Below are 54,465 nucleotides of genomic sequence, written 5' to 3'. Positions count from 1 at the left end.
GACACCCTTCTACATTGCCTCCAGAGTCCTTTTCCTGGGCTAAAAGAGTTAAAAAAGAGCATGCCTTTGATGTGTACAGGTATTCAATGTTCCCAGTGGGATTTTGTGTGAAACTGGGATGTCATAAAGTGGGAGTTTAGATCGGCACAAAAAAATGCCAAAAAATAGGACAGGATTTGCAGGCTTGCTTGGTTCCAGGCCAAAACAACTAAAATGGCACAAATGCACAGCTGAAGAAAAAGCAATTCAAACAACTGAAATGAATGGAGAGGCAAAGTGTCAACCTCTCCCCAGTCAGCTCTTCAGGCACCAATCACCCAATTACACGGCTAGGCCTCAACAGGCCACTTCCCCAGAACAGCATCTACCTGTGCAGATACACACCAAGATATTAAAGGGATTCCAGTCACAACAGAATGTGCACCTGTTCTGTGGAAGTGGGGATCCACAAGTAACAAGCATAACTTACATGTCCATATGAAAGTACTGCTGCTGAACATGGAGAACATTAGTCTGTAAGAGGCTGCTCTGTGACACTGCAATTCAATGTCAAAGTCAGCTATATGTCACTGCAAACCCCTGTGAATATCCAACACAAGGTATTGACTGCTGCTTACCTTTATTCTTTATTAGGATCCCCATTAGCTTCCACAAAGTGATCGCTAGTTTTCCTGGGGTCTACACAAAATTAATACAATCAAAACAGACAATTAAATATAGTGAAATTGTTAAAATTCTGCTACAACTAAAAAGGCACAACTGACAACATATAGTAATCAGTAACATAAGTGAAGTCACCCTGCATATAAAACATTGACAACCATAACCAATGAAATTGCAAATACAGATTCACAAAATACACAAAAATATGTAATGTGTGACAGAGATAAAAAAATAAAAAAAACACAATTACATGTAGATGGGACTCATGAATTCATTTACCTGACCTGTGGTGGATTAGGCTCAATACCAGCAAGTAGAACTTTAATTGTCATTTGATCTTTGTTTCCTACTGTTGTGTTTTTTACAGGTGGTAGATTTCCAAACTAAAGATTTTTTCATATCGTTGCTCTTGGGCAGAAACCTCATATCTCCATATTTCTTAGATATCTCATAGCTCTCTCAGAGCTCACAGAGCTTGTAGATTGGCTATTTTCACCATTTCTGAAAGATCTTCTTGAAAAGTAACTTTTTTGGAGATACAAGGTTCCCGCCAGCCAACGATACGTGCTTATGAACACTGACAGACACCCAAACAACAACATATGCTTGGAGGTTTTATCCAGTTGCTTGTTGATATTTTTGTCAGTGTTCTTATTTGGCAAACTATAACTGTGAATTTTGTTGCTAATGCAATCTGTTCCGTGTGTGATATTTAATATGTGAATATGTAAACTAAAACTGATCAATGTCTCTTTTTATTCTAGTTACGCAATGGTGGTGTTTACCATTTTAAGTGAGTAATTCTCTCTCTTCTTCTTTATTTGTTCCTGCACATTATTTGACAAGTACCTGTTCTCCTGTGTTATACTAAGGTTTCTCTTTTCTCCTTCCCATCCCCCCCACCATCATCTATCTTCCCCTCCACTGTCTCAGATGGTGGTCACGAAGTTGAAAACTTTAACAAGGTACTGGGAGAAAGGCCGTCCCTAGAAGCTAGCCGAATGCGGGTCCCAGGGCTGGAGGAGCTGGTACAACTCATGAAGCGGTGCTGGAACCAAGATCCTGACAGTCGACCCAGATTTTCAGGTGAGAAGACTGCCCTGCAAAAACCATCACTTGGATGGGAAGTTGATAAGATTTATACCTCTGACCTAGACTTGCTGACACTGGCGAACTGATCAGTGATCACCAAGAGAAACCAAACAGAACAGAATGTAAGAGAAAATAATAGAAAAGTTGGGAGAGTGGACTAAAACTAGAAAAAAGCAGTTCCTGGAGAAACTCTGTGGGCTGCTGAAAGCAAATATAAAGACAATACGCTCAGTTTAAATAGTATTTGTGTTCAAATGTACCAAAAGTAGACATGGAATTAGCAATATGTCAAATAGAATTTACATTTAAAAGCATATAGGGCATGTTTAAAATTAAACAGCACTTCACCCTAAAGTACCTGTCAATGTATGAATTGATTCAACAGAATTTTTGTTTGAATGGACCCATACTTCATTATGTAAAAACATTGATGAGATAAAGCATTTAAAATGAATTAAACTTGACAAGTATGAGAAGTTACTTGAAAGATAGAAAGAACAAAACAATGAAAGAGTGAAACGTGTGCAAAACAGAGAGCTGTGTTCAATTATTGTTAAAACTAAAGGTAGTTTAGCAACAAAACAGGTTGAGTGTTGTTACAGTAGGTGGTTGCTATCATCTAACAGTAGGTTGCTAGGATGTTGTTAGGTTAAAACAGGTAGGTAGGTACTAGGTTGTAGGACGTGGTTGCTAAGGCAACATCAGTGAGGAACAATGACTGTATACTGAGTCTAAAGTGGTAATCCACAAACCAGTATTCTAGCCATAGGTCTAGGAATTGACCGCAATCTGTCTGACCAGCTGAATCAACTTTCTGTCTGTTGTTCCCAGAATGCATTCCTTTGACAGAAGAACTGTATGGGAAACACAAGAATGAGATTGATGACGCCGTCTATGAAGTGCTAAAGAAGCTGGTAATTGATACATGCTTACTATTGTCTGTCTGTCTGTCTGTCTGTCTGTCTGTCTGTCTGTCTGTCTGTCTGTCTGTCTGTCTGTCTGTCTGTCTGTCTGTCTGTCTGTCTGTCTGTCTATAGATACACTGATACATTTGTATCTGTCTAGATGGATATATATACACAGTATGAAAACTCAAAATAATTAAGGGATGAAAGTGTTCCCTACATTTCTTTGAGCAGTATATATAGATCATCTATCTATCCATCCATCCATCCATCCATCCATCCATCCATCCATCCATCCACCTTTCTTTCTCTGATCTCCTCCCTCTCCTCCCTCCATTTCCAAGACATAATGCTGTTTAATAAATCTGAAAATCTCAAGCATTGATATGAAATAACATGACATGTGTTCAACAGGATGCCTGAATGACTAGAGACTGCGACGCTCTCACACCGATAGACAGCAAATGCTTTGAGAAGCTGTTGAGAGACATCTGCTGCACGCTACCTGAGTCACTGGATCTGTGGCAGTTTGCAACGATTGCTGTGATTATCTGCTGCAAATGGGACGCACCCATATGGTCCTTTTTGTTTTTAATTTATGTGTTTAGGCTATTTGAAATTGATAATGTGCCCAAAATGGGAACTTAATTGTGTTCATGTGTATAAAAATCAGACAGTTTAAATGCTCTTGTAAACATTGTACAGCACTGTCAATACATGTACAGTATATGTACATGTACTCTGATGAAGACAGCTTGTCCAAACGTTGATCATTAAAATCATAAAATGAACATTGAGTGTGTGCTATTTTTCCTCTGTTTTCACACACCTGCATTCATATATGCACACACATGTGCACAACTAACTAAATGACTGAGTGGTCGCTAAGCCCATAATCAATCACCCCCCTAGATGAATCAGTTACCCGGGTGGGTACATTTATTAACTGTGTGAAGTTGAAATTGGTGCAGGAATTTTGGAGCTCTTTGAACAAGGAGTGGGTGATGATTTTATACACCCCTGTATTCAGATCAGCCATCTTCGCTATCGTTGTACAACACTACTCAGTAGGAGGCCCAATTAAGTCTCCTACCGGACACTACGCCGGTCTTCAAATTGTTGGCTTAGGAATGCGACAAAAACTTAAAAATCTCCATGAATTCAAGGCTTCATGGAGTGTGTAATTGATAGAAAATAAGTAATTTGACTCCTTTAAGTTAACCATTAATCAACCCTGCCCTTTGTGTAGAACAGATCACTGCCCCTAGTGCATTAGTTCTGAAAGTGGGCCCTTGATGGGGTTCCAGTTGGTCCCAGCAAAATGATTCCATATATCAAAATCAGTTTAACCACTTTAACCCTACAGTATATACATAGGCTATAGCCTATCTACAAGCTTGTAGATACTGCTATTTTCCAAAAATCTTGGGGAAAAAATGTTTTAAACGTTTTAAGAACACAAATCCTGTATTGGGGCCCCACAAAATAGTGCTAGGGAGGTGGTCTTCGGGTAAATACATAGGCCTATTCATTAATTACCACTAGAGGGGGCTACCTCCCCATGTTATCTCAAAAGAAAATGTTTTGGATTCATCAACTCAACATACTATGCAACCACCAGGGACTAAACATCGATTTATCTAACAGAACCTTCCTATAAATGGAAGAAATGTTCTAGTTTATTAGGGTATATCTATTTTTCACACCTTAATGAAAATGTATTAACAGACATTGAAACCTGTACAAAAAAATAGTTATTAAAAAGCAAAGTTATTGGAGTTCCTGATGGGGTCACTATCTATGCTGCTATGGTGTATATTATACCTTTGTAATTTTGCTACTATGATGTACTCTGTGATGTGTCTTGGAAGATATTGTATCAATTGTATACATATGGGGTCTTCAAAAGGGGTCCGGGATCCCTACGGGGTCCTCAGAGTTACTATAGGGGGGGCCTACAAATCTTTCAGTGTGATAGGATTATTTTTTTAAACATTAACCACTTGAACACTAGCATCTCCATTCATCCCTTTTCCCAAATGACATCTAGCTTGAAGATCTTGTAGTGCGGCTTGTAGATCGGCTAATTTCGGTGAGGGGATTTGCTGTTGAGGGAAAAAAGAGAAGACTAGGTACAGAGCCAAAGGTCAAAGTTTACAAAGTATACAGAGTTTACGTGGTTAAATGTCTGAAAATACACATTAACGAGAATCCAACATATTCATAGAATAGGTGCAAAAAACATTAATTTACACAACACTGATGATAGTGCAGTCAAACAAGTCTATGAAACCTTGTATGAAATTGATGAAAAAGTGTAATCTGCAACACAATTTTATACAATAGTAAAATGCTGCTTCATCTCTCTCTCAGCTAAGGGGTCCTTGGCCTGAACAAGGTTCCATGATATGGGGTATCATGACATGGTATTGATGCCACTATGGTAAAGTGCATAGGGTGCACACAAAAGCCAGTTTGAATATAGACGTAAACGAAAACAAGAATGCACAGACTGGATAAAGACATGGGGGTTTGACGCATGAGTCTTCTGTAGAGTAAAGACTTCATCATTAGTATTCACTGTCTTAGCTGTATACATTAGAAGATTGAAGGCTGTAAGTGGCACTTAGAGCAATGAATGAACACAAGTTTTCCAAAATATCAGATAAACGCTTGCACTGTGTTGTTGAGAGCCTGTAGAACTGCTACTTTTGAATAGCCAAGGTATGCAATAGGGCTTAATGATTACTGAACAATAATTATAATCCAACATGATAAAGTATACTGATTTTGAAATGGGCATTCTGCATAACAAATCTCCTTACTTTTGCTACTTCAAGTACATTTTGATGCTAATACTTTTGTAGTTTGACGTTGAATGCGGGCCTTTTACTTGTAAACAAACTATTTTGGTGTTTTGGTATTGCTACTTTTAAAGTCAACATCTGAGTAAACTACCCACACACCATCAACTCTCTGACTCCACCTTTCTGGACCGCACGATCACAGATTAGAGGAACTCTCTCCTACAAAACAATTACACACTTATAGCTTGTCAGTTGGATCCCACACAAATCCAACATGGCCAAACAAAAAATGTGGAATGACTGATGTTGGACTTTTGGATGGTCAGTTGGTCACTGTCAGGTTTTGTAGCTATAGCCTAAACTGGTTTGAAACCCAATAATGAATTCGTAACATAAACATAAGCAAGCACTGCCAAGCCATGAGCAAAACAATATGGTTGTTGCAACTGGTTGGTATTATTTTCTGGTATGTATGTTGAATAAAAGTGGTATTATTATACATGTAGAAGAAGGAGACACTGGTGCAGCTCGGACATTTAAGCCTTTTTAATTAGTAAGGTGCTATAAGACAGGAGTGACTGACGTTTCCATGTGGACTACATCTTCCTCAGAGTCATGATTCGTGACATAATCGTGTGATATACCTTGTTTTGTTTTATTTTTAAGTGTTTGATTGATTGAATACTTTATTAGACACAAATGTGAACGGCACGGTGGTACAGTTAGACATTTAGAATAACACAAAAAAAGTCATGGGGACTTGTTTCCATTGTGGTCGTATTCAATTCATTAACAGAGCATCTAATATTACACATTAATACATGGCATCAACAAATATAAACAGATATACGTTTTTGCGCTGTACATAGGTTCACGGCAATCGGACTCTCCGTTTATGATCTGAGGCATTTTGTACAAAACTGGCCACTCCTGCAAACTTAGCCAATCTTAGCCAATCAGGATGGAATATGAAAAATCTGAAAGATTCATCTTAATCACATAAATATAGAGATACTGCGTACCGATTTGCATGATGTTAGGACAAAATATGTAGGAGTAATGTCAAAAACAGACCGATGTGAAACATTCAGGGCAGAGGTTCCCTGACCTCCGTGCTTTCGGCCTTGCGGAGACAAAATAGCCGTCTTATTGTGTAAAAAAACAGTTTTACCAATTATCCGAATGCTCCCGCCCCCCAGGTTATAACGATAGAAAGCAATAAATGATATTTTTTTAAACGATCATCTTTTAATTATTATAATTACAAACTAATAAAAGAACCCTTGTTGTAAAAACAAAAACAAAGTTGTCCTTTAAGTAGTCATGGGGCAGCACCAGCACTGTTACTATTACTTACTTACGTATACTGTACATGTGGCTGCAGTTTAAGCTACACACACGCACGCACGCACGCACGCACGCACGCACGCACACACACACACACACACACACACAGAGTAACAATGAGGTATGTGACACAAGCCTGTGATACGACTTAATTATTGCTGCATCATGTGACCGTTATGCAACTCAGGCTGTGTTCACACTGGCAGCCCAAATCATTCCAGATTGGAATCACATTGGTTTCATCAACTTCATCAAAACTAAAACTAAACAAACAAAGAAAACACATGATTTTTTGGCAAATCATATGAACCACATTCCTGAGCAGTGGTGTAAAGTAACCAAGTATGTTTATTCAAGTATTGTACTTAAGTACAATTTTGAGGATTTTTTTTCCACTTTACTGGAGTATTTCCAGTTTTCAGTACTTTTACTTCTACTCCACTACATCTCAGAATCAAATATACAATGCTCTGTCAGGCTACATAAGAGCCAAAGTGCCCAGACTGCTAGGCCAGCGATAGGCCATACTGTATCTCATTTAACTCTTCTCTGCTTTATTCAGACCTCCTTCATTGGGGCAACTGCATCCAGCACAGGTTAAAAACTAATAATACTGTACATCCCCTCTTTAAGAGTTCATGACAGTCACTTTGCTTATATCTTATGGCCAGTGACTGGCACCAACTACAAAGGGTTCTGTCAAGTAGAAGCTCCACCCACTCACATTCAGGATGCAGGAGCTTCCCTCTGGAGTTGTGGGTGTGGGCTGAACGGTAGACAAACATACAGTACCCACCTCCATGTCTGGGAGCACACAGAGTCACATAGTCTGACAGACAGATAGACAGACAGACAGACAGACAGACAGACAGACAGGCAGGCAGACCAGACAAAGCTACACAACTGCTCTTCCAACTAACACTCTAACACAGATGCACACGATCACACTTGTGAGCCCTGCAGACAGTACAACCATAGTCTGCTACTGTTATCTACTGGGAGCTGCCCAGAGAGAGAGAGAGAGAGAGAGAGAGAGAGAGAGAGAGAGAGAGAGAGAGAGAGAGAGAGAGAGAGAAGAAGAGAAGAGGGTGAATTTAAATGTCAACCTGTTGGACTGTTGCACTGGTCTGTAGTGTTGTTGGGTCTCTGTGTGACGTGGACTCAACAGAACAAGTGGTTTGCATCGTCGCTCCAAGTTTTGCAAGTTCAGTGAAGTGTGTGGACATTTGGACTGAGTGGATAAGTTCAGGTAAACCACATTTCTTCCTACTCCTATTAGAGGTAGGGTAAATGATTTTTGTTGTTGAAAGGTTAAAGCAATATATTGTGATCGTAATCATTGCTATAGAGTGTTTGTCCTGTTACAGGGTCTCCTTGTCTCTCCAGCTCTTTAATAAACAGAAAATACATTTGAAGGTGAGTTAAAAAATGTCAGCCAATCAGGAAAGAGTACCCATTTATCAGCTTCACTTTTATTGTGTTCCAGTTCCAATATTTTCTGTTCATTTCTTTGTGTCATCACTTCCAATTTCACTTTTAATCTGCATCCTGTGTGAGTTCTCTCTGCTGATTGGAATTAATTGGTATCCTGACCTGAACAATCTAGGCTATTTTCTGTTTACTAAAGAGCTGGATGGACGGGAGAACCCTGTTACTGAACTACAACTCTTTATTAATTATTACTATCAGAATATAAAGCTATTTAACATTTATCACTTATAAAAATATCACTTACCCTACCTTAACACTCACAGGACGGGAACCCCTTTTGGGGTTGTTGTTGCTATGTACAGTATACTGTATAGCAACATACTTTTTTTTTGTAATTTTTGAATAAATATTTGAAGTTTTTCAGAAAACTTAGGTCAGGATTTAGAAGGCTTTATAAGAATCGGCCTCAGGTCTAAATGGGTTAAGTTATCTGAAAAGTTGCTATATCAGTGATCAGTGGTGGCCGCGGACCCCCATCTCAAAACATTTAGTTCCAGCGACCACCAGAAGCAAAGATTTTAGTTAAAATGTTCGCTTTAAAATATATATAATTTATATTCAAAGATTTGCAAAAATATTCAAGTTTTTCAAAGATAGCAGATCTACAATGTGCGGCACAAATAAACGCGCTACATGAGCTTGTATATCTGCAATTTTTTTAATAGCCAAAGTTTAAAATAATGGTGAGCCAATGCTTGTTACCGCTATAGCTAAAATCTAAAATGACACCGAAGCTTTCCTGGGTTTTAATGGGTTAAATTAGATGTTTCTCAATTGTAAACAACTAGAAGTTCGGGCCGCTACGCGGCCCGAACGTCTAGCGTGACGCGTCGTTCACTTTGCAGTGCCACCTTACAGGCACCTCACAGTGTGAGAGAGAGTTTTGTGCTCTCCTAAATCCACGGCAGGCTTTGAAAGTACCCACTTCAGAAAGAGGTGACGTGCATCACCTCTCCAATGACCAAAACCCACTATGGAAGCCGTCGAACTGGTGCGATCTGACGGCATCCTAGAATTTATAGGTAGGATGTGATGTCATGCGTGATGTCATGCTGTCGTGAGATTACGTCACACTGGCGTTGTGTCCATATTCGGAGTGATGCAACGTACATACAACATACTGACAACCGACATGGCGCAGGATTCAAATTGTATATATATAGATGTACTTCTGCGCAACAACAGGTGTTAAAGTAGCAGATCTTACAAGCTAGAAACTTGGCGTCAAGCGACTCGTTTCAAGCTTGTAGATCTGCTACTTTAGCTGTTTTTGAATTTGAATCCTGAAAAGTAACAGTTTTGGACATAATGAGGTTTCCACCGGACAGCCGACAGAGACGATTTCCGTGTCTCATTGGCTTTGTTCACACTGCAGACGAATCCCCTTTGTTTCTCAAATCTGATCTTTAGGACTGAGTGTCCACACTGTCATTTGAGAGCAATCAGATCGGATTTATGTGTTCAGAGTGACATTGCAGAACATAACAAATCAAGCTCACAACGCGTCGCTTCACGCCACGTTTCGAGCTTGTAGATCTGCTACTTTTGATATTTTTTTGTGACGCTGTAGCGTGATCAAGTAGGGCGTTAGTTTACGAAAAAACACAAACAGTTAGAATATGGAGATAGGTTTCCGCCCGACAACGACGATACAGTTTAGGCCAAACATCTGATTTTCAGCTGCCAGTGTGAACATAGCCATTGGGTTTTGGATTTCAATTTGACAGTGAGATAACAGATTTAGACTTCATTTTATTGTATTTTTATGTGATGACCCAGATTCCAGTATGTTGTGTTTGCTATAATATAATTATGGAATTATTTCTAAGGAATAAAGACCCTGTTGCAGTGCAGATTGTGTAGTGGTATTGATGGTGATGGTGGTAGTTATTGTAAGGTTCTTCACAGCCTTCCATTGCTTTGACCAATGTCTTTAGAAAACGACTTTACAAACGTTTAAAGTATACAAGAAACTATATGCATTACATAAACTTAAAGACGGGGTGCCGTGATTTTCAGTGATTCCCCCCCCCCCCCCCTAAAACATAATCATCAGGTATTATGGTTATACTAGGAGGAAGATTTTTTTTCAAAAAAGTGTACAGAAATTGTTAAAATTATGTTTTTATGTGGACACGCCTCCAGTTCATTAAGTATACCTGGTTCTCACCTTAGCACCTCCACCACCACCTTAGCACCACCCACCTGTCCTAGTCCCTCCTCCTCCTCATGCCCACACCTGTTGTGTTATGATAATGAGGGGGAGGGTATGTTTTTACTATGTCACTAAAGCGCTGTTTTTCTATTGGCACGTTTGACCCTCAAGGTTTCAGCCTCCAGGTAGAAACTCAAAATAGTCAAAGAAGACATAAAACACCATAAAAACATCACCAGTGGGCTTAATGAAGTTCTATCAACCTCATAGACACATGAAAAACAGAAAAAGTGCAAAACCATGGCACCACCTCTTTAAAGTTAATGCAGCATCACAAGATAAAAGCATATCGTCTCCATCGGGCAGAAACCTCATATGTCCATAACTGCTACTTTTCAGTATTGAAATTCAAAAATAGCAGATCGACAAGCTCGCTACGCGACGCTTCGCGCCGCATTTTGAGCTTGTAGATCTGCAACTTTTGATGCTTTTGTGTGACACTGTAGTGTGATCAAGTAGGGCGTTAATTTATGAAAAAACACAAAAAAAATAAAATAAGAGGTTTCTGCCCGACAGCAACTATATCAGAATCAACTTTGTCACATCACAGATTTACAGGTTTAAAGAAGTGGTTGGAATTTATTTTTGTGCCAGCTCCATTGTCGTCACATACAGTATGTGTGTGTTTGGGTGTGTGTGGGTGTGTGCGTGTGTGCGTGCGTGTTTGTGTGGGTGTGTGCCTGTGTGCGTGCGTGTTTGTGTGGGGGTGTGTGTGTGTAGAATGTTCAACAGGAGGAAATCAGAGGAAGGAGACAGTGCTACTCTCATCGCCATGGCGACCGAGCCAGACCATAATGACTATGGGAGTGTCAACACGCAGCAGGTCTGTCTGTCATCTGGTCTGTCGGTACAGAAACAGGAAGTTAGTCACTAGAAAAACAATAGAGCTACTGGCTGATTACCGGATTACCGGTTCTCAACGTCCGGCCTGGGGACCAACCAGCGGCCCAAATGGAACACTGTAACTCTGAGAGCCAAAATGAACCCGATGGACCCGTAAGATCCAGAGTTACATTAACACTGAGGATTTTACAGTGTAGATTGTGGTTCCAGTATTATTCTAGTTCTGGGATTCTTAAACTAATCTCTCGCCACTGCCCTAAACATGTAAGTACCCGGGAGGAAGTGGACTAAGAAAGGGGAGGAGCTAAACCTAGTTCCTGTTTCTACACAAAAAAGGAGGTAGTGCCCCCAGAGGCAAAAACATGTGTTTTTCCTTCTTTTTGGACCGAATGGGTTCCCATGCAGATTGTTAGGTTATACTGACACCCATTTGATGCTTTTCCCCCCTCTTTTTTTCCCGAGACCCCAATCTACACTGTACAATCCTCACTGTTAATTTGACTCTGAGAGTGTACAGTGGTTCCGTTTGTACTCACTCAGTAACAGACCAGTAAGAGTCCATTTGGATTCTTAATAGTGACCTTCAGGTCAGAAACAGGATGGTGTCAAAGGTTGTGTCCAACCATAAGGTCTAAATGTCTCAATAGAAGAGCACGGAGACCAAATACAACCACCCCAATTGTACAAGTTATATTGTATTAGCATTCTCTACTATTCAGATCGGACTGAAATAAAAATGTATTCACAAAAAAAAAAGACATAACAGAGCGTTAAGTGATTATAGCTTTGATAAGAGTAAAATAAACTGACAAAATGTATAATAATCTTTTTCCCCAGAATCCTCAGTGGTCGCTACAGGACAGGAACACGTTCAGTGATGGAATAACTATAATCGGTGAGTAGAAAGAAAAACAAAATATGAATACAAATGACTTGATTACCAGCTAAACACTGTAGGAGAATGTTTTATTGTCACATCACAGGTTTACAGGTAAATATATAAAAAGCGGGTGAAATACATTTTTGTGCAAGCTCCGTTGTTTTGCAGTTATGTCCAGAAAGAGAAAGAAAAGAGCAAGAGGGGGGAGGGGTGGGGGGGGCAGGGTGAGCAAGGAGAGTAAAAAAGATAAATCAAACAGAATATTATATCTTCATACAATACATACACATAGCATATCCATTTCGGTACAGTATTTATGAGATTAGACATAAGGTTCATGAACGCATGTCAGCAGGTATCGGCTAATAGTATACATGATATTAGATGTTAAGGTGCAAAAAGAGTATCAGCGCGATCGTTCATGAAGGTTAAATAATCTGTTATTATACTATAATAACTTTATAAGTCATTGTTATCTTATCTGCCTTTAAGATATCATATCGTCTCTGTTGGGTGGAAACCTCATACTGTATGTCCAAATCTGTTACTTTTCAGGATTCAAATTCAAAAGCGTCAAAAGTAGCAGATCTGCAAGCCCAAAACGCGTTTCGAGCTTGTTGATCTGCTACTTTTGATACTTTTGTGTGACGCTGTAGTAAGATCAAGTAGGACGTTAATTTATAAGAAAACACAAAAAGTTAAAATATGGAGATAAGGTTTCTGCCCGACAACAACGATATAACAAAATATGACTATAGATTATAATGACTTACTGTAATACTACTACTGCTACCGTCTGTCTCTAGCAGAACAGATGCTGTCCTTCTGTACAATACTGTATATTGACTCAGACCTGTTATGTCAACATGTCACCTTCTACCAACAGTCCTGTCAACAGTGTAAATGTCAAACTGTTGCATCCGCACCCACAAGATAAAACAAAAAAATCAACAAACCATATAGAGTTAAACAAACATATAAGTTAACATGTTAGATTAACTGAGATACTGGAAGCTATATTTTGTGTAATGAATAATACTATCTGAATGGATGTTGTGTCTAATGTATAGTCTATACTATCTAACTATATAAATGGCGAGCGACTTCCGCACCCTAGGTGCGACACCCCACAGCTCTGTTATCGAATAAACAACGCACCGCCAGACCACATGTCGCCAACTGACTCGCCACGGCGGCCGCGCTGAATTTACGCGTCGCGTAGGGGACCTCTCATTGCTCACTACACCTTTTCCACCGCGCAACATAATTAATTCTACTCACCAAATGTCGGACAAAACGGAAGGGGAGGCAGCTTCGTACCGTTTACCGTGCACACCACCGACACCGCACGGCGACGGGTTTCGCCGAAACAACACGAGCGGCCGCCATTGCACTCTGCCCATGTCCTCCACAACAGCACACACACAGCTCCTTTGCTTCAACCCCCCCCCCTTCTTACGTACCTCCTTTGTTCCACCCAGGCCGTTACTTTCACTTCACTCATGTCTCGATCACAATATGTCCGTCCTTCACGTGCCATGTTCATCCCAAACACAAAAACAAACAGCCACCGCCACAGCACAGCACGTTGCCCAGGCTAATGTGGTAAACAAACCTGCCTAGGTTCATGACACCACAGGACTCGACAGTGATGTCATCATTATGCAACCCGGAAGTACAAATACCAAGGATAGGTCAGTGATGTCAGTCGGGTTGCCAAGTTTGCTGCCAGGTTTTAAAAAACAAGCGACAGAAACAAGCAAACCGTGCATGAAAAAAAAAAAAACTGCCGAAGGGGTCCGCCATGTTCCAGGGGGGTCCCCGGGGGTCCCAACACTCACAGGGGTCGGCGGACCACCAGGGGGTCCGCGGACCACCAAAGTAACAATCACTATTAACATTTTTTCCAATTTTTTTTTTTTTTTTTTTTTTTTTTTTTTTTGACACTTTTACTCCGGCGATTTGGGTACCACAATATACACGTACCCACGCTGGGCCCCGTGCGCGGCTGGGGTTGAGGGGGGCGTAGCCCCCCGAAACTCTAGTAGACTATACATTAGACACAACATACTGTCTGAATGGAGGTTGTGTATTATAGTTTAGCTGTCTGAATAGATGTTGTCTAATGTACTGTATACGTATATATAACGCCGGGAATTGAACCCCGGTCTCTCACGTGGGAAGGGACTCTAAAGCCAAACATGTTAACCACTAGCCTATAAGAGACTAGCCGATAAGAGCCTCTTTGGCCAGCGGAGATATTAGGCTTTTGGTCTTCAGGTCAACGGACCACAGCTAAGAAGACACTGTTTACTACAAACTGGTTGAACACCTTCACATGCACTATGTTGAAGGATGTATGTAGACTTGCTCTGCAGTAGCAGAACCAAATTCATAATTTGTTTAGATTTTAATTCCTTGAAAAAACAATCTTAAAAGTGTGTGTGTGTGTGTGTGTGTGTGTGTGTGTGTGTGTGTGTGTGTGTGTGTGTGTGTGTGTGTGTGTGTGTGTGTGTGTGTGTGTGTGTGTGTGTGTGTGTGTGTGTGTGCGCGCGTGTGTGGATAGATTTTGTCCTGGTGTGGGAGGAGAGTTGGGTGGAGCAGAGTGGAGGTAAAACAACCGTCCCTTCCTCTGACAGGAAAGCGAGGGAGGACTTCTTGGCTGGACTTCAAACTGCTGGCGTTCTCCAACAACTAGTAAGCACATAAAACATGTGATTGGTATTTAAGATAGTCAAAGGGACAGTGCCCCCTGTGCCCTCAATATCCTCATACCTGTCTACCGTAACTTCTCCAATGTGAACACTAGAGGGAGCGACAACGATCTGGTACCCATTTTTAGAACAAACATGAGCAAATTCTCATTCTACTTTGCCACCAAAATGTGGAATGTCCTGACACCAACCATTATAGGATATAAATCACTGGTTTCTTTCCAAAAAATATCTATCAAGAGACCTCAAGGGGAGGTAAAAGCTAGATCCCCATTCCCCTTTAATAGTGCTAGTATTTGTGGATGACATGTATTATAGTGTACATTTTGTATGCTATGTTGATGAATTGAATACATAGGACCACAATGGAAACAAGTCACCAGAACTTTTTTGTGTTTTTTAGCCTTAATATCTGACTGTACCTTGTGCCGTTTACATTTCAATCATTCAATCAATATGACTACAGGAGAAAACTAGATTGCTTATCGCCGGCCATTCCAGCCCGGCGGAGCTAATTAACTAAGTGGATTTTTTGAAAAACAAAATACAGTAAATACTCAATCAAACACAATAACAGCTTAATTACGTTTCCTTCATTGACTTCCAAAAAGCTTTTGACACTGTACAACTGGGAGAAAAGATGAGAAGATGATAGGGCCATGATAGCGGTAAGCTACAGTATTGGACTGGAGCCAAAGTTTTGACCCACGATGGTGAGACTGAAGAGTTTGACATACTCTTGGGCGTTTACGGTGTGATACGTTGGCCCCCTTCCTGTTTATTGGGGCGATGGAAACATCGCCGCAATGAAACTCGCAATCAGTGGCAGGGAGGAGACACTGGGCCCTATTTTGTGTGTCTTAATTACCAGGTCTTATGACTTAACTTAAGACCTGGAGGCGTGGCCAATGCTGTTTGGCTATTTTGAGTGGCCAAAATTTGCCACGCCTTCAGGTCTTAAATGAAGTCATAAGACTTGTTACGCAAAATAGGGCAAAATAAGACTCCACGAATACATCCCATCACGATCACAGACCTCGACTATACAGATGGCATTGTCCTAGTCTCGGACACAGGGGGAACTACCACTGGCAGTAGAGTGCAGGAAGATTTGCCAAGAAAACCAAAGTAATGGCACTCAAAGTGGGGGACAGAAACGTTTTTACTGCCAGCAGGACGGTGCTTGAGAAAGTCAAGGACTTCAAATGTCTCTGTGCCTGGACCGCCTCGACGAACAGGATCTGAAGGTCCGGAGGGCACTCGCCGGTAATGCCTTGTACGGGATGAGGACAGTGTGGAAATCTGAGAAGGAACGTGACCTCAAGATGCAGTTGTTCGAGGCTACAGCAGAATCAGTACTGCTGTACAGGGCTGAGATATGGACGCTCACAATACAGCAGGAAAAGGCCCCGCATGGCGTCTAGCCGTCTACACTAGAAGGCTATACAAATGGCACTTGATGTCACGGGCGGACCACATCAGAAATGTGGACCTCTTACAGAGGCCTCCTGCAGGTCACGGACAAGGTCAGGGAGAGAAGGATGAGGCTAGCTGGGCACTGTGGGATGAGGAGGAGAAAGCAGATTACATGCTCTTTACAAAGTTTGGGAAAAATGGGAATAACATGGACATTGCTGCTGTCCATGGTGCTCACTGATGGTTGTTGTGTAGTGGTTATTGATATTATTGTTAATAGATGAGAATTAAGCCCTGTATACTGGTTGTACACCGAATAGCGAAAATAGTTGTTTTTTAAGTAACTGAAATGAATTGTTATTGACTAATATCGATCCTGTATATTTGATGATATGTACATGTATTTGTATTGTATTAATTCCCACTGCAACCCCCGGCGCGTGCACAGGCTTGCGCGCGCGCGCGCGCACACACACACACACACACACACACACACACACACACACACACACACACACACACACACACACACACACACACACACACACACACACACACACACACACACACACACACGCCATATAAAACCCACACAGCTTTACAAAAAAGGCCTCAATGGAAATGAGCTCTCAAGCTTTTTGGTGTTTATCTTTTCGATTGCTGTTTGCACGTTGTGCGCAGGATCTGTGTCAATAAAGAAGTCACTGAATCAACCAATCAATGTCCACAGACCAGGACACCGGAGTAGAGTAGGGAATGTAGAGAACCTCCATGTTTGCCTTGGTAAGACTCTGTGTCAACAAGCTTGAACAGAGCAGAAATGTCATCACATTGATGCTCTATAGTTATATGTGCCACCTGCTTCAGAAAAGCAGATTGACTGCAACATTGTTGTAACAGGTGTTCACCAAGTGGTGAATAAAATACACTGTCAAATACGACTGAAATAGTTCATAATAGGCTACAACCTGGAAAACAACAGTGTTGTTGTTTTTGGCTTTTTAGTGTGCCACTTTTTCTCCCCATTGTTAAGTTTTTGTCATTATGCCAATTAATTCCTCTCCACACACATTGTGTGTGTGTGGGGTGTAACTGCTGTTGTTTTCTACTGGCTCACATGCCAGTGAGGAGCCCCCACCGGGGGGACATAGAGCCTAGTCCTCCCAGCCTCCCGCCCAACACTCCCCGCTGACAGGTGCCGCCCCCCAGCCCGTATAGGTACGTGCACTGACAAATATCCTCCTCCCTGCCCGACTTCCCTCCCCCGAATATGATTGTGTTCGTATATATATATATATAGACACTCGACAAAGCCGGATGCACCACGGTGGATTCGAACCCTCAGACACAGTGTTGTTAACCACTTGGTAACCACTTTCAACCTGATGTCCCTATTTTGGTCATTATAGGCGAAAATGTTCAAACATTTTCCAACATGGTGAAAATAGTAGGCTACTGTAGATCTACTAGCTACTGTAGATTTTACACCTGGCGGCTATTTTCACTGTTCGGCATACGACTATATATAGTATACTAGAGTTTCGGGGGGCTATGCCCCCCTCAACCCCAGCCGCGCACGGGGCCCAGCGTGGGTACGTGTATATTGTGGTACCCAAATCGCCGGAGTAAAAGTGTCCAAAAAGGAAAAAAAATAATAAAATAAAAAATAAAAAATTTGGAAAAAATGTTAATAGTGATTGTTACTTTGGTGGTCCGCGGACCCCCTGGTGGTCCGCCGACCCCTGTGAGTGTTGGGACCCCCGGGGACCCCCCTGGAACATGGCGGACCCCTTCGGCAGTTTTTTTTTTTTCATGCACGGTTTGCTTGTTTCTGTCGCTTGTTTTTTAAAACCTGGCAGCAAACTTGGCAACCCGACTGACATCACTGACCTATCCTTGGTATTTGTACTTCCGGGTTGCATAATGATGACATCACTGTCGAGTCCTGTGGTGTCATGAACCTAGGCAGGTTTGTTTACCACATTAGCCTGGGCAACGTGCTGTGCTGTGGCGGTGGCTGTTTGTTTTTGTGTTTGGGATGAACATGGCACGTGAAGGACGGACATATTGTGATCGAGACATGAGTGAAGTGAAAGTAACGGGCTGGGTGGAACAAAGGAGGTACGTAAGAAGGGGGGGGGTTGAAGCAAAGGAGCTGTGTGTGTGCTGTTGTGGAGGACATGGGCAGAGTGCAATGGCGGCCGCTCGTGTTGTTTCGGCGAAACCCGTCGCCGTGCGGTGTCGGTGGTGTGCACGGTAAACGGTACGAAGCTGCCTCCCCTTCCGTTTTGTCCGACATTTGGTGAGTAGAATTAATTATGTTGCGCGGTGGAAAAGGTGTAGTCAGGGTTGGGAGGGTTACTTTTAAAAAGGAATCCCCTACAGTTACAAGTTACTTGCTAAAAAATGTAGTTAGTAACGTAATCCCGATTACTCCATTTAAAAAGTAACTATAGTTACTTTCAGTTACTTTTGGATTACTTTTAAGTAGGGATGTCCCGATCACGTTTTTTTGCTCCCGATCCGATCCCGATCTTTTGATTTTGAGTATTTGCCGATCCTGATCTTTCCCGATCCGATCTTTTCATTTTTAAAAATATTTTTAAATTATAATTTATGCATGTAGAATTTATTTTTATCATTTATTTTGTAGCAATAAAAGACAATATGTCTCAAAACACTGGCTGACAGTTGAATTATTGCCAACAAAATAAATGTTAATTAAAGAAATTAAGACAAATACTGAATCTCTGAACATTGGCTTGCAGTTATCGCACATAGCCAAAATACAATAATAATATTAGGCTTGTCATTCAGGATGGAAAATAAAGTTGTCATTTTTTTGGGGAGAAGTGGAACGTAGAAGTCATTTAAGTTTAGCGTGAGGGAGAGGGTCTACTCTGATTACTACAGCAGGGGTCCCCAAGGTTTTTTTTAGCTAAGGGAGAGATGAAGCAGGGACCCCCACTACATATTGTATAAAATTTGTGTTGCAGATGAAACCTTTTCATAGATTTCATAGATAGCTTCATAGACTTGTTCAACAGCACTGTCATCAGTGTATTTATCAGACATGTCAAACTCTCAGTACTTAGTAAAGTTGAGCCTAGGCTCTGTACTTGGTCTGCTCTTTTCCCCTCTACCTCTTCTTGTTCCCCTCAGAATATAGGGATATTAGGGTTCATGTGGTTAATGTAAATACAAGAAAAAGGTCCTATCACGCAAATATTTGGAGACCCCCCAGACTTGATATCTACACTACAGAAAACATTCAGTTGGACATTAAACACACACACACACACACACACACACACACACACACACACACACACACACACACACACACACACACACACACACACACACACACAGAGCTGACATTAATTAGTGCTGTTGATTGCTATGTGGTCAAATGCGCATACAGGCTCAACGAGCCATCGTTAATCAGTTAGTGTTACACAGCTGACTGCCAATATGCGCATTTCTGTTGAAAACGCATCACTGACAGGCTGATGAAGGCTATACATAGACTAGATAAAATAAATAGAATATACCAAGTTACTATCAGAACCTAGTAACAATCAGAACCAAAGAAAGACACTTTAATAGATTATAGTCCCTTTAACCAAACCATCTGATCAGTTTAAGGTTAAGAGTAAAGGCTTTTATGCAGGAACAGCGCTGCAAAGAGGACGAAAAAGAGTCTGTAGTGTTGCCTAGTCTGATTATTATAAGCCACTTTGGGCTCATTTTTCTGAAGTTGCTTGTAAATAATGGTAGAACGGTTGTGAGCTTGTAGATCGTCTATTTTCAAATAGCCAACATATATAAATATGCACATTGTTTAATGGACGACATATATAGCTATGAAGTGCTTATGTGGCCTTTTATAGTCGCTTCTTTTGTGCTTGTTTTCATAGACCTATTTGCTTATTTCTCTCGCAAAGTCTGGCAACACCGCTGTTGATGCAACATTAGCAGCCTCCAGTCTGTGAGGATTTTTGACACAGAGACGCGCTGCGCTCAACTCCAATCTATTGCGGTCTGTGTGCGGACTAGTGTGCGCTCTTGCAGGTGGCTGTTTGGTGTTATAATAATTTATAACTTGTTTGTAAAATTAATGAGGGGAAGGGGAGAACGTAACCCTCCTGTAACGCCCGTTACAACACCCCCGTTACTGTAATCCAGATTACACATTTTAAAATGTACTCTAGGACGTTACCGTTACGTTTTTTTTGTACTCCGTTACGTAACGGCGTTACATGTAATCCGTTACTTCCCAACCCTGGGTGTAGTGAGCAATGAGAGGTCCCCTACGCGACGCGTAAATTCAGCGCGGCCGCCGTGGCGAGTCAGTTGGCGACATGTGGTCTGGCGGTGCGTTGTTTATTCGATAACAGAGCTGTGGGGTGTCGCACCTAGGGTGTGGAAGTCGCTCGCCATTTATATAGTTAGATAGTCATCAGTCAGCTGTTCAGGAAAAGCAGGTGGTTGAGGCGTTCCTATTATGATAATGGTTGTTTATATGAGTAGATGAAAAGATTGAGAGTACAGATAGCGGTAGGCTTTAGATGTTACAGCCAACCTTCTGTCACTACCAGGCTACCTGGTCTGAAACACCTGGGACAACGCTCCACACAATCCCAAACTCCCCATTGCAGTTAGAAAGGTAGACTCTCCCCTAATTTTCCGCCGTAATCTGAAGACTCCACCTCAGCCCTTAATCTAGATATGACTACCATGCTGACATACCTTGGTCATTTGTGTTTGTTACTTATAGGCTTGTTTTTTCTTGACCACATTGTAAAAACAATAGATAGCACATTATTTAGATTGTTTACCTGGTATCCTATAGTTTCATTGTACAGATTATTATTTTGATAGTATATATTGTTTACATGCTATAGGTTCTTGGTTTACCTAGACAATGTCCCTCAGCATTTGATGCATTAAATTGTAAATTTCTGCTACAACTACTATTACTAGGTATTTTGTATAGACGTTGAATAATGTGTTTGTGCGTGCGTGCGCATGTATCTTTCCATTTCTCAGACAGAAGTTCAGCAAGCAAAGAAAAAGATCTGCTACGTTCTCCTTAGCGCCCCCTGGAGTGTTCTGTGTTACTATGCTGAAGAGATCAGTCTCCGTGTCCCACTGGAGGTAAGCTGCCCTGACCCCTGACCTCTAACCCTTAACCCGTAACCCTGATCCTGACTCCTCACTAGCCCTAAGTTCCCATAACAGCGCTAATATAATATGTACCATTACGTTATACAATGTAAAATATTGTACAATACATATCATTAGATAACTAGTGTGCACTGGTGCAGGTGGTAACCGCCCCAAACCTCAACTGGACCCAGACAGTTCTGGAGAAGATGTCACTTCCCAACCCACTGTGTCAGGATGTCCCCAACCCCCCACCGTACCACTACACCTGTCAGTTCAGAAACAACAAGATGGAGAGGTAAGACCCCAACCAACCCCCCACCTTACCACTACACCTGTCAGTTCAGAAACAACAAGATGGAGAGGTAACGAGAGGTACGATGGCACCACCTTTTTAAACAGCGAAAATAGCTAGATCTACCGTCAAGGTTGAAAATTGACTTGTAGATCTGCTACTTCTATTTGTCGTACAAAGTAATTTAGTAAAGAGGGTTTTGGGTGAAATTGGTTAAGAGTGGTTCAAATGCAGTGCTCAGAGCTAGCACATACTGTATAGGCTACACTTATGAAAATGGGTGGCTTATTTTTACTTTGCATATCTTATGCATATTCCCAAGCATATCTGAAGTTGTTTTATTGGATACGGAACAATGTTTCAACCTAATGCACCTAATACCTTTTAGACAAAGTATTTTAAATATAACTGTGTTGTTTGCCTAATAAAATATTCAATCAACATGTTCTCTTATACACATGGGGGAGGAAATGATAAAGAGGAACACATTTGAATTTTACTTGAAAGTGGTTAAAATGCAGTGCTCGGAGCTCACAGCACATATACACATATGAAAATGAGTGGCTTATTTTTACTTTGCATATCTTATTTGAGATACAGATTTGTAATTGTCACACTCTGTCTCGGGTGAGGGTAGTGTGCAACCTCCTGGCACAATTAGACAAAGGATGGCAAGGCACACAGTTTGGCAGGTTTTAACATTGTTTATTTATTTTAAGTGTCATAAAAGTGGCAAAACAAGGAGACCAGATATATCTGAAAATAAATAATATTCCGAAACAAATACTTCATACTTAAGATAAATCAAGTATTAAAATAAATACAACAAATGATCAAGCCATCGAAATTCTATAATAATAAATATAAATAATACACATAAATGCATTTTAACCATGGTTTTAACTCTATATATAACAAATCAAAACTTCACTTCCTTAGCAAACAGCAGTAGACATGCAGCAGCAGACTGACAAAAATATTCAGCCATTTTATACCACATGGCCCCTCCCTCTAGACAGACCAAATAATCAGGGTGATCTACAATATGTCACTTCGGTCCACTAGAAATAAACCCGCACACAAATACATTATGTACATTTCATTTCGTTCAAGTCATAGATATTTTAACTTTCCTTTCAGTAGGCTACTACTGTCCAGTGTCCCTATTTGACACACTCGAACCCTTGCCCACAGACAAAGAGTTGGTTTGGACCAATCTCGCCCCAATCAGTGGTTGGCTACAGGTGCGTTTCCTGGCAAACCTATAAAATGACCTGAACCCCCTTTGGACTCTTTTGTTCCACAGCAGAGCTAAAGTGGCAGAGAGATGATGTAAATTCTTGGTGATTCTCTTCTTCAATTAAGTAACTCTGCAGTCTGTAGTTTGCTTGTTATTTTGTGTCCATACACCACCGAGCAAGCGTGCACTCTTGATGGCCATGTACAGCACAAACAGTTGGCATTGTCCCTTTTTCAATGTGGTCACATAGTCACAGTAATTTACCAGGGCTGCCAAGTTTCAGGAAAATCTAGGAGTGAGACTCATCAGGGACGCACACATGCACGCGATTCTTAAAATGTAAAATTCTCTATTTAGTTGTCTTAGGGTCTTCTTTCATTTGTATCAGTCATTGCCATCAAACAATATATGTGAAGAGGTTAAATTGCGTGAATCATTATGAAATTGTGTAACGTAACGCCTGGGATTCGAACCCAGGTCTCACATGTGGAAAGCCAACATCTTAACCGCTAAGCCAAAGAAAATTGCCTATAGCTTGGAGGAGATATTAGGCTTTCACGCAATCAGGCTGAGGTTGTGAACCTCTGTTACACTTATAATGTTGAATGGGAAATGCAAATGTATGTCTTTATCTCAGCTAACATGAAAAGAGGGGGAAGTCCTGCACTCTGAAGTTGTTTTATTGAATACGGAACAATGTTTCAACCTGATGGCAGGTCAGTTGGTTCTGTATTCAATAAAACATTGTTTCAACATTTTATGATAAAGAGGAACACATTTGAATTTTACTGGCAGCTGGAGGTACAGTACATGCAGGTAGTGGTGGAAAAAGTACTCGCATCAAAATGTACCTAAAGTACCAAAAGTAAAAGTACTCATTATGCAGAAGTTTTCAAAAAAACATTTTGAAAATAGATCTACCAGCTCACAATGCGTGGCACCGCGAGCTTGTAGATCGGCTATTTTCAAATAGCCGAAATGTTTATAGGGCTGAAGTGGTTACTGTATGTTTTGTAATAGTATCTACAAAGTAACTAGTAACTAAAGTTTTCAAATTATTGTAGTGGAGTAAAAATTACAATATTTGCCTCTGCTATGTAGTGGAGTAGAAGTGAAAATACCTCAAAACTGTACTTAAGCACAGTACTTGAGTAAAAGTAATTAGTTAACACCAATGCATGCAGATGTCATGGCAGCAACAGCAGCATGACAATGACACACAGGAGAGGTTCAGGTAAAGAGAGTCAACAACCAAACCAAGACAAATAAGAATAAAATACTCTTTACTATAATAGTAAATGAGTGAGCACATGTACAGTCTATCAATAATTATACAGTGAATATAATATGAATGAATGCCAGGTAACCTACTGAACAGCACTGGTTCCCAAACTTTTAAGCCTGTGACCCGAAAAGAGAAATTTGATGTCCCCCCGGGACCCAAACAAGTGAAAATAGAAGATCTTCAAGCTCACAATCCGTTGTGGTAACATGGTAACATGGTATGTAACATGGTACCGTGTTACATTTTACATTTGCACACAGGTTTCTTGGCAGTAGGGACATGGAGACATTCTTCAAACCAACCCAGAGACACCAAGTGGTGAGTGTCTCTGATAAAAATCTGTTACTAACTGTACAACCAATTGTATATTATTATTAGCTACTGTATATTACTGCTATACTACTGTTAACTACTATAACAACTATAACAACTACTACTACTATATGCTAATACTGCACTGCTATTACTACAAGTAGTAGGACTATTACCACCACGATTACTATAGTGTGTGTGTGTGTGTGTGTGTGTGTGTGTGTGTGTGTGTGTGTGTGTGTGTGTGTGTGTGTGTGTGTGTGTGTGTGTGCGTGCGTGCGTGCGTGCGTGCGTGCGTGCGTGCGTGCGTATGTGCCAGCTGTATGAGATCTTAGCCAGGACTCCGTACGGGGTGGTGGAGAAAGGTGAGGTGGGAATCGACCGGCTGCTCAGTGAGCAGGTCTTCACTGCTGCCTTCCCCCTGCACCAGGTACCTGACGCACGCACGCACACGAGCACACACACAACCACACACACACACACACACACAGCATGTTTTTATACATTTTATTTGCATATCTTTTCTTTTAGTTTCTTTTTTGCACCTCTAGGATGAAAGATAATATATGTAATTTGCCCGTGTTGTTTATTACATGAAACGGGAAAGAGGCCGTGTTGTTACATTTATTGTGTGTGTGTGTGTGTGTGTGTGTGTGTGTGTGTGTGTGTGTGTGTGTGTGTGTGTGTGTGTGTGTGAGAGAGAGAGAGAGAGTGAGTTAGAGAGAGAGAGGCTTATCGGAGACCCTAGCTGAAGTCGCCATATAAACCACAGACTGTTTCAGATGCAAGCCACTGGCAGAATAGCTAAATAGCTGCTTCCCACAAACAATCAGGCTTATGCACAAACAAACCAAGGAAAAACGTAGCAAACGCCGGAAATATAAAACCAAAGAATGTCATTCTCTCAGTAAAAAAAAGGCCGGAAATATAAAACCAAAGATTTTTTCTCTCTCTGTACCTGTGTACACAAGATGTAACAATACAAAACCTTGAAACCTTCTGTCTGTCTGTCTGTCTGTCTGTCTGTCTGTCTGTCTGTCTGTCTGTCTGTCTGTGTTCAGGGTCCCTGTGAGCTGCCCAGCACCACGGTGTCTCCAGACTGTCTGGCTCTCAGACAGATCCTGTTAGAGTACTGGGCCCGCTGGTCCTGCTGGAGGCGCTACCAGCCCCTGGACCACATCAGAGAGTACTATGGAGAGAAGATAGCCCTGTACTTTGCCTGGCTGGGTAAGATGCTAGTAGTATCCTGTTACTGTCACAACAATACATCGTTGCTGTCAGGGCAGAAACCTCTCACTTCCATATTCTGTTATGTTAATGCCTTACTTGATCATACTACAACGTCATGACACACAGAAGCATCAAAAGTAGCAGATCTACAAGCTCAAAGCACGGTGCGAAGAGTCGCATTTTGAGCTTGTGTGTGTGTGTGTGTGTGTGTGTGTGTGTGTGTGTGTGTGTGTGTGTGTGTGTGTGTGTGTGTGTGTGTGTGTGTGTGTGTGTGTGTGTGTGTGTGTGTGTGTGTGTGTGTGTGTGTGTGTGTAGGGTTCTATACAGCATGGTTGTTGCCCGTCTCTATTGTTGGGCTTCTGGTCTTCATGTTCGGATTCTGGCTCATGAACACTGACGTCCCAGCGTGAGTATACTGTGTGTGGGTGTTTAAGTTATTTTCTTTTTTACAAAATGCATTTTGTGTCACAGAATGGATAATGGCCCTGTGACCCAACGGGAACATAGCTTATTATCATTATCTACTTGAACCCCCCTGTTGGCCCCCCAATTGTTGGCATGTCATATAGACAAAAAGATTCACAAATCGAAAATACCACATCTACAATACTTGGTGTTTACAGCCCTTAATGGGCCATCCACACCAAGCATCTTTTTAATCTATAAATGTAAAGATATTATATAGATTTAAAAAGGGTCTAAATCAAGTGGATGACAGAGTCCACACCTCAACTATAACGACAGAGGTGAACAATATAGTTATAGTTATAATGCTGTGGACGGCCCTTAAAGCTCTATTATGTTGTATTGTTTCGTTTTTTTCTTGTGATTTTTATTTTATTTTGTCCATTTTTCCAATCTGTATGGTAGAATATCTTAATACAATATAACTTATACAATTGGAGTGGTTGTATTTGGTCCCCCTACTCTTCTATTGAGACATTTAGATCCTGTGGTGACTGGTGAGACATGACCGTTGACACCAGCACCATCCTGTTCCTGCTTTGACATGAATTTTGGTCAAACAAAAAATTCTCTCTTTGAATAATGAACCATAACTTGCTGACTCACTGTAAGTGTGTGTGTGTGTGTGTGTGTGTGTGTGTGTGTGTGTGTGTGTGTGTGTGTGTGTGTGTGTGTGTGTGTGTGTGTGTGTGTGTGTGTGTGTGTGTGTGTGTGTGTGTGTGTGTGTGTGTGTGTATGTGCGTGCGCGCGTGTGTAGGAGGGAGCTGTGTGACAGTGGGGACAGCTTCGTCATGTGTCCCCTATGTAACATCTGTTCCTACTGGAACCTGTCTAGCATCTGTCACACCTACCAGGTACTGTACCTGTCTGTCTGTCTGTCTGTCTGTCTGTCTGTCTGTCTGTCTGTCTGTCTGTCTGTCAGTTTGTACACTCTGTGTGTCTGTCCTGTAATTTAATAATGGAGAGAAAGGATTTTTGTGTCAGTCTTATACACCAGGGGTGTTCACGCAATTAATTCGGGCAACTGGTGTTTGTGTCAAGAATATCCACACCGAATATGAATATTACGTGGTGATGCAATTTATATTCAGAACAAGGTCGACTTTTCACCACGAATAAAATAATTCGAAGAAGAACTGTTTGAATAAGGCATCAACTATTTGAATAGTTTGATACAAAACATGCTGGTCTTTTATTTGGTATGCTTCTGGTGTGTACAGACTTTAAAGATCAATTTATACTTTGAGCGACAAGTGTCGAGCGACGCATCGCACTACGTGTCTCACAACGTTCTGAGGTTTTAGCATTCATACTGTCTGTGACTCAGACAAAATGTAAACAAGGAAGTGAATGTAGTGTCTCGGGCATCTCGTGGGAATAATAGAGCATACTTCGACTTAAAAATCAAGAATCCATTTTTATTGTCACATCACAAGTGTAAAGAAGTGGGTGAAATTAGTTTTTGTGCAAGCTCCATAATTTTATTGACAAAGAAAGAAAAAAAGGTGGGGAGGCGGACAGAGAGAGCGAGCATATGGATAAAACAGAAAAGAAACATGTCAAAGAAAAATGATCTATACACATAGCTTAAGAAAGCAGCAGTTATGAACATAAGGTTTGACATTAGGTGCAAAAATACCAACCAATCAGAGTACGCAACATTATATGAAGGGGTCTGTGGCCATTTATGTTTACAGAGTCACAGCGCAGAAGGCAGTTTGCGACACATTATTGTCCTTTTGATGTCACTTTGGTCATTTTTGTCACGTTCATTTGATGTTGTCACACAAAGCATTTAGTTGATCTTCTCCACCTGTGTGTACCGTAGGCAGGCCTGTTGTTTGATAATGGAGGGACAGTGTTCTTCTCTGTCTTCATGTCTTTGTGGGCCGTGTGCTTCCTGGAGTCTTGGAAGAGAAGAAGCTCCTCTCTGACGCATCGATGGGACTGTTCTGCATTCACCGACATAGAGGTCAGAAATCTGGGATACTCCTCTTTTTTTATGTTTTAATAATTAAACATTTTAGCTCTAAAGGCTAAAGGAAGATGGAAACATTTGAAACCTCACATCACGATACATCACGATGTGACGTGAGCTTGTAGATCAGCAATTTTTTGCTGTTCATTATACAACGAAGTATACAGAATAGGGCTTAAGTTGTTAAAGAAACTGCCTATAACCTACTCTATACTGTACATGACTCTCCCTCTCTCTCTCTCTCTCTCTCTCTCTCTCTCTCTCTCTCTCAAACACACCCACACACACCCACACACATACACACCCTGTTTGATAAGTTCAGGTGCAGACCTTAGAGTTATAAGAGAACGGACGGCCCGTCCCCTCCTATTCATTTCAATGAAGTTGCTAGAAGTTGCTCATCCAGCGCATGAGGCACCCAGAAGTACCCTCTTCTTGCGCTGTATAGCATTTTAAATGTGGAAGTCTTGCAATCCCAGATTTGACCACCAGGCGACGGCAGCTTCTCTGTTCTACCGCGGTTCTGGGGGCTTGGTGCAGGCAGACTACAATTTAGAACTGTAAAGGTCAGAGGTCGAAGGTTAAAAGGTGACAGGTTGTGACCCCTGACAGGAGCGTCCCAGGCCAGAGTTCACAGCGATGGCTCCCATGACCGTGAGGAACCCAGTGACCGGAGCGGAGGAGCCCTACTTTCCTGACAAACAGCGTCTCAACAGAACACTTACCGGTGTTCTGGCTATCATCATTATGGTGAGAGATTGACCCTGAGCCTTAACCTTAACCCTGACCCTAAATCCTGAACCCTGAACCCTAAACCTGACCCTTAACCTGAACCCCAACCATGCCCTCTGTTTGTCTTGTTATTAATTGTAAAGCACAAATAGGATGTTTATATTTGTTCATTTATCCATAGTAGGCCTACAGTTTGTTGCTTATCGGTACAACCACAGTCATCTATGTTTGGTGACTGGGAGCAGTAGACTCAGTAGTAAACAATCATAGTGTTGTTCAGTAACCTTACTAAGATGATGGAATATCACATTCATGCGATACCACTTGTCAACCAGTAGATGTCCTGCCAGACTGCATGATCTAAATAATGTGTCAATAGAAGAGCAGGCTAGGGAAACCACCACCACAGTGTTAGTTTAGTATTAAAATACCCTTAAATCCACTTTACTATGTTCTAGGAGCAGACATATCACATTAACGAAAGGAAATCGACATCTAGTAAGAGCTTTGCTCTATGCTGCTTCATAAATGGATTGATGACAGTCCTCCAAGTGTCCTACCTCCTACTATGGTTTGAAAAAGTGTTGCGCTTAATGCCCTTGGAGAGACTCTCATATGTTCTACGGGGTACCTTGTCCGAATTTGTAGAAGCATGGCTGCCATTAGCGCCATATATAGGGGGTGAGTGGCTAAATGTCTTGTATATTGGAGTGATGGAGGATGCCATTGCCATACTAATTGGGAGGCAGGGGGTGGATACAAATGGCAGAGCTCTATATGGGAGAGATGTTGTTGGCAGCAGTATTGTGATGATTATCATAATATGATAATACTGTATTTGGTGTGAATAATGATTAAGATTATTTTGTCTTTTTCTTTAGTTTTTATTTATTGTATTGCTATGTTGGGCTATGTGCCCTATGTCCTGTCATGCTCGTGGTGTATTGTCTACCTTTTTTGTCTAATAAAAATATTTAATATCATAAAGGTACACACTGTAGCTTTAACTAGTGATGTTTAATTTGCAGGTTGCCGTGGTTATGGTGTTCCTGGTGGGAATCATCTTCTATCGCTCCATTCTGTCCATCATCATTTACAAAACACCATACAAGTTCTTCATGATGTCTGTGAGTACAAACACTGCTCACCACACATTACACACACACAATGCAAACGATATACACACAGCACACATGACACACATAGATACAATACATACATAAATATTATTTCAATATTTTCTTTCTGTACATAGCAGTGCTTATCGTGCCGTTTTCACTTATTGAGAAGTAGAATGAACATTTTATAATTGTGTTTTTTGGTGTATTGTAAATTCCGTAGATACAAGTATCAAAATATCCCATATGCTACATACTGTACTGAATCATCTCTGTCGGGTGGAAACATCATATGTCCAAAACTGTTGTACTTTTCAAATATTTCAAATAAAAAAATAGCAAAAATAGCAGATCAACAAGCTCGAAACGCGTTGCTTCGTGCCACGTTTCGAGCTCGCAGATCTGCTATTTTGGATGCTTTTGTGTGACACTGTAGTATGATCAGTAGGGCATTAATTTACAAAAACACATATTTAAGTTAAAATATGGAGATAGGAGGTTTCTGGCCGACAGCAACGATAATACTGTTTGTTTCATTCATCTAGTTTCATAAAAATCTGGTTAGGGACAGGTCAATTTTTAAAGAAGTGTTCCCCTGGAGAAAATGTATGTGCCCTGATCTGACCCTCCATTTGACAAAAAAAAATAATCAATGACCCTCCCCAAGTGATTAAAGAAAAAGATTAACCCTCCCCAGGAGTGTCACGATATATTGTCCCACGACATACCCTATCGTGATATTAAAATGTGATAGGTATTGTCATGATGTCATACTGTATCGTAATATTTTTTTAATGATTCTTTTATTTTTTTTAAACTCCTCACTCCTCCTTCAATGTTGTGGTGTTTGTTTTGAGCAGCCAGTCTTGCACTCACACATTTAGTCTGTTTGGGTCATGTGTTTTTCCTTAGAATATTGACAAGCGTTGGTGCACTGTTCGCTCTCTTCATATTTTCTGACACTCATGATTATACAAAGTAGTCAGTGTGTCTGAAGAAAACAATGATGTATTGACACATCTGAATGCAAGAAAACAATATAACTCTTTGACTGCCAGAGTGATACTGTAATAATGTCAACCCATTGCCTGAGAAAAAGAGCTATTTTGACTGTACCTTTGAAAAATCATGGAATATTTTTGTCTGGAATAATGCTCATAGTGATTTTTGTCAAGGTATGCATGTGTAGAGTTAGAAAATATGTGATAGCCTTTCACCAATGGTAGCTTTATGGGTGCTATCATGCATTTTATTTTATAACACTAGGCGAAAATTGCATGGGTCAATATATGAAAACATACTACTTAACCCCCCAAAAAATAAACACAAAAGGTTTTTCAATTGGTTCACCTCACGATTGACATGGAGACGTTTTTTGACACCTTGCAGGTATGCTGGAATCAGCCATAACAGCTCTATATTGTAATTGTGCATCCTGGTGGGATGCATGTTATACAGTCATTCTTCAGCTGCATTAACGGATGCAAGGTTCAGCACTGGATTGCATAATGGTTGCAGCATATGGGGGGCTGACAGGCAAGTTCAAGGCAAGTCCTGAGTGTATCAGCAGCACTCTTGAAGTGGTTTCTATCAAATGGGCCAAAGACATTTGAAGAGATACAGCAGTGGCCTACCTGGACACTGTGCATCTCCCTACTGGCTGACAGTGGGTAGACAACTTCATTCGTCCTACACTTCACACCCACCAGTTTGAATGTGCAGGGAGACACATTGACATTAACTTGTCACCTTTTCTCTCATGACGCACATGATGAAGTACTTCTTCCGTGTATGCCATGTGCAGTATAGTTGATATCTAACCCAGTGCCTGCTGAAGATGCATGTGCTCCATGCCATAGAGTATGGGTATTCAACTAGATTAGGCAGGGGGCCACACTTGTAAAATGACTTGAAGTCAGGGGCCACAATGTTTGTGGTTAACCGTTAGAGGCATTACATTTAGTTTGACTCATTACATTTAGTTTGACTCATTACATTTAGTTTGACTAATGTCTCTTATGTAATATTTGCCAATTTGGCCAATTTGGTGTTAAAAAGGTCTTAAAAGTAATTAAATTGTAACTTTATAAATGTGCAGATACCCTTTATACACTTAAACTGTATGTTGGTTTGTTTACTGTTGAATGAGAAAACAATGTTACACATTAAGCTAATCATCTGGGGACCCTCCAAAATCATTTGAGGACCCCCCTTGGGGTCCCGACCCCCAGTTTGAGAACTACTGCTATATAGGACACAACAATGGTCATATTCCATTATGATAATTTATTAGGGCTTGCTTCATACTGCATTCATGCATTTTGATGTTTGAAGGGATAATTTCTGTGCCCGTCCTTTATAGTGCACAGGCTTTGATTTGGATATTGAAAAAATAGGAATTAGATATTTCAGTGTTCTGTGCATGCAGCTATCTCGCTCTGTCCCTGCCATGGCAACGTCTTTGTGAGAAGACAAGTGAAAGCAGGCTGGCAACGTGAAGATTATTTTTTGTTGTGTTTTTGAGCATCCCGCTGATGATAAGGGCACAAGCTCTAACAATGATCCAATCAGTTCAGAGTTAGACCATCATTCATCCCAGGACACTATTGAGGATGCATAAATCATACTTAGCTAATGGATGCAAAAGAATAATTATTTCTTTGGCATAATGGCGTAATGGTGAAAGTACATAATGTGAGCTGATTGAACACTGTGATCCAAGTGATTTTCTTATGGGTGACTTTTGAGTTTTACTGGAGTAAAATATATTTCAAGTAAGATATCTGTACCTTTACTGAAGTATGGTTTTCAAGTACTTTATACACCAATACTACTAACAACTGTACATGTTTAAGGCTGTGGTGCTGACGGATTCTCACTTACACTTCTTAACGCTTTAAGGCTAAACGGTTAACTATGAACTATTTTTCTTGTGGCCACCAACTTCAAGTCATTTTATAGCTATGGTCCCCTGCCTATCTAGTTACCCCAGATGTGCTACAACAACAAGCAGCACAGCAGATCTACAGTAGTATATAAGGAAATACATAACGTCCAGAGTGGTGGATGGTCTCCATAATTTACTCACCAAAGATTATATTTACCCACATTTGGGTTCCTGTAGCAGTGTCTTGACTGCAAATACTGCAGTACTGGTGGGTGTTAATTTGGGACCCTGAGTGAGTCACTAACATTCCTCCATTCTAAATAGTAGCCTATAGAGCTTTATCCCAACCATTTTTCAAAGAGAGAGTGTCAATAATAAAATAATCAGTTTGAAGTAGAATTCTTCATTCGGATTTTGAAAACTGTGTTTTTGCACAAGTGATAACACACAGAAAGCTACCACCGATGCAAGGCTATCACATTTTCCTTATCACTACCCAAAAAACACTATGAGAATTATTCCCCTCAGATGATACTGATGACTCCATATTTGGGGTCCTGGCTGAAGGACTACAACGCCTGTTGAAGTTTTGCTCAAATTGTTCAACCACCATCGTTAAGACGCTGAATAGATTTGACTGGGTTGTTCACACTCGCTGTGCGTTGATGGCTTGTTAACGTCATTGATTCTAAATAGACCAAGGTGTTACTTGATTTGAATCCTTTGTATCCTTTGAAATAGAGAGGGGTCATTGACCACTGTTCTGCTGTACTAAAAAGGTATATAAAAAACTGACTATTTTATTAATTCAAAATCGCATGACCCTCCATTGGATTCAAAGTAAAATTACCTGACCCTCCCTTGGACCAAAATTAGAAAGGCATGACCCTCCCCTATTTTCCTCCAGGGACCCCCTTCTGTAAATTTCGACTGGTCCCTTACACATCTGTCTGTCTGTCTGTCTGTCTGTCTGTCTGTCTGTCTGTCTGTCTGTCTGTCTGTCTGTCTGTCTGTCTGTCTGTCTGTCTGTATAGGCAGGTAGGATCTCCAGTATTTCAGGTTCGGTGTTGAATCTCTTGGTGATTCTGATGTTGTCCAGAGTCTACATCTCCCTGGCACACTTCCTCACACGATGGGGTGAGTTCTGAGATAAAGTCTGTGTTCGGTTTTACTCCCTTAAGTCGCACTATAAGACAGTCAATACATTTTTATTACAGAAAACAGTTCATGTGGTTGTAAAGGTGTTTTCCGTTCTGACCCTAGAGATGCATCGAACTCAAACCAAATATGAAGACATGTTCATCCTTAAGGTTTTCGTCTTCCAGTTTGTTAACTTCTACTCCTCTCCTGTTTATATTGCTTTCTTCAAGGGCAGGTCAGCGACACAAAGACACAAAACACAATGGCTGCGTCCGAAATCACATACTCCATGCTACATACAGTGCTAATCACTGTGTTAGGATGGAATTTCAAACATAATATAGCCAATATACTTTACATCTCATATTTGGCCTAAAATAAATAAACATTTCTAGTGTAACTAGCTTTTAAAGTATGTTATAGAAATAAAAGATGTATTATTTTTGTATAATTTCAATCACAGCATCCTGACTGCCCTGTTTCTATATTTCCCAGGTTCATTGGTTACCCTGGAAAATACCACACCCTGTTTGGAATACGCAACGAAGATGTGAGTGACTGTATTCTGTTTATATGTTTGTATGGAGACAAAAGTTTGACATTTACATATGCAAGAAAAATGTTAACTTCACCCCTGCCTCCTGATGAGGCATATATTTATTTATATATTATCTAATATTGTCAGTTAGATATTGACAGTACAGAGTCAATACAGATTTAAATTTTTCAACCCATTTATTTCCCCATAAATGTTTTTTGGTGTGGTCCTGGAGGCTGTCTGATAGAACATTATTAATTGGTTGTAATGAAACATTTATTAAATTATCGCAGTGTGGTCCTGGAGGCTGTCTGATAGAACTGGCACAGGAGCTGCTTGTTATCATGGTGGGAAAACAGCTCATCAACAACGTCCAAGAATTCATTGTTCCGTAAGTTTATATTTTATACATGGCCTCATAAATGACAGCTCTAACCAAATGCCATGCACTTTAAATTTCAAACTTCAAGTTTGAAACATTCAACCAATTACATTAAGCCCCTATTTTATACAAGCCCAAAATAGTGATGCCAGGTCGAAAGTGGTTAGTATGTAAAGGTCAGATTTACACTGTATGTACGGTATGTACTGTACAGCACATTCAGAGAGCTTAGTTGTGATGGAGGAACTCGTATGCATACAGGTGAGGTAAGGTACATTTTATTCATAAAATGCCTTTCAAAATATATTAGAAGGATAAGCCTTGAGATGCAGCATCTCAAAACAAGGCGCTGTATAATAAGTAAGATAAGAATAAAAACATGTTTTTAGAGTGTGGAGGCTACCACTGCAAATGGATTTTTTTGGTTTTCAGCCTAGTTTTTGGGACAATGAGAAGGCGTTCGTTGGAAGAACTAGTACTATTTAAACTGTATGTAAACCACATACAGAAAGCTGAAGGCCTGGTGGCAGAGGAGGAACATGACTCCTGCAGAGGAACCAGAGGAGCAGTCACCCTGGGAGAGAGACTACCAGCTGCTGCTGTGTGAGGGACTCTTCGACGAGTACCTGGAGATGGGTGCGTAGCACACACCTGGTACACACCCGGTACACACACCCGGTACACACATACACACCTGGTACACACTCCCGGTACACACATGGTACACACCCGGTGCACACACCCGGTACACACACACACACACACACCTGGTATTACTAATTAGTCCTGTCTCATCCCAACTCCTCTCCTCTCCTCCTCTCATCCCTATAATCCTCTCCTCTCCTGACCTCTCAGTTCTACAGTTTGGTTTCATAACCATCTTCGTAGCAGCCTGCCCTCTGGCTCCAGTCTTTGCCCTGGTGAACAACTGGGTGGAGGTGAGGTTGGATGCTCAGAAGTTTGTGCGCGAGTATCGCCGCCCGGTGGTGGAGCGGGCTCAGGGCATCGGCATCTGGCTGGAAATCCTGCAGGTCATCACACACCTCGCCGTCATCAGCAACGTGAGTTTGTGTGTGTGTGTGTGTGTGTGTGTGTGTGTGTGTGTGTGTGTGTGTGTGTGTGTGTGTGTGTGTGTGTGTGTGTGTGTGTGTGTGTGTGTGTGTGTGTGTGTGTGTGTGTGTGTGTGTGTGTGTGTGTGTGTGTGTGTGTGTGCGTGCGTGCGTGCGTGCGTGCGTGCGTGCGTGCGTGCGCGTGCGCGCGTGCGTGTGTTTTAAAGCCCTGCACCGGCACAAAACTCCTGGCCTGGCCTGTAGTCTTCGAGCCCGGCACTGCCCTAACCTGACAAAGTTTGGCAATGTATTAGCCCGAGCCAAACCCGAAGCCCGACACCAAATTAATGTAATCTCTAACGTGCGCTTTCTCTGGTGCGTGCAGTGTGCAACTCTATGATGTGCTCTCACTCGTCAGATACCCCAAAGGCTGGTAACTTGTTGTAATTGTTGCCAGACCCAGAGAGTCGGCCTACATGAGGCTTTGTCTGTCCCTCTTTCGTCCCTCTTTTGTCCCTCTTTTCCTCTTTTCCTCTGCACACACGTCATGCGAAGTCCGGCCATTCAGATTTCAACCACTAGGGGTCTGGCAGTACCAGGTCTCCTGGTTCTTGTTTTCTTTAACATAACTACAAGTACCACCGACAAAAATATGAATCTGCTACCGAGTCCCGACCGACTGTAGATTAGATGTAAGCTGCATGCCAGGACATGCAGTAGAGAATAAAGCTATGTGATCCAGCTGCAAATAACATACAACCAGCAACAATGCTCAGAATATTAACAACTGTAGCAACTGTCCATTACAGAGAGTTATAAGCATGCCATCCAAGCAGCAAATAAGTAATGATAAGTAAGTCAAGTTTAATGGTCTACCTTGCTTTATTTGGTGTGAACTGTGAAGAAGGTTTTTTCAAATGTTATATCCCCATAAAAAAAATCCATTTAACTGTGTAGGCATAGATACTGTATACTTGTATTATGAGTTTTATATGAGCCTCATTCAGTGTTTATGTTGTGTTACGTTGTGCAGCGCTGTGCATCGTACAACACATTCTCAACTACCATTAGTCTAACTAACGTTAACATGGAACCATTTAACTCTCCTTTCATTTTGAATTCACTGGTGAATACTTCTGCGTGATGGTTAATGAGGATGGTTAATGAGGATCATGTTTCTTGTGTCCTAAAATATCTGTGCCCGATCCACTAATTCGGGCCGGGACTCATCAGGCTGGCACCCCTCCAGTGTGTGTGATGTCATTACCAACATTCGGGGTGTGTGTGTGTGTGTGTGTGTGTGTGTGTGTGTGTGTGTGTGTGTGTGTGTGTGTGTGTGTGTGTGTGTGTGTGTGTGTGTGTGTGTGTGTGTGTGTGTGTGTGTGTGTGTGTGTGTGTGTGTGTATTTTGATGTCCATTGATGTTATTCTTTTCCAAGGCGTTCCTGATAGCGTTCACGTCGTCCTTCCTTCCTCGCCTGTATTACGCCTACACCACAAACAGCCACCTCCATGGTTACGTCAACTTCACTCTGGCAACAGCACCGGGGAACTTCTCCAGCACACCTTGCAGGTAGCGGCAGAGTGAGCACATGTTTATGGAGAGCGAGAGCATGAACAACAACTTTGTTCTGTTGATCGGTCCAGCCATTTGTCACGTTCGTGACATTTTTGCAGTAACATCACTCCTGTATGTCACGTTTGTGACCAGATTTGTGATCTGGTCACAAATCTGGTCACGTTTGTGACCCACCCATCCACATACCAATTTTGATATAAGATTATGCATGCAAAATATGAAAACATTTTTGTAACAGATAGCAGTGTTTTAAGTGAGCTGTTATTTTTTTTCTGTTGCTGTTGGTAGTCATGGCTCCAAGTTCCCACCTGACGTTGTGTGGGAGTCCCAACTGCTCCAGACCGTACTGAATAACTGCCATCTAAATGATGGCAGTCTAAATGAGCCATACGTTTTTCTGGAAGTTGTGCAGAAGGCATGCCCAGCCAGCAGTTGGTCTCCCTCTCAAATACTCTGATTTTGTTGGAGTGGTCCTGCATCTCCCCTCGGCCCCCAAATACAAACATCTTTGTCCCGATGATGGTGGCAGAGAGAGGTGACAAAGCAGGTGGTAGAGTGCCTCTGGTTTTAATGTCACAAATGTCACACAAAGCTCGGCCAATCTGTAAATCATATTGATTGGGATGGCCAATCAGGGAAGCCAATGTCCTAATTGTTATTCCCTTGCCCTCCTTGACCTACTTGAAATCTCCATATATGGGCATAAGAGGGCGACAGAGATTAAGACATTTATAGTAGAGTAATTAAAATAAAGTAATTGTGGTGTCCATACTGTGCTTTGTTTTAGGTATCGTGGATACAGGGATCAGAATGGAAACCTGCTGCCTGAATATTTCCACCTGTTGGCGATTCGACTCACCTTTGTTATTGTATTTGAGGTGAGATTGCACCTGCCCACACACGCGTGCGCGCGCACACACCCACACCCACACACACACACACACACACACACACACACACACACACACACACACACACACACACACACACACACACACACACTGTTGATACATTTGGTAGACTGTTACATTGCTGATAAAATGCTGATGAGCTATTAAATTAATTAAACAAAACCAAATCCATGTATAATCTTAACCATACTCAGGGGTGCAATGCTCAGTGGACGGGGTTGCACGCCGAGCAACCACTTATTTGGCCAGGGGGACGCGCAGGCACACGCATAGATTTAAAACTACTTTAAATTCACACTTCATCAAAGTTTACAAAGGCTCCCGACTCACGCCAGGTACATTAACATAGGAATTAGCCTATATGCATATCAATTGTCCATTGTGTGACCTGTACTGTAGGTGTTAAGCGACGTGCGCGTCACGTCATTAAAATAGAGAGCAACCACTTCTCAAATGAACATAGCATCACTGACCATACTGTGCTTAAATTGACTTAGCCCTTACTAACAGTGTCTAACTTTAGCTGACGTTACTTTACTAATTTACTAATACTTAAGAATGAAATAAGTAATATCCAGCCATTGACTACCGCTGTAGCACAAAGCCCAATGGACTAAGATTCTTCTATCGTTCTATCGTATGTAGACAGAAGAATCATTGACATGTCCTCCGGCAGTGGTTCTCAAAATGGTATCCGTGGACCCCCCAGGCGTCCTGAGGAGGTTCCATGGAGTCCCCAGCAAAATGAGTTAAAATGTTTCAAAACATTTTTCTTTGAAAATAGCAGCAGTTAGTGAGCTTGTAGATTGGCCTTTTTCAAATAGCTGATGTATATAGGTTCAAAGTGTTCATGTGGCCTAGTAATCGCTTCTTTTGGGCTTGTTTTCATAGACCAGGTTGCTTATTTCTCTCGCGAAACACTGCTAATAATTGGTTGATTGTCAGCATGTGGTCTTCTTCATTGGTCGTGTGATCGACCTGATGGTTCCTGACATCCCTGAGGAGGTGGAGATCAAGATAAAGAGAGAACATTACATGGCCAAGGAGGCTCTGGCAGACAACCAGGTAACTACAGTTTGTTGCTGTCGAGCAGAAACCTTGTATCTCCATATCTCTATAAGTTTTGGTGTTTTTTCCAACGGCCTACTTGATCATATCAGCGTTACACAAAAGCATCAAAACTTTTGCTATATTTTAATTTGAATCCTGAAAAGTAACAGTTTTGGACATATGAGGTTTCTACCTGACAGAGACGACTTACTCTCCAGAATAGAAGACACAATAGACCACCCATTTGACCACCTAACACGGTAGCCATTCAGGTGGTCATTTGTTTTTGGTTGAAGCTTAACCATGAAAGGCCTGGTGGTTTTATGTACCCTACATTAATATACCACTCTGATGTCTGATGTAGGGCATGTAATTATACCACTCTGATGTCTGATGTAGGGCATGTAATTCAGACGCAACGTAAAGCTAATGTATTTTACAATGTGATATTAAAGGCAGTGTGTTTCTCCAGTCTTCAGGGAGGAAAGTGATTCTGAGTGAGACAGAGGTCCAACCCACAGAGTTACGACAACGCAAGCCGGACCCTTCGCCACCTACAGACCCGCCCCCAACTCCACCCACCCTGTGACACAGTACCCCCTGTGTTTGTTTATATCACATACCCAACTTAATTTGAAACCTATATTAATAAAAGAAAATTGCTGTTTTCAGAAAGGTTTATTCACTTTATTGTATTCATTCAGTGGCGTCAGTTCAGCAAAAACTAAGGTATGGTAAGGTTAGGGTTGCCAACACCCAGAGATTAAAATAAGGGACACCTATCCTTGCCGCGTGGCCGGGAAAAAAATGGGGGTCAATCCCCCCAAAATGCATAGAAAACTATGTATTATACCTATAACACATATATATATATATTATTATTATTTTATTATGTTTTCTGGAGCCAAGGTATGTCACCTGCTACTTGCCATACCATATTGGTATGGCCCTCCCCTGGACAGTACCCTCACCTGCATTCATATTAAAAACAGTACCCTCCTTATTTGGACTGAAACTAAAAGCACGACCCTCCCCTGTTGTCCTCCAGTGGACCGTTCCCATAAACATCCTACACCGAAAAATATTCCATGGTTAATTTTCATTTCGAGATATAAACACTGCTGTTACACTGCTGTGTAGACATTTAGTTTTTTTGGTGTGACTATTGTCATGCCAGACCCCTTAACAGAGTTTGTGCCAAATTTGGTGCGGATTGGAGGATTGACGGACCTGGGGTCCCTGGGGACCACACGTGGCTCCTGGTGTGTCTATTCTCGTGGCAGCCCCCTGGACAGTGTTTGTGCCAAGTTTGGTGCGGAGTGGAGCAACGGTACGCCTGGCAAGTCCAGATGTTTCGTTTGTGACATCCATGGTCCACTTTTTTCTCCCAATTTATGTATGTGTGTGTGAGAGGGAGAGAGAGAGTGTCCACTGGGGGGAGCTCTGGTCTCACTGACAAGGACAGGTCTCTTACAAGTAGCACCCTGTACACATAATAATAATAATAATAATAATAATAATAATAATAATAATAACTAGAAAAAGTAGCACAGATCTCCGCCAGATCGGGTAGGTTATTGTGGGCCAGCAATGTTGATGGAATATGAAGATTGGACAGATCCATCTTGATCACATGACTAGATAATGTGTACCGATTTGCGTTATGTTTGGACAAAATCTGTAGGAGTAAAAAAAAAACGGCCTCCTGACGTCTCAACGTCACGTTTGGGGTCCACCAGGGGTCCAAATTGACCCTAAGGGTCGTTTGGGGTCCACCAGGGGTCCAAATGGACCCTACGGGTCTGTAACTCTTGAGTGTAAATGGACACAGTCAGTTGTATATCTCTGCTATCAGGCAGAAACCAGCTAACTCCAAAATGTACATTTTTCAGGAAATGAAAAAAACAAAACAAAAAGTGGAGTTAGGATGTTTTGTTCATCATTGATAAGAACAGCTGAATGGACCTCCAAGCTCACAATGAGGTTGCGCACTACAAATACCGAACCTATGACCTATAACCGTCGATTTTGTTCCATTTGTACACTCTCAGTTAAATGAACAATCTTGGACTTACAGACCAATGAGGGTCCATTTGGACCGCTGGTGGTCCCTGGACCAGACGTTGAGGACCAGTGACGTAGGGGAGACCGGTCGCGTCACCGCTTGATGCAGGGGAGTCCCATCTTGTCAAACGGGCGACACGTGTATAGATTTTAGCCCAACTCATCATCTGTTTGATGCAAGGACTTTGAGAATGCCTTGGTGTGTGTGTTTGGTGTGTGTTTGTGTGCGTGTGCGTGCGTGTGCGTGTGCGTGTGCGTGTGCATGTGTGTGTGCGTGTGCATGTGCGTGTGCATGTGGCCCACACAGCGGTCGGGCTAATTGTCAGTTGAAGTCATGACATACACACACAGCCAGTGTTGTGTTTCATGCTGAGTGGGAGATTGTGCAAAACCTCTTCACCGACCAATCACAGAGGACTTGACGTTAATCTGCCAATCAACTGCATGCGTGCGTGCAGTGATGGCTGCAATGTAGAGTTGATCTCTCTATAATTCATTCCCTTTAAAGGTAGTGCAACAGATAAGGACACGTTCAGATATGCACAGTCCATAGTAAATGTAGTAACAATATAGATTGATAGATAGACCTTTATTGATCCCGTGGGGAAATTTCAGTTGGCCATAGGCAGCACAGCAGATACAGGTACAGAGTAAGGAAAGTACTGTCGTATACAGCAATACAAAGGCAAGAAAAACAATAAGAAGCAACGTCAGTACAGAACAACAGCAGGCCTATATGAATGACTGAATGAATGAATGAATTAATAGTTTTATTTCGGTCTTAAGCCATGTACAGAGTTAGTCACAACAAACATTACAAAAACAATACTTAGACAGAAAAGGTGTAGGCTGAAGCCATAGCTTATAATGCCTACCCTTTTTGTCTTATAATATACTTAAAACAATAACAAAACATCGATACAAAAGACAAAAACAAAGACGAAATTTGGTCGTTTCACATGCTAGAAATAATATTTTATGGTTTATAATGAAGTCTTATATTTAATATATTATCTTTAAACATTTTCTTGAATTTATAGATTGAACTGCACATTTTTAGGTCGTTATCATAACTTTGTTTAGTTCTTGTTTGTTCTAGCTTTAGTAATTTCGAACATAAGTATACCCCTCGGCTCATACCAGTTTTCTTTCTATATACACATATACAACTATCCTGCACTATGCAGAAGAAACTACGACATAAGGTTACAGTGTCCTCACCGCATCCCACGCCAGAACACTTAAAGTGTCCATTACAATCAGTGCAATGCCAATCAAATAAAGCGTCCATTTCAATCAGTGCAATGTAAAAGAAAAGTGACAGTGAATGTAATGTAATGTAATGACAGTGTTCACAGTGCAATCAGTACAAAACATACCCTAAAGGTGTCATTAGAGGTCAGAGACCTTGATACATATATTATTCCAAGTTACAGTATGCATTTATGTTATAATAGATGCTAATGATGCAGAATGCAACATTTGAGCATGTAACACAAAATGATCCGGCACACAAAGCCTCGCCATAGAAGTACAACTACTACTGCTACTGTCTACTTACAGTACTACAGTATTACTATCTGTCTGTTAAGTGAATTGATCTCCCCAGATAATCACTTCAATCTGTAGGTGAGGATTGCCTTGCACACACGCGCGCATGCACGCACGCACGCACAAACAGTAACACACACACACACACACACACACACACACACACACACACACACACACACACACACACACACACACACACACACACACACACACACACACAGCCCACCTGTCTAGAATGACTAAAACCAGCTTTTCTCCCCAGAGAACTGCAGCATGAACAGCAGAATGAAATAGAATACCATATAATACGACAGAGCAGACTAGATTATAATAATATAATGTGATTTTGGAGTGATTTGGGCTTACTTGACAGGTGCATTCATTCATTCATATATTCAGTGGTGATAGATACAAATTGTACATTTATATAGACTGTATATGTTCAGTCGTTCACTCATTCAGAGATCCAGGGCAGATACGGTATATCTAGAACCAGAACCAGCTCACTATATTATTTGTATTATTATTTATTTTAGTCTGTTTTTTGACAAACCCTTGTACATCTATCCTGGGGGTGAATTTGCTGTACAGTAAAAGATTTAGTGTACAGCAACCACTTAAAACCCCAGCATCCGTATTGTGGAGAAAGTTTTCGCAAAAAAATAGCAGGTAGACAAGCTAGCTATCTATTTTTTTAACAGAAAACGAATACCTATAGTATAGAGCTCTGAACTACTGTATATAGGGTTTAAGTGGTTAATCTTACGACTCTGTCGAAACTAGACATCTGTACGATCCCGGGACTACATTCATATTTTTGGTGCAACGTTCAGAAATAGCCCCCCCCCCCCTCTCTATGCCTGATGGTAATGCTGTGTAACAAAATACCGGAGCTAGAGCAAAGGGTGAGGTCACAGATGGGGCTAACTCGCAAGCAAATAAAATGCGCACATTAAACTCCCAATCAAATAAAATTTGATTCGCCCTGAAAAGACAGCTTGGCGCGTCACACCGGTCTCCACGGTAACTATGCAGAAGCATTTAAATGTGTGTTAATAAAACATAAACAGGAAGTGTCTACACCTGCCACTCAAACTCCAATTGCACGACCCGTACGACACAGGTGTGTGTGTGTGTGTGTGTGTGTGTGTGTGTGTGTGTGTGTGTGTGTGTGTGTGTGTGTGTGTGTGTGTGTGTGTGTGTGTGTGTGTGTGTGTGTTGATTGAGTCCTTCAGATACAGGAAGTGAAAATGTTCAATTTGAAGATAATTAGCACTAAAAGCTTCATTGGCCCCACAATACACTCTCAATCTGTGTGTGTGTGTGTGTGTGTGTGTGTGTGTGTGTGTGTGTGTGTGTGTGTGTGTGTGTGTGTGTGTGTGTGTGTGTGTGTGTGTGTGTGTGTGTGTGTGTGTGTGGTCCTGGAAAATTGTGTCAATTAGTTGCTTTTGGGTGTTAAGGTGAGAAACCAGGAAGTTATCAGCAACTATTCAACTGCATTACACACACACACACACACACACACACACACACACACACACACACACACACACACACACACACACACACACACACACACACGCGCACGCACTCGCGTGCGCTAACAAAATCTATGAGCTCATGCTTTTCATTGCTCTTCATTTCCTATGAAATGATCAAATGAATAATTATTAATACGACTTTGACATCCATACAAACAACAGCTCTGAGATTATATGAAGGTTAAAGTTTATTAATACAGAGCATATAAGTACTTGTCTTCTGGATGTGGCTGCATCGCAAACTTACACTGCAAACTAAACTTTATAAAATAAAAACTCCATTTGATCTCTTGATGAGATGATGGTCAATGCTCATATAACCCCATAGACCCTATATTGTATAGTGTCCCTATTCTGCGGTATTTAATACAGAAGTGTAGAGATGTAACCAAATGGTTTGGTTACATTTGTATACTCTTCTGAGTTAACCCATTAAAACCTGAGGCCGAATCTACAAATGTCTTCTAAATCCTAACAGTTTTCTGAAACACTTATGTTGCTATCAGTGATTGTCAAACTTTTTCATGTCAAGGATTCCCAAAATTATATGTATTTGGCCGTGGGCCCCATCTCAAAATATTTAGTTCCAGGGACCCCCCAGAAGCAAAGATTTGAGTTACAAATGTTCACTTAAAAAAATATATATATATATTCAAAGATTTGAGTTTCAGGATTTGAAGAAAATGTCAGATTTACAACCTCATAGGGCGGCACTTGGTGCCGCCCTATGAGGTAGTTTTGTATTTTTTGTTGTTGTCCAAAATGTCTCTTTTGACATTAAAGGTTGCTGACCCCTGTGCTAACTGTATTGCCTTATCAATCCATATGGCCATATTATGTGAAATTGCACAGATGGCATATCATGTTGCATACTTTGTGGACAATAGTGACAAAATTATTCCTTTAAATAAATCATTTTGTGAATTACCATCCAAGTCAGGCTATCAGAATCCTTGTAGGTTCCTTCTTCTGGGAACTCATCTGATGGCAGCTAGAGACTTCACAGCTTGGGTACCACTCTCCTGTTGTGCCGCCCTAAAACACTGTGGCCCAGAGAACAACCGGCTGTACCCTGTGTATTTTTGATTGAATATAGCTTGTGGAACTGTTCTATGGACAGGCGCCATCTTGAGAGGTTTTCACTATTACTTTCAATGGTGTGGTGTCACGTTCTCTTTCTAGATACTATATTAGTCAGAAATGTAAACAGCACAAGGTACAGTAAGACATCAAAGCTGAAAGGACAACACAAAAAAAGTCCTGGGGTCCTTTGCATGTATTCAATTCATAAACATATAGCATAAAGAATTAACACTATTATGTACAAAGGAGATGGGAAATTACATTTACCTCCCCTTGTGGTCTCCTGATGTTTTTTCAGACGAGATTTGAAAGAAGCCAGTGTTACACATCCTTTAATGGATGGTGTCAGGGCATTCCACATGTTGGTGGCAGAGCAGTAGAATGAGAATTTTCCCATGTTTGTTCTAAATTTGGTTGGAACAAGATCATGGTCGCCTCCCTCTGGTGTTGTACTTGTGGCTGTGGGTGTCACTTACTTGTGGAAAAGATAGATACATGTCTGTCTGTCTGTCTGTCTGTCTGACCGACCATGTGTCTATGTGTCCGTAATGTCTGTCTCTTCTTCTGGCATCACCTGATAACAAGCCGGCCTTTTGTCTCCACCCCCATATCTGCCAATCACAGCATACACACACCGCTACTGGCTGTCAGCCCTGACCAGTCCCGCCCCCCTCACTGCAGTAAGTGTCAGTCAGACGTCTGTCTCATTAAGGTCGTCATTGTTAACGGGCTTTTCTTAACGAAGCTGACTTGACCCCTCCTCGCCACATCGTTTAATCTGCTCGCAACACCTGGAACGCTCGCATGCACGTACACACACACACACACACACACACACACACACACACACACACACACACACACACACACACACACACACACACACACACACACACACACACACACACACACTCACACACACACTCGACGAAAGACAGACAGACAGACAGACGGCACCCCAACTTGGTGTCTGTTGCCTTGGAGACCTTATATTAAAATGGGCTTATGGGTGGACGGTGGTTGGGTGTCACAGACGTAACATTCGGATTTGATTGGCCAAATCCAATCAAATTGCACCGATTGAAAAATCCTTGGCCGATACCGATTTTTTAAAAGTCTGTCCTGCCGATACCGGTTTTACCGATACCGATTTTCTGTCTAAGAACTAAACAACTAACTAGAATTTGTTCAGGCCGAGTACAAGTACTTAATTTTGTGTATTTGCCAATATAGAGTACCAATAAGATTAAACCAGGAAAAGAACACTTATGCCATATCATAATAGTACATATCCACAATCACAGACGATATCCAGTCTAATATCATGATATGGCTATAATATTGATGCCCTAACCATACAACGAAAGGCCTAAAGTCATTACAAAAAGAAGAAGAATTTGTAAAAGAATACTACTGTAGTCTATTTAATTTTTTTTATTTGTACCATTGCTGTCATGGCTGTCACTGTTATAGAGCTGCATGATTATGGCAAATTATGTGTCCATATTGAGATCAGTTATTGAAATTATTATTTTTAAAAATGGTAATCTTTTTTAACAAAAAAATCTCCATCAGACACATAGCATGTATGTCTGCACTTAATTGTTTTCAACTTTCAAGGTGAGAAATTTACCTTATGTCACTAGTCATGGGGTCTTCAACAGGGGGTCCTCAGAGTTAATACAGGGGGGCCGCCAAATCTTTGTGTTATCAAATGCAAAATATTACCTTTATGTTACTGTTTTAAAGTGTTTTAACTTGTTTTAAAGGAATAGTTCACCCAAAAAATGACTTATTTTCTATCAATTACACACCCCATGAAGCCTTGAATTCATTGATTTGATTTAGTTTTTGACACATTCCTGAGCAAATAATTTGATGACCAGGTGTAATTCCGGTAGGAGACTCAAAGAGACTGCTTTGTGTGTGTGTGCGCACGCACGCACACACACACACACACACACACACACACACACACACACACACACACACACACACACACACACACACACACACACACACACACACACACACACACACACACACACCACCCGTCCGTGCCTAAGTTGTACCGTCTTTTCAACAACTTATGCAAAGAGAGACAGGGGGGTGATTTTTCTTTGGAACTGGCTAAAATAAAAGGGATGCTTATAGGCAGTTTTTGCAATGCTGTTGTCTGTCACTGAAAGTGAAAGTAACTTCAACTGCATGGACCGTCTGAGCAGCCTGGTGACGCACTTACTGCCTATAAACTCTCAGTGATGGACCGACCGACAGTCACGGCATTGACTAGGCTATAACTGCGCGCAGCATTATGGAATATATAATATATTCCATAATATATATATTCGATGTATCCTTATATTTCAAAGGTAATCAGCACCATTTGTAGGCTGTCACTTCTTGTTAATATTTACTGAGTCGATTCTTGATCAGATTTGATCAGCTGTTGCTGCGCAGCATGCAGTATCAATTTGACCGGCATAAAATTGGAATTTATGACAGTGACCGGCCGAGCACCGATCCAGCCGGTTTGACCTAAAACCTGCTTTTTTAATCGGCGGTCGATTAATCGGTGCATCTCATGGCCTAATTATGCATGCATAACAGGAGGTTCTTGATATTAAAAAAGTTTGCGAATCACTGCTCTGAGTGTGGTGAATGAAGCTTGAAGGTGCACACTGCACAGCAAATTCCATGACAACTTGCTGTATTTCACTGTTTCAATAGCCGGGCCCGAGTCTGTTGAAACAGTGGCAGAGATTGTGAGAAAGGGAGAGCATTTGACTCACTTTGTCCCCCTAGAATAGATGTGCATGCCGGGAACCAGAAGAATTATTCCGCACGCAACGAGTGAGGTGTGTGTGTGTGTGTGTGTGTGTGTGTGTGTGTGTGTGTGTGTGTGTGTGTGTGTGTGTGTGTGTGTGTGTGTGTGTGTGTGTGTGAGTGTGAGAGAGAGAGAGAGAGAGAGACTTAAAGGCACTTCGTGAACGCACTTATTTTATGGAGTGCATTTCTGCCGACAGATTGTCACAAAGCGATGAGATGCCAGACATGTATTTGTAATGGTGGAAATCCCACTTGTAGCTCATTTTGTGCCTCATAATCATTTGACTCCAACGTAACAAAAACACACAAAAAAAGGCATGGGTTTCCGAGGCTACAAAAACACAGAACAGGAAGACATACTGCTGACAATGGGACAGGATTGTGTGGAGTGTGGTGAATGAAGCTTGAAGGTGCACACTGCACAGCAAATTCCATGACAACTTGCTGTATTTCACTGTTTCAATAGCCGGGCCCGAGTCTGTTGAAACAGTGGCAGAGATTGTGAGGAAGGGAGAGCATTTGACTCACTTTGTCCCCCTAGAATAGATGTGCATGCCGGGAACCAGAAGAATTATTCCGCACGCAACGAGTGAGGTGTGTGTGTGTGTGTGTGTGTGTGTGTGTGTGTGTGTGTGTGTGTGTGTGTGTGTGTGTGTGTGTGTGTGTGTGTGTGTGTGTGTGTGTGTGTGTGTGTGTGTGTGTGTGTGTGTGTGAGTGAGAGAGAGAGACTTAAAGGCACTTCGTGAACGCACTTATTTTATGGAGTGCATTGCTGCCGACAGATTGTCACAAAGCGATGAGATGCCAGACATGTATTTGTAATGGTGGAAATCCCACTTGTAGCTCATTTTGTGCCTCATAATCATTTGACTCCAACGTAACAAAAACACAAAAAAAAAAAGGCATGGGTTTCCGAGGCTAAAAAAACACAGAACAGGAAGACATACTGTTAACAATGGGACAGGATTCAATCGCCTATGTTATGCAAGGGCTCCAACGATATAACAATACAACGTTATTCATTCATGTATTCGCGCCAGTAGGGTAAAGAGATGTATTATCTCCAACACAACCACAGAGCAGATCAGCTAAAGGTCAATTCAGAATGCTTGAATGTTTGTAAACAAATGTGTATTTCCAGGTATGGTGTGTCCAGAACATTAGCTATGTCTAATAGTCAATAACAATATAATGTTCCAAGTGTTCTGTTCTTCCAGTAATGAGGTTATTTAATGAATAATACAGCTCCAACGTGACGCAAGGCCTGTTATATCTATACCCATAGGTGGACAGAGTACTCGACCCCAGTAGGCCTACTTGAGTAAGAGTACAGAGTACTCCTGGTTAAATTACAAGTAAACGTAGCTCAGTCAAGAGTACATGCTTTTAAAAACACTTAAGTACAAGTAAAAGTAAAAGTAAAAGTACATTTCTTATTTTTCACATCAATGAATTGCTGTAATTTTTTAGGGTCAAGTCAAATTAGAGCAGCATTGGTTCAAAACGAGTAAACTAAATTAATATCTTTATAGCCTAGTGGTGCAGCACAAAATAACCAAATAACCACAACATATTAAATTTAAATATACTGTATAATATACCATCTTGAACAAACAAATATGTCTAAAACCTCAGCAATGCCAATGCAACAAAATAACTCCTCATCTAAGCAGTAGCAGTGATGTTAGGTTTTCAATGTAGTTAGTGGGTCACATTTTGTGATTCTATGAGTCCTAATAAAATAAAAACGTTTCCCCAATCAGACAGTATGCCATTCTGTCTTATTGCATTGTTTTCAAGGCGCTCTTTGCCTTTCAAGAATATTCAAGGCAAAAGAGTACTATATGTCACTGCTATGTGCTAAATACTAGTAAATGCAAGCTTCAGCCATACACCATTGAGTATGTATGTATGTTTTGCAGTTTGACATTGGCAGTTGTTTGCAAAATGTGAAAAAGTAAATAATAAAATAATGCTTTGGAAAAGGGTATAAAATAAGTAGGCTGTACATGATTTGAACCACCAAAATGTACCCAACTTATTGTTTATGGCATAAACAATAAGTTGGGTACATTTTTCTTTTTAACTAAAATAAATACAAACATAAACCTAAAAATCATTTGAACTATTGTATATTATGGGTCACAAGCTGCTTATATTTATTGAACATAAACCATCTATGACTTTACTAAAGTTTGCATAGAGGCATGTTGCTTATGCCTGATGCTATAATCTTAACCCACTGTTTGAAGAGAAGTGTCTGCATAGAAAATCAGGGACTCTGCTAGGTGTGAATGGCAATTTACATCACCATTGTTAACCTGAAGACATCAGGTCTGGCCTTTGTCTTCACTCCCTAGCTTCCTGACATACTGTTGCTAATCAGATAGAAACAGTGATCAAAGGACATGAAAGGAGTTGATCCCACCCACAGGAAATTATTGTAATGTGAACCTAGAGTATAAGAGTGACTGTAAATGTGACTTGTGAGTGAGTGCTGACCACGCCGTGAGGCTGGGGGAGCTTCGGCTCCCTGCTTCTCATGCTGTTGCTGAATAAATGAATGAATGATTCTGAACCTGGTCCGGACGTCTCCTCTACCGTAATACAACCAGCCTGGTAACCCACATCCTGGCACCTAAAATATAAGACAGAACAACAATTCAAATACTTTTTCACCCCCCCCACAGGAATCCCCAAAAAATGTATCAGGAGGGGGGGTTAAAGAACCCTTTCTTTTTAAATACAGGCACAAGGGAGCACAGGAAAGGAGGGGGACAGCTGTAGTGTTGTTCTTCCACTACAGGTGAATCAAGTGTCTCAGGAATTCAAATATCACATACACAACATGCTAAAATACAGCACTACAGCTACATTTCTGATATTGCTTTATAAATGTCTTCCCCCCATGTTTGACCACTGGGGTTTGCCAGGCCCAACACATCTTCAATAAACTCCCCCTTTGCCTCATAATACCTCACGAACACCAACAACTGAGCATTATCAGTGGAGTGGACTCATCCACTGTCTGCTAGGGCAGTGGTTCTCAACCTTTTCAGGACGTGACCCCCCAAAATAATAATATTTGAAGTGGGGACCACCCCCAAAATTAATCATATTTGAACTGGTGACCCCCACAAAATAATCATATTTGAACTGGGGACCCCCCACGCCCCAAAATAATCATATTTGAACTGGGGACCCCCCCACCCAAAACAATCATATTTGAACTGGGGACCCCCCACCCAAAACAATCATATTTGAACTGGGGACCCCCCACCCAAAATAATCATATTTGAACTGGGGACCCCCCACCCAAAATAATCAAATTTGAACTGGGGACCCCCCACCCAAAACGATCATATTTGAACTAGTTTGACTCGGTTCCACAGATAAATATTGTGAGCAGATCTACAAGCTCAGAACGTCTCACCTGCCAGTATTGCAGTACGTCTGGTTACTGTGGAATCTGAGAGTGGGATTTCCTTTATTTTAGCTGTCATTTCCTCCTTCTCTTTGGCTTCAAACATGGTGTCTATCACTTCAATCAAGCATTATTTAATTATCAGAGAAAGGCTTCTTGTGCTTACCCAAACTGCACTCTGACTGAGCACTCCGATGCTAGGTTCAAAATGTAGTCTTCTACTGTTGGTAACAGGCAGCTAGCAAAGTGCTTGTACGAGCATACAAACTCACTGCTGTGCTGCTGAATTCTCGTGACCCCAGCTAACAGCCAATCAGCGCTGATTGCTCGCGCAGTCACCCACACACAGGCACCCACACACACACACACACACACACACACACACACACACACACACACACACACACACAGTCAGTCCACATCTTAACTCTATATGGTCCACATGCATAGCGCTGCATGAAGTGAATACAAGGAGAACTCTGACTCGTGGTCGCGGTAACTCGCAGATTAATGGGCTGACCTACAAATAATATGTTGGATTTGCCCAGGGTCCGCAGGGAGTTGTTCCGCACAACAACGGCTGATAAGTCTATTGAGAATTACCGAGCCATTCCGGGTGGAAAACGGAACGCTCGTCCCAAAACACACTGCCCCATTTTTTGGGCGGACCGAGGCCGCCGGTTTAGACAGGGTGTTTCAGGACGACGGTTCTTCTTCTATTACATTTCTGAATGGAGAGATGCTCGTCTCTGCGCAATGGAGAACCGGTTTGACGGCGAAACTGGTTTTCTAATGGCCACTCATTAACAATTCGGCCGAATGCAAATGAGCCCCATTTGAAAACAAAGGCGACTTAAAGGGTGAGGGGCTGCTAATGTTATGTTGTTTTTTTGTTTTTTTTTCCCCTGACGGATCTTGCCCCTACACAGGGACAAGCAGGGTTCACACAGACCGGGCCATGGCCTCGTTGGCCCCAATGACCGTACGCCGTACGATGTGAACATGCACGGTACATCATTATTAGACTTAATGTTATCCTTCAACCAACCATTTTCCCAGCACTATTTTCCCATCAATCAGCTGACACACACGCGCGCGCACACACGCGCGCGCACACACACACACACACACACACACACACACACACACACACACACACACACACACACACACACACACACACACACACACACACAGGGGGGGGGGTGTATTTACTTGCTCACCTGCTGCAGGTCTTTCAGAATATTCAGCACAGTGTTGGGGCTGTTTCTCAGCCTTGGATTTTCTTTGCAGTATTTGGATCATTAAACATTGTTCAGCTGACAGTCCATGCTGTTGCAGCTCAGTCCGTGTCTAACTATAAGCTATAACGTAACATCACATGCAGCAACTTATTTTCATTGAGCAATGTTAGACTGCACTGCCTGGCGCACGCACAGAAAACAGTTTTTTTCCCCATTGTTCAGCCGTGTGTGCCCATTACCTGAAAGTAACAAGTACTTTTCAGCATTTTTAGAAATTTACTTGAGTAAAAGTAAAATATTTGTCTTGGAAATCTAATACTCAAGTAAAGTACAGATCCTCAGAATATGTACTTAAGTACAGTACTCAAGTAAATGTACTCCGTTACTGTCCACCTCTGTCTATACCCGGAAATGCACTCTGGTGATGTCATGATGATTAATTCTATACTCTGATACCGGGTGTTTGGAACTACTTTTAACACATTGCGTGCCAATCGCGTAGATCTACGCAAAGTGGTCTTTTTTTTTCCCCTCGCAGGTTCATATTTCATTGTAGGCCTCCCTTGCAGTGACACATTTCATTGTAGCACACCCGGATATGGAAATATCCGTATCCGGAGATTTTCGTTCCCACCCGCCGTCGCTCTAAATCTTCCCCTAATCCTCCATTATCTCTGAGTTTTTTTTCTCCTCGCTGAATGCTGTTTAACATAAACCGCGACTACGGCAAAATGGAATGTCGCCAATCGAAACGGTCTTCTCTGGGCCACTCACACAGCTACCCTGTGTGTCTACAAACAGTTTAACGCGCGATCTTAAGGTATTTAGCGAGGTCTGTGGCGACGTGAAAAAAGAGCTCTCATTTAACTCCGTTCCCAAAGGGCAATGACTGTCTGTCTCCAGATGAAATATTTTTCTTGACTTTTTAATTAACTAAATTAACTCATATTCAAGGATGTAGCCTGAACATGATGACACAAGCATTTCTATCTGC

The 54,465-nt window shown here is 41.5% G+C and overlaps 1 protein-coding gene across 1 annotated transcript; it reads left to right on the top strand.

Annotated features, from left to right (window-relative positions):
- Positions 1-7,651: 7,651 nt before the first annotated feature.
- ano7 (anoctamin 7) lies at positions 7,652-40,362 on the top strand. Its single transcript, XM_084064992.1, has 24 exons — positions 7,652-8,063; positions 11,241-11,343; positions 12,201-12,258; positions 14,810-14,940; positions 21,426-21,533; positions 21,704-21,840; positions 24,623-24,680; positions 24,994-25,104; positions 25,736-25,901; positions 26,220-26,310; positions 27,127-27,223; positions 28,198-28,341; positions 28,960-29,097; positions 30,108-30,206; positions 34,119-34,221; positions 34,348-34,459; positions 34,720-34,774; positions 35,056-35,153; positions 35,653-35,780; positions 36,000-36,205; positions 37,632-37,765; positions 38,559-38,649; positions 39,628-39,747; positions 40,205-40,362. Exons 2-24 carry the CDS (start codon positions 11,242-11,244, stop codon positions 40,319-40,321), a joined length of 2,604 nt encoding a protein of 867 aa, XP_083921118.1. The 5' UTR covers positions 7,652-8,063; position 11,241; the 3' UTR covers positions 40,322-40,362.
- Positions 40,363-54,465: the final 14,103 nt, after the last annotated feature.

This window comes from Gymnoscopelus microlampas (assembly GCF_963454915.1).
Source record: "Gymnoscopelus microlampas genome assembly, chromosome: 8".
NCBI lineage: Eukaryota > Metazoa > Chordata > Actinopteri > Myctophiformes > Myctophidae > Gymnoscopelus > Gymnoscopelus microlampas.
This window is presented reverse-complemented; position numbering and strand designations above follow the sequence as displayed.

What these genes read in the sequence shown, in the direction of transcription:
- ano7 (XM_084064992.1), top strand. Translation starts at nt 11,242, where the DNA reads ATGTTCAACAGGAGGAAATCAGAGGAAGGAGACAGTGCTACTCTCATC. An exon ending in ATTGCTTTCTTCAAGGGCAG is followed by an intron (nt 34,460 to 34,719) that starts GTCAGCGACACA and finishes TATATTTCCCAG; the next exon opens with GTTCATTGGTTACCCTGGAA. An exon ending in TTCTCCAGCACACCTTGCAG is followed by an intron (nt 37,766 to 38,558) that starts GTAGCGGCAGAG and finishes GCTTTGTTTTAG; the next exon opens with GTATCGTGGATACAGGGATC.